Raw genomic sequence first — 55,000 nt, forward strand, 5'->3', positions numbered from 1 at the left:
CTAAAGGATTTGCCATCTTGGATGAGAGGCAGCTGGGACATGGGGCTCCTGGATGTGAATGGAGCAAGCCCAGAAGACACATTTCTTTGCTTCTGGTTGTGCTTGCAGCCTCCGTTTACAGATGCATTTATTTGCTCGTATTTTCCAAATCCCAGCAATCGACTCATGCACCTTTGCATCGCTGGTTGACTGTACTTCCTGAGTCTGTGTCTGAGGAAATGAGAAGAAATCCTTGGATCTGTAACAATACATTTCTGCCATCAAAACTCAGGCTGTGGGTTTTCTTTTTTAACTAAGAATTTCTGTCTCAAACTGTACTTTGTAATGTCAAGAGGACTCTAACTCGGGGGTGGGGTATAGAAGGACCCGAACAAGGACTTTATTTGAAGATCTAGTAAAGGACAAAAGCACAGTTGTGAGTGGAAATGTAGGTCATTCTGTCCTCCATCCACCTGCTGATTTCTCATCTCCTGACCCTGAACATGACCAGGGCAGAGTCAGGCTAAGAAACTGGGGATGCGGCTTTGCACAGTCCCTGTGGGAAGGTCTTGGTAGTATCAAGGAACGCCTGGAGTCAGGTAATCTAGGGTAGGGAGATCAGGCATTGCCTCTGCCTTAGAACCAGCTGACCCCCAGGGGAGCTTGGAGCTCAGATAGTTTTGGGTTACTGAGGACAGTCTGGGCACCATGTTTGTTTTCAACAAAAATCCACAGTCCTAGAGAGAGCACACTTGCAGTGACAGCACGCTGGGCCAGAGTTCTCAGGAGCACATGGGCCTCACTTGAGGTTCTCCTGTAGCGTCTGCTGCTGAGCACCCAGAGGTCACTACCCCTTGCCATGTCCTTGACTGGCTTGAAATGGGTGCAGGAGAAAGCAGACCCATACTGTATCCACACTGTCACTCCCCACACCTGCTCCCTCCACTCCTGCCTTCCCGCCTACTGCCCCGCCTGCTACAGTGCTAATCAGGGCTGTGTCTGCATGACCCCCGGGGTGCACTGGTTTATACCAGTGTCTTTTCTCCCATTGATGGCCCAGACCTCCCTGAGGTACAGCGGAACAGTTGCGTTTGAATCTGGATTCACCACTTAGTAAGTCTGAGACCCTAACCTCTCCAGGGTAAACCGTTTTCAGCTTCTAAAATGGGGATTGATCATAATACCAACATTACAGGGCTATTAAAAGATTGAATATGATAATGTTTATAAAGTGTTTGACACATGCAAAATAGTTCTTAGTACCTATGAGCTCTTCTCTAAGAAACATTCACCTACGAAAATCCATCAGTGTTGGTGTCATGCTGATTAAAACGGTGTCTACAAAAGCAGCAGTGCTCATAGAGGAAGGCTCCCTCACCCCTTCACCTCCTGTCATGTTTATGCACAACGCCTCCTGACATTTCTGGACCAAGAGAATTGCTCACTTTTCCCTTCCCTTCTACCAGGGCTCCATCTGAGTCCACTTTGTCCTCTCAGAATGGCCCTGATGCTTATTTTAACCTTGGTTCTTGTGTGCAGGAGCCGTGTGGAGAGGGCTTCGGTGGGCATGATACCATCACGGGTCCCAGCCAAGTCTTACCTCGCAGCTCTCGTGGCCTCGACCTGGAGAGCTGGTCTTCTCCACCGGCCGACACGTGAGGGTGCTAAGCACCTGCAAAGGAGGGACCACCTTTGGAGTCTGGGCTGGAAACCATTTTTCTAACGCAAAGCTCACCCTCTCCTCCTAAGAGGCTGAAAGGGTTATCATTTCACAGGTTCCGGAGGATAGAATGTTGAGTCTGTTGATGGAGTTCTTAAGTTTCTTTTTCCCCCCTCAAACATGTGTGTCTTCTTTTTTTCTTCTCTTTTTGGATTTTGAAAATGTTTCAGAGAGTTTCACCCTCTCTGAATTACTGGAAAGTGCTTTAAAGGGTTGACCCCATTTTCTAAAGAGGAAATTGAGACACAGTACATTCCAAGGAAATGCCAGAGGGAAACTGTGTAAGACTATGCAGTTTTGAGGGACGCCTGGGTGGCTCTGTAGGTTGTCTGACTTCGGTTCAGGTCATGATCTCAGGGTCCTGGGATCGAGCCCTGCGTCAGGGTGCCCACTCAGCAGGGAGTCTGGTTCTCCCTCTTCCTCTGCCCTTCCCGCTGCCCATGCTCTCTCTCCCTCTGTCCCTCAAATAAATACATGCAATCTTTAAAAAGAAAAAGGAGAATGCTGTTTAAAATGCCCCACAGTCAGGTTCGGGTCTGGATCCTCACATCCTGGAAGAGTCACCTTAAGCAAATCACTTGGTCTTCGTGAGACTCAACATACTCACCTATGAAAGCCAATAAAATTAGCTTCAACATTTTTATTCTCTTAAACTTGTCTTCTGAAGAGCAGTTTTTAATTTTATGAAGTCTGGTTTATCCATTTGTTGTGTGATGGATCACGACTTTGGTTTTGTATTAAAAAATATTTACCTAACCTGAGCTCACAAATATTTTCTCCTCTGTCTTCTTTTTCTTCTTCTTTTTAAATATTATATTAAAAAATAAAATCTTTTTATTCTCCTCTGTCGTCTTCTATGAGTCTTATGGTTTTAGGTTTTATATTTAGGTCTGTGATCCAGTCCTGGGAGAAAAATCTTCGCAAAGTTTCCATCTGACAAAGATTATGTATTCCAAATATATTTTTAAAAAACCCTCAAAACTCAACAAGAAAAAGACCTAAACAGCCCAATTAAAGAAATAGACAAAAAAGTTGAACAAGCTTTATTAAAGAAGATATAGGGAGGGCAAATCAGCACACACACAAAAAATATAATGAACTTCATAGTCATTAGAGAAATGCAAATTGAAACCACAATGAGAAACCATGACACACCTATGAGAATGACTAAAATAAAAAACCAACTGTACTGTCAGTGAGGATGTGGAGGACCTAGAATTCTCATACGCTGCTCACAGGAGTGTAAAATGGTACAATTACTTCGGAAACAGTTTGGTCATTTCTTGAGAAGTTACACTTAGACTTACTAACGAATCCAGCAATTCCACTCATAGCTATTGACCCAGGAGAAATGAAAGCATACGTTCATACAAAGATGGGTAGATAAATGTTCATCGTAGCTTTGTTTGGAATAGCCCCAAACTGGAAACAACCTGAATGCCCATCAACAAGTGAATGGATAAAGAAGACTGTGGTACACCCATGCCATGGCATACTACCTATTGGTAATACATAACCAACTGGGTGAACCTCAAGGTCATTATGTGAGTGGAAAAAACCAAGCTTGAGAAGTTACATACGGTATGATCTTGCTTATATACCAATCATGAAATCGCAAGAAGAGACGTGATAGACACTTGCCCACTGGGGCTTTTCCTTTTCGAACACTAGCTCTTGGAGCTCATTCACCACCCGGTGAAGCTCGGGCCCCATGAAGCAGCCCCAGCGGAGCTCCCGGCCAACAGCCAGCATCACCTGCCATCTTGGACGTTCCAGCCCAGTAGAAGCCCAGGAAGGCTGCAGCCCAACCATCATCACAGGGGGCAGAAGAACTTCCCCTTTGATCCCAGGCCAATCACCAAATTGTGAGAGATAATGATATGGTTGTTGCCTTAAGCCTTTAAGTTTTGGGGTGGTTTTTTGTATAACAATAGAGAACCCAAATAGGTTCCTACATCCTACTCGCTTAGTGATCCTGGTCTCAAGCCTGTTTATAAGCATTTCCTGTGAATGTCCTGGAGTCACCCCACATAGGACTGACTTGAGCCAGTGTCCATCCATGAACTAGTATGACCACAGCCAAGGAAGGTGCCGGTCAACTAGACCTGGGTCATACATCCAGCCCTGGATCTGGAATGGAGTCAGCTCTCAAACAGTGCTGCCCAGCTTCCCCAGTGGGGAAGACCCTTTCCCAAGGGAAGACCAAGGTATGGTTTCCAGAAGAAGGGCATTGGGTACGGGCAGAGCAGACCGAAAGCAAGAGCCCAGCCTGCTACAGCTCGACCACGGAGGACTCCCAGAAGAGGGAGGACATGAATGAATCTGGGGATCCGAGAGGGTTGACATAACTACAGGAGATTCATCTTTGTGCAGATCACGGGAGATAATTTTAGGTGAAGCATTTCACCTAGTGTCTGGCACATAGTAAGTGCTCAAGTCTTGATAGTTGTTATTTTTTGGTATGTGTTATCATCACTAAACTGTAGCTGTAAATTTTTAAGATACCCTTTCCTCTGCAGACATTAGCCCATATTTGGTCCCAGCACTGGCCGTATTTACATAGAAGTACATTTGGCTTTATTTGAAGGACTCTCCCCAGACTACGAGGCCCCAGTAATCAGAGGCAGAGAAGTGTTGCGCTTGTCTATTTGAAAAGCTGTTGTCTTATTAACTCTTAGCCCCAGGGACCGGACTCCACTCTGTAGCTCCTCATTTAGGAGACAAATAACTCAGCCTGGCCTAGTCCTGTCTGGTTTCAAGGTTTCCATGGAGACGGGGATGGAGACAGAGGTAGCTTTGGAAGCCCTGACACCTTCTCTTGTAGCCAGGAGCCCAGCAGTCCTGCGGGCTCTTCTGTGCGATCAGAGATAGGTTGCGAGGGGTGTGCGTGTGTGCACATGTGTGCGTGTGTGCACAAGTGTGTGTATGTTAGAGACTTGCCCTTATGTAGCCACGTGTGCACAGGGGATCCTTACCTATGAGAGACAAAGTACTCCTGGAAGTCACAGCGGAGAGCCACCACTCATGCCCTGGATGATGTAAGAGAAATCTCCCGGCTGGCTGAGCACAAAGCCTCCCATGAACGGGGCCCCGCTGCTGAAGACTAGCTGGCTACTTGGCGCCTAGCATTTGTTAACCTTTAAGATCGGAGGTTGAACTGCACCCTCGTTCCAGCTATGTGAATGTCCCTGGCTTGGGTGCCTGCCCTTGGTCTGCTGCAGAGGCGAAGGTGGGAGCTGTGACTTCGGAGTGTTGGAGCCTGGACTTCTTGCTGTCGCAGGCGGCACGTGGCTTGGGAGCGGAGATGAAAAGGAGGAGGTGTCTGTGTGTGCCTGGCATATGCGCCCCATGTAGGAATCTATGTCTGTTGTTTCCCTGCAAAACTTTTCCTGCACACCTACTGTTCGCCTGGCGCGGTTCCGCCCGCTGCTAAGTAAGATGCGGCCCTTTGCCTTAAGAAGCACACAGTCTGCATGGCGAGGTAGACAAGCAAACCAGGAATTGGAGCCCACGGGCTACAAACTGCTGGAGAGCCGAGAATAGAGCCACCCCCATGCCCCCGGGGACCACTGTTTGCAGAGACCTGCTTAGCTCCCTATCTGCTGAGACTGGCACCTTCTAACCACCCAGGGAATGGTGTATGAACCTTCTTCCAGACCCCACTGGCTGTCGGAGGGATCTGCCATGTGACCCGCCATGTGACCCGCCATCCTCCCCTGACACGTCTCCTCCCGCCTATGGTTTGCTGACTCAAGCCTGTAACGCCCCCTCAACACACCCTTTTCCTAACCTAGATTGAGTGTGTTTCCTGAAACTTGCAGCCCCCCCAAAATTCAACTAACCCAGGACATGACTTGTGACCTGGTTCCTAGACAAGGCAGCGCTTGTCATCTGGGGAAACGGGGAAGAGCTCCTTAAAGAGGAGACCAGAGAGGAGGACAGCGTGGAGGCGTCTGGCCAGGATTGCCGAGGGTGACCAGGGTGGGCTGTCAGGGAGGGCTGGGGAATGCATTAATGCTGGACTGTGGAGCCTCGTAATCAGCCATCAAATCGGGATTCACAGGTGTCTGCCTAGACGGCAGTTGTGGAAGCTTTGAACTTTATTTTATTTTATTTTATTTATTTTTAAGATTTTATCTGTTTATTTGAGAGAGAGAAAGAGAGGGAGGGAGAGAGCACAGGCAAGGGAAGTGACAGGCAGAGGGCAGTAGGCTCCCCACTGAGCAGAGAGCCCAACGCAGAGCTGGATCCCAGGACCTCAGCCGAAGGCAGATGCTTAACCCACTGAGCCCCCCAGGCACCCCTCTGAACTATTTTATTTTATTTTAATTTTTTAAAAAGATTTTATTTATTTATTCGACAGAGAGAGAGAGACAGCCAGTGAGAGAGGGAACACAAGCAGGGGGAGTGGGAGAGGAAGAAGCAGGCTCATAGTGGAGGAGCCCGATGTGGGACTCGATCCCGGAACGCCGGGATCACGCCCTGAGCCAAAGGCAGACGCTTAACTGCTGAGCCCCCCAGGCGCCTCTCTGAACTATTTTAAAAGGCTACGCCAATATCCAGGTAGTACCATTGCATCACATACTTATTGCTATGCATGTGGGGGGTTGGGGGCTGGGCTCAGATCTCAACCCCTTCTGTCCTCTAACTAGACTCGGCCCCAGTACACGGGGGAGTCCAAAGTCACCGGACATCCCACTGACATGCTGCTTCACCATCCCACACTCCATGAGCCGAGCCCCTGAACTCTCCTCACCCAACGTGTCGTCCCTGCCACATCAGGTTGGTGGAAATTCCGTCCTTCTGTTGTCCTGGGTGAAAACCCTGGAGTCCTTCAACTTGACCCCCTCCTTCTTGCACACCCCCAGCCAATTCCTCAGTCCGACACATTGGTGCTACTCTCCAAATCTTTCCAGACGGGTCGGGTAAACATCGCTTTGCTTCTAGCCATGCTTGCTGTGGACAGTGACTGTTCCCGTTGACCATATTCCGTTGGGACCAAGAGCATCTTTCGGGGGTGGCCGTGTGGGCATCTCAGAGCATATCATATTGTGAAAATGGAAGAGCAGCCCTCAAGGAAGATCCACTTGAGCTGCTGATCGTTGACATTAAAAGAAGGGAGGAAAAAAAACAACAAGCAAGCACGCTCGACCAATTTAGCCTTGTTAAACGCACCATAAGAACGGAGTGTGGGAGGGAGCACTTTATCAGCTGCCCGACTGCTTGTCATTGACAAGGCGCCTGTTGCTAACACGTCGTGGAGAAAGTCACTTTGAAGAGTACAACTGTTGGGTAAATAATAAGATGTTTCCTTGAATCTTATAGGTCGTGTGGGGCGAGTTTCGAAGAAGCTGAAAATCGCCCAAAAAGGTGGAATTGCAGCTTTTTCTGTTTGTTGTTTTTTTTTTTTTTTCATGACTTATTGAGGGGCCATGGAAGGTTCCCAAGTCCTCCTTCCATTTTCCAATGTTTTATCAAAGGGGTATGAGATAGATGGATAAGTGTTTGCATCCACTCGGCCGGGCCAGAGCTGCCAGCTACTTAGCCAAACGCTGGTCTATGTGTGGTTGTCAAGGGCTTTTGTAGATGCTGTTAACATCTCAATCAACGGACCCGTCAATAAAGGAGATTCTTGTCCTCAGTAATGTGGGGGTTGGGGTGGGGTGGGGGGGACTCATCCAGTCAGTTGAAGGCCTTGAGAGCCAAAATTGAGGTTTCCCAGAAAAGCAATTCTGTCGGAAGACGGCCTGAGTTTCCAGCCTGCCAGCCTTAAGAATTTCAGACCTGCTAGCCCCCATAATCACATGAGCTAATTCCTTAAAATAAATCTCTTACTATAGTTAGTTCTACTTCCCTAGAGAACCCTGACTGATACGCATTTAAAAAAAATTTTTTTTTTGCTTTTAAGTAGTTTTAAGGCAAGAATCTGAAAGTGAAGTGACTTAAACACGGCGCGTACCACCCCCTCCCCAGTCTATGAGGCTGAAGAGGAGGTCTCCCCGAAGTGAAGGATTGGGAAACAGGGGCATTAGGCTTTCTTAGTTTATTGTCAACCTTATTTAGGGTTTGGAGAGAGTGGCCTCTTCTCTCATTCTTTTGCGGGAGGGAGCCCTGCCCCAGCTCCCATTCTTGGCTCTGTCTTCTGTGTTCTGACTTTCACCTCCAGCCTGCTCCCCGAATCACACTGGCACCATTTCCGCAGACCCCTCACTCCTCGGGCCAAGGTTACTGAGATGGCCAGGTCTTTCTGGTCCTTTCTGCCATATTTCTCTCCTTCTCGAAACTTCTCCCGCCTTCGTCTCTGTGGCACCCCCAGATCCCTCCTCCTCTCTCCTGTCTTCCCTGGGTCCCATCACCTGGGGATCCAGCTGGGTCTTCTCTGGGTCTCCCTCTGAGCACACAGTTGCCGAGTGATCCCTTCATTTATACAGTTTCAACCACCACCTGGGTCTGATGGCTCCCAATTCTCTTCTCCAACCGAGAACCTTCTCTCCTTTTTCAAGTCATCTCACCAGCTGTGCCCTGGACGTCCCCACCGGAACACCCCCAGCATCTTGGACTAGACATATCGCCAGCAGACCCATCATCCCACCCCGTGCTCCTGATCTCAGTGGGCAGAATTTCTCTCCACCGGCCGCCAAGCCAGTGTCTCCCTGATCACAAGTCAGTCACTTTTGTTCATGTCCTATTTCCTCACGGGCAATACAAATGCTTCCACTTTATTTGGGCGAGTGGAATTGTATTACCTGAGGCATGAGGTGCCTGCTTTCTGTAATGGCCCAATGGGCTTCCTCTGCCCGCAGATGACACTTGAAGTAGGCATGTGTGTCCCTGTGTTTTTAATCAAAGAGCAAAATAATAACCAGGGGCAGTCGAGAAGCACAGTTGATGTGTTTGCAGTGCTTCTGATCAGTTCCCAGCCGTAGGGAGCTGGAAGGCATCCTAGGGAGCGAGAGGGCCAGGGCGAGTTCGGGAGAGCAGCAGAGAACAGAACTCGGGGGGACTTCAGGCTTGGAGAGGACACAGTGTGTCCTGCCTACAATGGGAGGGGTTGTGAGATGCTCAGGTTGGTGCTGTAGACGGTCGCTCCAAGATCCAGGGGGGGAAGGATTAGAAGGGCCAGAATGGTGGGGCGCCTGGGTGGCATAGCGGTTAAGCGTCTGCCTTCGGCTCAGGGCGTGATCCCGGCGTTCTGGGATCGAGCCCCACATCAGGCTCCTCCGCTATGAGCCTGCTTCTTCCTCTCCCACTCCCCCTGCTTGTGTTCCCTCTCTCGCTGGCTGTCTCTATCTCTGTCGAATAAATAAATAAAAAATCTTTAAAAAAAAAAAAAAAGGGCCAGAATGGAGCCCAGATTCCCTCTGGGGAGTTAGCGGCTCTGGGGTGGAACCCCCCAAGAATGATTTGTGCAGCCTCCACCTGGCCAGCCTGGCAGCCGGAGACATGCCGTCCTCGCTGGGGCAGCCTGGCTCCCCTCCGGGCGGCTCTGATGCAGGGGCGCTGCCAGGTGAGGGGACTCCCCGAAGTCACACGTCGTCATCGGGCTCTGAAGCCACCACTCTTTGCACTGCAGCAGCTGTGCTAACGTCATGCGTCCAGCCCACGCAGCGTCTCTAACAGAAGTCCTCGCAACTCTTTTCCTCTGTGGGTTTCCAGAGCCGCCCATGCCCCCAGGCTACTGATGTGGGTCAGAATGAACCTTCCCGTTTACCAGTTCGTAGAGCTCGTTCCCATGCCTCAACCACCCAGAACTCACCACAACCTCATGAGCTGAGCTGGGCAAGCCTGGGGCAGGATCTCCAAATCCTTGGCGGTGCCCCCCGGGGGGGGGGGCTCAGAGATGGGGGATGGGGACCATGGCCAAGGTCACAGGAGACTCAAACCCACAGGGCTCCTCTCACTGACCCTCACTGTCTCTTCCAGAGAGGCTGCCCTGGAAGGCTAGAAGTTTCAGAGACCCCAAAGAGTCTGTCCTTCCACTCCAGAAAATGTGCAGAGTTTCCCAGACATTGGAGACTAAGCAGGGCATTAACGTAAGTGGAGCACCTGCTGTGTTCCAACACTTTCCAGAGGGCACTCACTCAATCCTCCTAACACTTTAAGTACCACGAATCGCCATTTTACTGGGGGTGGCTCTCACAGGCTAAGGGCACATAGCAATGCGTGGATTCTGTACCAGGTCATTCTGATTCCAAAAGCCATGATGTTTTCTCTCCTCTATGCTGGACGAGAAGCGAAGCAGGATTCCGGGTTGAAAAAGCAATCCACACCTGCTCTGTGAAAGTCCAGTGGTTAGAGCCCTCCAGTGCCCTGGTTAGGTTTGCAGCTGGCTGGATTAGCGTGGGTGCAGCTGGCGGGAGAGGCAGGGAGGGAGTGTGCAAGCCAACTGTCCCTGGCTGGCGTTCAGGGACCTGCGGCCCTGAGAGCAGGTGCCAGAACCCTTCCCTGACCAAGAGGAGACAGGAGGTCAGCCCAGAGCCGTCAGGAGTGGGGGAAGAACGTCGGCGTCAGTACCCGGTAAGGTCAGCAAACAAAGAGCTGCAGGCTGGTCCAGAAACGCTCCATGCCTTGCTTTGATTACCATTTGTCTGAGCTGGGCTTCATTTCCGCGTTTCTTTCAGTGTCGACCCCATCTGCGGCTCTGTTCGCCTGAGCCCCCGCTAGAGACACACACACTGTTATCCGACTCCCACGCACCTTCCTTGTTCTCTCTTTGGGTTTAATTTCCCTGCGAGGCTCTGCCTCAAGCTGGCTCACACACCTGCAATCGGGAGGACGCACCTAATAAGACAGGAGCAGACTTCTGACCCGGGCAGCTATTTTTTTTTTTTTTAATGAGATAAACAGGGAAAAACGTCAAAGGGGATCTCCACACTGCTCCAGGGGCAATAGCGCATGTCTGGGGGTTGTGACCCTGGGTACTTAGGCTTATTTATTTATTTATTGTCTTGTTTATTTATTTATTTATCTATTTTAGAGAAAGAGCATGGGGGGCGGGGGTGTGGAGGGGCAGAGGGAGAGAGTCCCAAGCAGACTCCCTGCTAAGCATGGAGCCCAACGTGGGGCCCGATCTCATGACCCTGAGATCATAACCTGAGCTGAAAGCAAGAGTCGGTCACTTAACTGACTGAGCCACCCAGGGGCTACGGTCCTTGGGCTTTCTGACCTTGCCTGAAATGTGTGACTCCATCTGGTCCGCTGGAGACCCACTGGCCCGTGCTCCCAGGCCTACAATCCCTCCTGGTCATGGTCCACAGACCAGTACTGAAAAAACCACCAAGGGTTGCGGCAGAGCTCTGACCTTTCCTGCCCAAGCACATGATGGGGTCATGACTGGGACTGTGGAAACTGGAAGCATCATGTGTCACGATGAGTAGTGTGTCTCGGAATACAGCGTTCTCGGCAGCGCCTAACATCTGCAGAGCTCAAGAGGCAGCGGAAGATTCTGTCATGAAAGTGCCTCTCACACAGTGTTGCTAATAATGGAAATTCAATTACAGAAGCATTTATTTAGTACCTGCTGCGTACCTGGCTCTGTGCTGAGCACTGGGGATATAGACATGTGTAAGATGTAGCCTCTTCCTTTAAATCTCGTGGAGAGAATCAGAGAATAAAATAATGGTGATATGATGAACGCCCCTGACATCCTCCCGAGCTTTAGATCAAATTAACAAAAAAAAGGGGTGGGTAGATCAAGGCTGTGATTTTTCTTGGACCAACGCCTATTTCCAGTATGTTCTTCCTCCCCAAGAGTGACAGTCTCCTTGCTCTCTTCCCACAGCTAGCACCCGGTGCCAGGGGTCAGAGGACCCGACCCAGCCTCTTCCTAAGGCACTGCTGGGAACGGCTCAGAGCCACGGGCCCCGAAGTGGCCACACACTGGAGCCATCTGGGTTGCTCACTGCCGGTGTTGATGCCAGGCCCTCAGCAGAGGTTCTGATGGTGCAGGTTTGGGATTGGTCCCAGGAGTCGGGTTTGCAGTGATCGATCCAGGCAATTGTGAGGACCGTCAGGCTTGGGAACCACTAACCTAGGGCCCGAGGATGGCTCTGCCACCTCCAGCTGCTGCCTCTGGCAAGCACGTCTTGCCCTCTCTGGAAGATCTCAGGGTTAACTGAAAGAGGTCTGATGAAAAATTTCACACCAGGGGTAAATGACGAAATCACACGCTAAGCTGGGGATTCTTAAACTGGGTTCCGTAGACAGAAGTCTGTTATGAAGTTGGACGGAAACGTGCATCTTCAGGGCGCCAGGATGGCTCAGTCAGTTACGTGTCTAACTCTCGATTTCAGCTCAGGTCAGGATCTCAGGTTTATGAGATTGAGCCCTGCGCTGGGCTCCGCACTCAGCAGGGAGTCTGCTTGAGATTCTCTCTCTCCCTCTTCCTCTGCCCTTCCCCCCCACAAATAAATCAATCTTAAAAAAAAAAAAAAAGAAAATTGCAACTTCATTTTCACTAACCTCCAGCTGAAATTCAGCAGCACCTTCAATTATAAATGCAGATAGGGTGTTGGCCTGCCTGTGACTTTGCCACCAGTGGAAATCACAGGTGTCTTTGTGTCACTTTACAGTTGTTGCAAATACTTGCAATACTGTTGAGGCTCATCTTTTAAAATGATGGTAATTCCTAGACTGTCACTAGAACTTAACATTCAATATATTAATAACAAAGCACATACATTGCTATATTGCAAACATATTTAAAAAATATTTTGGGGGCGCCTGGGTAGCGCAGTCGTTAAAGCGTCTGCCTTCGGCTCAGGGCGTGATCCTGGCGTACCGGGATCGAGTCCCACATCAGGCTCCTCTGCTATGAGCCTGCTTCTTCCTCTCCCACTCCCCCTGCTGTGTTCCCTCTCTCGCTGGCTGTCTCTCTCTGTCAAATAAATAAATAAAATCTTTAAAAAAAAATATTTTGGAAAGTACATTTTAATAGAATTTGTTTACTTTGAGATCTTCTGTATTTTACTTCTTTTTTTTTTTTTTTACTTAAAAAAATGTTAGGATTTGTAGGAGGGGCCCACAGAGTTCACAGACTGTGAATAAGTCCATGGCACACCAAAGGTTAAAACCCCTCCTTTAAAGGAAGACTTAGTAGGGATGAATTTCCTCTTATTAGGAGAATTTTGGGCAGTGTGGAAAAGTGTAGAATTTTTGATTATGGTCAAAGCAGACATTTTGCGTATTGTTCAAGATTTTCTGGAGGCTGGGGGCATGTGGGTGGTTCAGTTGGTTAAGCATCTGCCTTCGTCTCAGGTCATGATCCCAGAGTCCTGGGATGGAGTCCCCTATGTTATAGGGGCTCCCTGCTCAGTGGGGAGTCTGCTTGTCCCTCTCCCTCTGCCCCTCCCCCTGCTTGTGCTTTCTCTCCTCTCTAATAAATAAAATCTTAAGAAAGAAAAAGATTTCCAGGAGCTAGAGGGAATCTTAGGGGTTTATAGCTTTACGGGTTGTTGAATTAACCTTATTCAGCTTAAATTTATACCTAATAAAATGCCCCCATTTTTTCTGTGGGCTCATTGTTTTAAAATTGTGGCAAAAAAATACATCAACTTCACCATTTAACCAATGTTTTTAAGGGAGAGAGAGTGCAAGCGAGTGAGCGAGGCAGGGGGGAGGGGCAGGGGGAGAGGGAGAGAGAGAGAGAGAGAGAGAGAATCCTACGCAGGCTTCATACCCAGCGTGGATCCCAACATGGGCCTCGATCTCACAACCTTGAGATCATGACCTAAGCTGAGATCAAGAGTCAGACGCTCAACTGACGAACCCCCCAAGGCACCCCACCATTTAACCATTTTTAAGTGCACACAGTTCAGCTGTGTTAAGCAAATGCACACTGCGGTAAAACACATCCATCCGAAGCCGGGCGGTTGGGTGAGTTCTAACAAACGTAAACACTTAAGGAGCCTTTGGTGCAGCCAAATACACAACATTCCTACCACTCCCAAATGTGCCTTTGTGTCTCTTTATAAGCCCCACTACCCCAAACCCAGCTCACCCGGTCACTGGAGACAGGGTTTGTCTTTTTTTTTTTTTTTTTTTTTTGACCATTTCATATCAATGGAGTCCTACAGACTATACCACAATTTTTTACTCATGTGTTGGTGGGTGTTCGAGATGTTTCCAGTTTGGGGTTTGTGACAAATGAAGATTCTATAAACACGTGTGCACAGGTCTTTCTGCAGACACGTGTTTTCATTTCTCCTGGGAAATACTGAGGAGTGGAATTCCTGGATCCAGTCCTAAGTGTCAGTTTACCTTTATAGGAAAGTGCCAGACTGCTTTCCAAAGTGGTCGTGCCGCGGTGTGTTCCCGCTAGTGACAGATGGGACTTCCAGTTGTTCCAGTCCTCCTGACACTCGGTATTTCTAAGCTTTAATTCCAGCCACTCCCTGGGTAGTGGGATCTCATGTGGTTTTAATTTGCACTTTCCTGGTGGCTCATGATGTCGAGCACCTTTCTGTGTGCTTGTTGGCGTGTGCCTGGCTCTCCTTCGGAAGTGTCTATCTGAAACTTTTGCTCCTTGTTATTGGGTTGTCTTATATATTCTGGGTACGATTCTTTTTTTTTTTTTTAAGATTTTATTTATTTATTCGACAGAGAGACAGCCAGCGAGAGATGGAGCACAAACACGGGGAGTGGGAGAGGAAGAAGCAGGCTCCCAGCGGAGGAGCCCGATGTGGGGCTCGATCCCAGAACGCCGGGATCACGCCCTGAGCCGAAGGCAGACGCCCAGCGACTGCGCCACCCAGGCGCCCCCTGGGTACGATTCTTTTGCGAGACACATGTATTGAAAATATTCTCTCCGTTGTGTAGCTTGCTTGTCTTTTCACTTTCTTACTGGTCTTTTTACCATGAAGCGATCTAATTCATCGACTTTTTGCAGTCATGCTTTTTCATCAAAGACATCTTGGCCTGCCCCACAGGTGCAAGGCTTTTCTCTTACGTGTTCTTCTGGAAACTGCATGGTTTTAGTCTTTACAACATTTGGGTGCAGGATACATCTTAAGTCAAGCTCCGTGCCCGGGCTGAGGGTTGGGCCAGGGTTATTCTTCCTTTCTGCGTGGGAATATCCAGACACTCCAGTACTATCTGGCTGCAAAGACTATCCTTTCTCCTACTGAGCTGCTTTAGCAACTTGGTCAGAATCAATCGACCATATACATGTGGGTCTATTTCCAGACTCTCTGTTCTTCTCCATTGATTTATATGCCTGATTTACAGCACAGCTTTATTTTTGAAGATGAGAAATCTGGAGCTGAGAGAGGCAAGAGACGTGTATGTAATGAAAGCAGATTAAGTTAGAGGCTTGGGATGGAACGTGCCTCTTGTTCACATTCATCGTTAACGCTTGCTGGAAGTCAACAAAGAGGGAAATAGTAAATAGTAGCGTGGATATTGACGCTGAAGGAGAAGGCTTCCCTGGGAGCCCACCAGCCTGACTGTGGGGGCCCTGCAGAAGTGAGAGGCCGGTGGAGCTGGAGGCGGCTCCCCACATGGCACACATGGGACCTTCCGTGAGCCGTTCCAACCCTGTAGGTTCCTGTGTGAGTCAGGGTTCTCTAGAGACACAGAATCAACAGGTTGGAGATACACACGCACATGCACATAGATATATAAATTTATTATAGGAATTGGCTCATGCAATCATGGAGGCCGAGAAGTCCTCTCATCTGCCCTCCAAAAGCTGGAGACCCAGGAAAGCCATCGTCCAAGTCCCTGAGAAGCAGGATAGCCAAGGGCAGGAGCAGATCAATACCCTGGATCAAACAGTCTGGGCAGAAGGGGCACATCCTTCCTCCTCCTTTTTGTTCTATTCAGGACCTCAAGAGACTGAGTGAGGCCCACCCTCACTAGGAGGATACATTGTTTTACTGAGCCCCCTTGATTCAAGTGCTAATTTCGTCTGGAAATGTCTTCACAGACACACCCAGAAATAAGGTTCAGCCAAATACCTGGGCACCCCATGATCCAGTCAAGTTGACCAATGAAAGTAACCATCACAATTCCTCAACTGTAAGATGGTTATAAGAAATAAAACCAAGGGGCGCCTGGGTGGCACAGCGGTTAAGCGTCTGCCTTCGGCTCAGGGCGTGATCCCGGCGTTGCGGGATCGAGCCCCACATCAGGCTCTTCCGCTATGAGCCTGCTTCTTCCTCTCCCACTCCCCCTGCTTGTGTTCCCTCTCTCGCTGGCTGTCTCTATCTCCGTCGAATAAATATAAAAATCTTTAAAAAAAAAAAAAAGAAATAAAACCAAGCTCGTAGGACTATTAGGACGTTGACGAAGGTGGTGCTGTGGAAGGATTTAACACAGCGTCTGGAACACATAGGTTCTCAGGACCTGAAACTCTTCAACCCTTAGTCAGCATGAGGGCCTTTCCTCCTGTAGCCAAAACCAGAGATATCCCCTGGTGGTGACGAGGCTCCCGTTGGCTGGGACATCCCACTGCCAGGACATTGGCATTCCCTCCTCTTTCTTCCTTGTTCCTCTGGGGGCTAGGCTGGGACCCACACGCCACTCCCCTGAGGCCACCCCAGCCCTCCTCCGGGCAGCTGGGTGCTCGGCTTAGCTCCGCAGGGCAGGAAGAGGCCCAATCTGAGCAGCGGCCTGGACCCCACCCAGAGAGGATGTCTGTGGGGCTCACCCCAAGCTCGCCTAGGCAGAGGATGCCTCCTGCGTTGTGGCCATTCTGGAGGCGTCTGTGGGCCCAGCGAGGTCAGGGCAAAGTTGCACAGTATCTGCGAGGGGTGGGGGATGCGTCTCCCAGGGACAGGCAGTCAGTCCCTGGGCAAGTGTGTTTGGGAGGGGGTGGCTGCTATGGGCTTGGGTGAGTCAAGAAGGGACCCCAAAAGATGAGGCCCTACCCCTCAGAAGGCTGTGTGAGGGCCGGGGCATCTGGGGAGTGGAGATGGGAGAGAAGATAGAATACAATACAGGAAGATAGGAGAGAAAAGAAGTATAAACGTATGCCCCGCCGTGGAGTTACGTAAAGCCAGCGTTTCTGACAATTAACTCATACGTGATAAAAATGTGTTCACACCAGGTCATCAAAGTGTGGACAAGATTTTATAACAGGAGGCTTTATTGGACAGAATCACAATATATACTCCCCCCTCCCGTATTAACTATCGATTCTATCATAAAAATATATTACAACATTTGATATGTTTTCACAAAACACAAGCCGTTGTAAACAGAGCAGGCAACATCGGCCTTGGATTCAAAAATCTCGAGTCCCGTTGCGACAGAGAAACAGTGTTGGCAAGTGTATTACATGAAAGGTAATATTGCCGCATTGGGAGGGCTCCTAGTAACGTGTGCGTGTGTTTAATGAAGCTATAGTTAACAAATTAGGAGAAAATAAAGTTAAAGCTACATGGTAACAAACATTAGAGGCTGCTAAAATTTTGCTTCATTTTTTTTTTAATACTCAATATGCAGCTGTTTTGAGTTCGTGAACACGGACCCATACGCGTATACTCGTGGGCGCACGGAATCACGGCGCACGAGTTCATGGGCGCCTTTGCTCCAACATAAACATACCCATTTTCCTATGGGTCTGACATTAGGGATAGAACGTGGTACAGGAGCCAGATCACTTTGTCTCCGGGAATGAAATCTCTTCTCTTTGTCTAAATCCTGGTTTCCAAAAGTATTTTTCGAGTGTCCAAATATAAAGTACACTTCCACGTGGAATGGTAAACGAGGGGGCACGCGCCTTAGGTTTCTTTAACGTGGGCTCCCTTTCGTCCTCTACTGGCCTGTTCTCTGGATGCCCCAAGCTACAGACGGTGTAAGTCCCCCACCCCGCTTTGCACAGACAGCAAAAAATACTGAAATCTATGAAAACTCAAGGTAGGCCGAGAATTTGATTTTGGTGCTTTCATGGTGTGGAGTTTCCAAAGAGTTCTAAGGGTAAAATCTAACAAGTCTCTCTCACTTAAGAGAAGTGATGGTTCTCCCACTGGGCACCGAGCAGGGTAAAGCCTCTATCTGGGATACGGGCATGCTCCGTTAGGAGGGCGGACAGGGAGGCTGACCTCCACAAGACACAACAGAGGGATAGATTTATGTCCTCCCAGGAGCTGTCTCACCAAAATGGATAACACATGTCCAAATGGCAAGGGTTTCAATCTCTTCCCCCAAATGAGCCTACAAATGTAAAGACTGGCCTATTCCAGTATTTAGAAAAATGCCCCGTGTGGCAACGAGGGTAAGGCAAGGTACCTTTATGAGCTGTCATTGGACTACCAACGCTGTTCGCGACCTGCAATTAACTGGGTTTCCCCTGGGGAAACCCTGATGGGCTTGGCGAGACACGACCCTCATTACCTGTCCCTCAGATGTTCCAGAAGAGGTTATATTTACATGCTTGTTGTAAAACAGGATTGTTGAGGTTTGGAATGATTTCAGTTTTCAGGGGAACTTGGCATTTTAAGGTTTTTAGAACATGAGGTTTGGTTACAAGTAATTCAAGCCAGGATTTGGTATTAAATGACTTGTAGGCAAGGCAAGGGCAGGCTGAGCCGCGGGGGGCTGGGTGTTTGGTGTTTTAGCCGGGCATGAGCCATCGCTTTGCTCTGGTCACCAGGAAGTGGGGCAGCTCGGATGAAGCCATCAGTGGCGCGCCATCGTGATGGCGTCTGAAGCTCTCCCCAACACCCTCCCTCTGGAAGGCTGGGCTGTTCCTGAGGCCAGGGCCTTGACGGTGATGATCAGAGTGGGATTTTGTGTCCAAATACAGACTTGGGGTTCTTTGAAACTATCAAAACATGGGCTTGAGTTTCTCTTGCATATGTGCAACAGCTCTTCTCCACCAGGGGAGAAGTAAGATGGCGACTACAGAGTCACAGGCCCGGGGGAAGAAGGACTCAGGAAATGCCACGACTCCGTCTTCCTAAGAGCACAAGCATTCCCAAAGGTGCGCACAGTCACCGGAGTCTACAATCCAAATTATTTTAAAAATCCTTAAATATGAGTACGTGATAAACTACAGCATGGCTAAGATTGAGTAGATTCTTAATGATGGACCTTGAAATGCTAGAGACGTCTTGACATGACACTCTGCGTGAGCCGATTGTACAAAGCCTGGTGACGGTGTGGGTGTGAAGGGGGTGTGGCTGAACTGCCACGTGGCATGAGGACAACTTTCGCAAACATGGTTGTTCTTGTGCGAATTCTTCCAGTTGTCCCCGGGGGTACATGGTAGTGCCCATTAGGACCCTCCAGGGATACTGCATATGTCCACTCACTACTGAAGACGGACCTTTGTTCCCACTCATGTATGTTGTCAGGGAGGTGCCCTGGCCAAGTGTGGTTGGTTTCTGAAGAATGAATTATGCCCGCCTCCCGCTCACTGGTAAATGTAGATGCCTCTCTAAGTAAAGGCAATGCGTTTTGGTCCTTCCTTCCTCCCTTCCTTCCTCCTTCCTTCCTTCCTTCCTCCTTCCTTCCTTCCTTCCTTCCTTCCTTCCTTCCTTCCTTCCTTCCTCCTTCCTTCCTTCCTCCTTCCTTCCTTCCTCCTTCCTTCCTTCCTTCCTTCCTTCCTTCCTCCTTCCTTCCTTCCTCCTTCCTTCCTTCCTCCTTCCTTCCTTCCTCCTTCCTTCCTTCCTCCTTCCTTCCTTCCTTCCTTCCTTCCTTCCGCCTTCCTTCCTTCCTCCTTCCTTCCTTCCTCCTTCCTTCCTTCCTCCTTCCTTCCTTCCTCCTTCCTTCCTTCCTTCCTTCCTTCCTTCCTCCTTCCTTCCTTCCTCCTTCCTTCCTTCCTCCTTCCTTCCTTCCTCCTTCCTTCCTTCCTCCTTCCTTCCTTCCTCCTTCCTTCCTTCCTCCTTCCTTCCTTCCTCCTTCCTTCCTTCCTCCTTCCTTCCTTCCTCCTTCCTTCCTTCCTCCTTCCTTCCTTCCTCCTTCCTTCCTTCCTCCTTCCTTCCTTCCTCCTTCCTTCCTTCCTCCTTCCTTCCTTCCTCCTTCCTTCCTTCCTCCTTCCTTCCTTCCGCCTTCCTTCCTTCCTCCTTCCTTCCTTCCTTCCTTCCTTCCTTCCTTCCTTCCTTCCTTCCTCCCTCCCTCCTTCCTTCCTTCCTTCCTTCCTTGCTTCCTTCCTTCCTTCTTCCTTCCTTCCCTCCTCTCCTTCCTTCCTTCCTTCCTTCCTTCCTTCCTTCCTTCCTTCCATCTTGCCGTCCTTCCTTTGTTCTTCTCTTCCTTTTCTTTTTTCGGTGGCTAAATGCAGGTAGATTTCCCCCCACATTTTCTCTAAGAGATCTCATTTCAGTCCTCCTAACTTCAAGGCTTGGATCATCTCCCATGGGCCACATATCACAGTCACTCTCTCGGGAGGCACTCTGTCTCCTCGGGGCTCACCTGACACCAATCCTGGGCACACACTAAGCTCTGAGCCCATAAGACTCCTTACCGTACACGTTCGCCTCTCCTCTGTGTCTTTCCTATGTTCTTCCCTACTATATGTCCTGGGCGAATGTTACTGCCTCTAAAAAGCCTTCCAGAACCCTCCTTCCCCACTGGCCAAGTGCTTCAGCCCTCTTCCTGCAGTCCCTGGCAATGTGCTCACCTCTCCTGGGCAGCCCCGTCTTACACTGTAGTTTCCTGTCTCCCCCAGAGGCTGACACAGTGCAGGGCTGGGCACACAGAAGGGGCTCAGGGAACATCTGAGGAATGACAGGCACATCTTTCTGCAGTTCTGGGCTGGAGCCTGCAGCTGCCACGTGTCACTCCCCAACGGCTCCAGGACTCTGCTTTCCTGGACCTCCCCACCCCCGAGACCCCTGCTTCATCCGTGACGTCTAGGTCAGGCTGCCCAAAGCCACGTGTCCCAGCCACCTCCCTGTCCCGATACAGATTCCCCGGGAAGATGAGCAATTTCATGCCCTGTATCTGTGGAAGGAGGCACAAGGAGGCCTCTGGCGTCATGGCTCTGTGGGAACTGGGGAGGCAACAGCAAGCCTGAGTTTCCCGCCTCTCTTCCTTCCTCCGGGCCACGGCTTCGGCCAGCAGCAGAGCAAAGGCAGCTGGCCAAGGGCTGGGCTAGCTCTTCTGGGGCTACAAGGCCAGTTGGTCTTGAGAGAAAGTGGGAGCCTGCTGGGAACGTAGAGAGGCTTGCCAAGCACACTGCTCTCAGCCAAGTTTCTCCTCTGAACCCCTAAAAGCAAACCAGGGAGGCCACCTCCACCCAACCTCTCCTCATGGCTGGCTCAGCCCGGGGTCCTAGGCCAATACCAGGGTCTCCCACGGAGAACCTTCTGGCTTCAGGGCAGTGCTGTCTTGTTCTGATGTCATAAGGGCTACTGGCCCAGAGTTTCAGGAAAATTCAGGCTGACAGTGAATCCTCAGACACCTAACACATCTCGTCAGATAGATTTCTTGGAGATGAAAAGGGCCTGGGACCCATAAATCCCGGGTCCAGGGGCTTCTGCTCAGCCCCTCCCCCCGAACTCCCCTAGAGAAAGAGAAGTCCAGAGGAATCCTTTCCAAGCAAGTGGTGGCCGTGGGATGGGAGGGCCCCAGGGCCCGGCTGGTGGGTGTGGGTGTCAGCACAGAGGCTGGGGGCAAGGTGTTCTCTGCTGATGATGGAAAGACGCCTGCTGTGCCTTCAGCTGGGTACAGCGGGGGACTGCCCTTTGGCACTAGCCTACCCTTCTGGGAGACCGTGGCCTGTTTTGCATCGCCCCTCACATGTCTCTAACTGCCGCCCCGGGATGGACAGATCTTCCCAGAGGTCTGAAAAGGAGATGCTAGTACGTACGTCCTAGGGTTATGGTGAGAACTCAGGGAAACACGACCCGAAACACTCAGCCCGGTGCTGGCTTGTGGGCCTCGCTCAGTACACACAAGCTGTTAGGACTGTGGACCACGGTCACGAGGAGGAGCTGCTCCCGGGGGGACCTGGCCGGCTCAGCCTTGCTGGATGAAGTGGGGAACCAAAAACAGACCCAGACCCAGGGGTCGGCATCCGCCACCGTCTCCCTCCGGCCCGGCCTCAGCCTGGCTCCTCTCCTGGGGAGCGAGGCTGCATGGGAAGGGCGGTGGGCTGGCTGTGGTTCGTGGCAGAGGGGCCAGACGCCACCGGCTCCCACAGCCAGGCTCCCAGGCAGAGGTGGAGTCCAGACCCAAGCAGGTGTCCCTGTGGGACCCTCTGAGCACCAGCTTCCTGCTCTCTAACCAAGTGTCCCGGCCCCAAGTGAGGCGACACCCCACAGACACCCACGCTTTCCTCTCGGGAGCCCCGCGGAATGGAATGAGGCTGCTTTGCAAATACCTTTGGAGGGGAGGATGGCAGCTGTTCCACCGGAGTCTCTGAAGACGGGTTTTTAGACTTTCATGGAGTGAGCGCTTTGTTGCTCTGAGAGCGAAATGACTCAGCCGTTCAATGAGGCTGGAGATAGAACTATCTGGAGATGTGGGCAAAGATACAGGACAAAACAGAGATATTTAGAAAGATCCAGCTTTCCGTGGAGTTTATCCAGGTGGCCAAGATCCCCTTTCTCAGGGAAGAGTTGGGAAGCCACCCGCAGCTGTCACCCGGGCACAGATGGTTGAAAATGCAGAATCCCAGGTCCTGCCTAGACCTCCTTGCACCAATCTCCAAGGAGGGGGTACGGGAACCTGCATTTTAAACACGCTCCCTTGGTGATTCTTGTGGAGAGTGAAGTTCAAGAGCCAAAGGCTGTTTCAGATGCTTTAAACCTTCCAGAAAGGCAGTGGGAGCCACAAATCTACCCAGGATCTCGCTCTTCCCTGTGGTGTTCATGGTCCAAAGGAAAGGAAACGATGCAAGGGGTTTCTGGCACTTGATAAAATATCCTCATTAAAACCATAAGCCATCTGGGTTATCCTGCATTTGGGTTAAATTCTAGAAATGCACGGCCACAGGCCACACCCCAGACATCATCTACCTGCCTCCACGTGGGCACAGCCTGTTCTGTCTGTCTTCTCTCAGAAAGAAAGGCACCATGAAAAAGAAAACTAATTTCAGAAACACAAGGAGAGAGGTTTATTGCTCAGGGTGACAGGAGACTGAGCTGAATCCTAGAAGGCATGGACCGCCGGCATCAGGTGGCTCAAGTCAACTTCCCTCACGATCCAGCCGCTTTCTCCGTAAAAACAGGCTGGCTCTCCGCGGCACGCCTTTGGGAGGTCAGCTGACCACGAGATACCATGACCCTCACCTGAGCTGGTGGTTCTTTGGGGGGTCCTAGGGCTCTGACGTCCTCTCTTTCAAAAAGTATGAGAAAAACCTGGAGTAGTTGCAGAGTGACTGAAAAAGCCACCAGGGCCGGGGATTAAATTTACATTTCTGATTGTGTAGGGCTAGAAACAGAGCCCTGCGTGGGGGGCCAGGAATTGGATGCCCCCCCCCCCAGGCTAGGCTTCAGTTCCAAGCTTCCTGAAACTCTTTCCCACCTGATTCAGGCTTCCACCGGAGTTTGGGCTTACACATCGAGCCTCACGCTACACTGAAGTCAAGTGAGTATTCCCAGGCCAATGATGTTGCTGTTTCTAAGTATTTTACCTGAGAAACCCATGTTATGTTGGATAAACTAAATTACCAAATGAGGTAGATAATTCACCTGGGAATAACGAAGCCAGGGGAAAATCTCATAGACTGGGCACAGATGATCACCGACGTTCATGTGAAGGTCATGACGGCAGAGTCGGTGCTGACCGCTAAGGTAATGTTTTTCTTCTTGCTTCTCCTTGGCTTTTAATGCCTGTCTTAACAATAGTGAAAACTCCCCCTTGGCTGACTTATCTGGGCTTTTGTCTACATGATGCCAATATAACTGGTTTTCTTTTCTTTTTTTTTTTTTAGCAGTCCTAGGGGCTTGGCAAAAATTATGACGTGTATCTTCTTTAAGATGTGTGGTGGTGTGGGTGATAGATCTTTTGTTTCTTTCTTAGCTCAAGAAGAGGTAGAAGAGATCTAGTTGCTTCTGGGAGTATAATAGGTTGTCTGTCTACACAGAACAAGCAGAAGGAGGACTTGACACAGTCATTCCCTGACATTGATGAAAACACATTTTGCTGCTTGAACTTGACTGTCGACTGGCCCCATCTACTAGGTCCCTACTCCTCTGTCGCCCGATTTTGAGAATATCTGTGTGCAAAGGGAGACTGTTGGATTCAGTTGGGCATATCTTCTTGACTCTATACTTTTGGTGTTGGGACAAGCGGGGTGGGAGTGAACGGCTGCTTCTCATTAGGAAAGTTCCACAAAAATGAATGTCTGCTGTGATTCAAATTTGATTCACACGGATATGCTCTGAATCAGAGCGCGTTTTCGGGAACACACGGAGTCACGTCTGGGCCGTGGTACGCTGGTAGGTGCTGAGCAACCAGCTCTCAGTGGAGCGGAAGTCCTGGTTCTAGACTTTGCTGATTTTCTTGGCCTGAATATTCCCATCACGGCTGATTTCAAGCTACCAATGTGATGTCCCTGAACACCGCACTGGGGAGGAATGTGGCCCACGGGCTCCTCCAGGCAGGTGTAAGCACACCTCCAACTATAACTGACAGGTGCCCAGGCCTGGGAAGCTACGTCTGTCCCTGTTCTCGTCTCCATGAAACCCTTGAAAGGAGGCAAGACTGGGCCAGGCTCAGTTATCTTCTTTTCTAAATGGAGAGCGAAGTTAAGTAAGGCAACATCTTTTCAAGGAGACGGGCACGACACTTCTCTGTCTTTCCATACTGGGGCCCCTGGCAGTAAAAATTGTCAGATTCTTCCCAGTTGGTCCCTGCTGGACCATGTCCTCCACCCCCTCCCCCCCGCACTTCCAAAGTTAGAACACACAGAACTGGAAAGAGACAATGAGCTATCAGAGTCTGTGGCTCCCCGTCCTTTCTATGCCGGAGGCATCAGAACACAGGACCGAGAAATAACTGTTCTTAGCATTCACACTTCATCCAAAATGATAAAGACGGATGGGTAGAAAGCACAGCCCACTCACCTTGGCTTCCGTAACTCAAGATGAGGCTGCTAATGGGTTGGCATAGGTACTGAAGTTATCATTTTTGACAAAAATGTCACCCTCCCTTCATCAACACAGGGCACTTTCTTGATCACCTGGGACAGCCTCGACTTTTTGTTGATAGACTCATGGAGACTAGATGTGGACCCACTAGGACCATGGAACCCAGTGCCTTAGAACCAACGCTCGAACCCTGCTCAGGTCAGTTCTTGCGGGTGCCTCTCACAGGATGTGCGGGTGAGATGTGTGAGACAAGGTGAAAGGCCTCCTACAAATTCAGGTCGTAACCAGGGGTGGGGGCACCAGGCTGCCACCTTCCTCCTGCCTCTCCTTGGCTCCAACAGTTATGATGTGTGAATCAGAAGAAGGTGACTTCAAGGTCAGACCTCCAAGAACATTAATACATGTGTTGCCTGCCTATTTAAACCATTTTCATGCTAAGATTGTCTACACACACGAACGTTAGCTTTTGCGGGAAAGTGGGGGACCAGATTTAATCCAACAGAACCATTTCTAAGACCGCTGCTCGGCAACAATGGGGTAGCCGCTAGTTGTTAAACGTTTTCCCCTTGGGCTCAGGGTCCCAAGAGTCCCAGCAGAGCACAGTTTAGTGAGTACCAGCTGGATAATATTTGGGTTAAAGCAGCCACCACTACCATGTGGAGAAGAGTAGCCATGCTGGACATACGGCCGAATGGCCACTGCCAACCTCACTTTCAGCATGACTGATGTCCCCTGGAGACCACCACTATTCTTCAGCATGGATCCCAATGCCTAGTGGCTAGGAAGCAGGTGGACGCCATGCTTCCCCACCTGCCACCAGCACTGCGTGTCCTTGATCATGACTGGACTCAGCGTCACTCCTGGGGAGTCTCTGGGGAGTCCAGGAGCTCCAAGGGGCTTCTCCAAAAGAAAAGCCCAGAGTGCATAACCACGGTCGTCCTTTGGTGCAAAGGAGGGACAGTCCAAGCTCTGCCCTCAAGGAACCGGGAAGCAGGCTTCAGAGCCCCTGCGAGCCAGGGAACCGGCCTGGAATCTGGCTGGCCGGCCAGGTGGGTGGCAGCTGGAGGTGTCCACCCGGGACCCCGAGCCCTCCCTCCCCGCTTCTCACCAACTGTGCCATTCCTCGGTGTCCAGCAAGAGCGGCGTCCTTCACTCCGAGACCGGCAGAATGTTCTGGCTGTGGGAGTCGCCCGTGAGGCCCGAGGAGCGGAGGGAGCGCCTGTGCAGAATCCTGTTCAGAATCTCTTTGCAGCTTTTGCGGTACTGGTGTCGCAGTAAGGAGTACACGAAGGGGTCCGACGCGGCCTTGCTGTAGGCCAAGCACTTGGACAGCACCCCCCAGTGGGAGCCGATGGGCACCGAGGAGGACAGCTCCACCAGCCTGCGGAGACACGGGAGCCCGTTACCCAGAGCCCAGCCCCCTCCCCGGCCAAGCCGCAGCTTCTCTGGGACTGCCTCCTAGACGGCACCTTACAGCAACAGCAGGACTGGACGGTGCAGCAGGCCCTCAGTTCACCCCAGCTCCTGGAGTAACAACGCACTTCACACGTGTGACCGTGGAACCCGGCGAGATGTGACTGTCTCCAATTCACGCGTGAGGCAATAGAGGTCCAAGGAGGTTGAGTAATTTGCCTAAGGTCACACGGCCAGTAAACTGTAGAGGCAGGATTTGAACCCAGGTCTGTCTGACTCTGGAACCCAGGCTTACCTAAGAAATAGGCTAGTGGCTAAGAGTGGCCTGGCTGCTGGCTCCAGCTCTGCTGCTGTCCTGCTATGTGACCCTGGGCAAGTCATTTCCCTTCCTCAGGCCTGTAGGTTTTATATGAAAAAGGAGGAGGTTGAATAAGATCATCTCTACGACTAGAAGAGACTGATTCTTTGCGTCAAATCCAGCTCTGCCCTCCTAAGAAGGCTGCCTGGGAGGGAGGGCTGAGATTAATTTTGCAACCGTTCTGCAAAGCTCAGAGTACGTCCTGCATCAGGAAGAAGCCGCAGGTGACAAAGGCCTCTTCCCAGGGTTGCAGTTCTGGTGGCCCTTGGCCACAACAGCAGCCAGGGTCCCCTCGAGTGCCCTCATGATACGTGGGAGATACAGCCCATGTCTCAAAGGGGCATTTTTCTGAAAGTCCCCCAGTGCCCATCGAACAGCTCCATTCAGTGGGGCTAACACCAGGCTGTGAGGAAGTGAAGGCCTTCCTGTGTCAATGGAATTCCCCCCCCCCCAAATCAAGCCTCTTACTCTTTCTCAAGAGTGTCCAGCACCGGTGACCATATTTGGACCTCATCCAGCATGGATATAAGGTAGAAAAGGCCACAGCTTGGAGATCCTGAGTTACCCTCTCCCTGCCCACTGCCAAATGAGGAAACGGAGGCCCAGAGAGGAGAAGGGGTTGCCCAGCATCACACAGCAGGGAGTGAGAGAGGAAGGTCCGGCACCTGCTGTCTAACTGGGATCTGGCACCTGTCTTCCCCTGGGGCAGGGCTGTCTGCAGGATGGCAGGCAGCCGTGGTCCTCAGTGTGGTGGGCTGCCCAGGTGAGGCCCCAGAAAGGACTGACTCAGGCGGTCACTCTGCGTGGCCAACCTGAATGCTTTCCCTGACTCTCTTTGGGCCGAGGTTGTGAGGACAAGCTCATGAAGGGAAGGAGGAGAAAGCTGGTAGGGTTCAAACCTCCATTGCCATGCCTCCCCCCTTTATAAAATATTTTATTTCTTTATTTGCCAGAGAGAGTGAGAAAGAGAGCGCACGAGCAGGGGGAGTGGCAGACAGAGGGAGAAGCAGACTCCCCACTGAGCAAGGAGCCTGACATAGGACTCGATCCCAGGACCCCGGGATCATGACAGGAGCCAGAGACAGACACTTAACTTACTGAGCCACCCAAATGTCCCTTTTTGAACAGACCCTTAATGAACCCATTCTGAAACCCTCCCATTTGGCTTCCTGTTTCGAGAACCATGGGCTACCCTTGCCCTCTGACCTCGTGGGAGAATGTGGCCTCATTTCTGCTCATGTCCTTGTTAGCCTGAATGAGGAATGGAGCTGTTAGCATTTGGGAAAGCTGCACTTTTAAGAAACCTATTTTGGGAAGTGATGACTTTAAGGGGACAAAAACTCTGAATTTAGAATTCACACCTGATAATAACAACGAAATAGCTGAATGCCAACACATTGTTGCTATGTGATGCCGAACGGCTTTTCCAAAACGTCTGCTCTCCTCTGTGTCGCTAAATTCAGTCTTAGCGTTCTTGGCTCTCCCGAGAGGACTTATTAAAAGAGCCAAATATCATTAAACCATCCAGCAAGATCAACATTATTATTTGCACGTTCTGTAGATTTCACAGTTTAATAAAGTGATTCGGGACCATGTAAGATTTCACCACTAGATAATTAAGAGATAAAATCTATTTCGTTTGATTCTCAGAGATTTTATGTAAAGTCTCAATTCTCTGCCGGGTTCAGTAACGATAATTCCCCGTTGCGTGTCTCCTTTGGGCAAAGTACTTGATGTGCACAGTCTCTCCTCTTACAATTATCCTGTAGCGTGGGCATCATTCCCATTTCACAGACCTGGAAATCCAGGCTCAGAGAGCCAGCGGCTCCTACGTGGAAACCCGGTTCCACCACCTGCAGCCCGAGTGCTGACTAAAGGGACTCAGATCCAGCACCGCAGACGGGACAAGATGAGCTCTCCATCTCTCCCAGCCCGAGAACCCCTTCTCCACGGTTCCGCGCTGCCCGGAACGTTGTCACTTGCCCCTGCCCACAGCACACTCAATGACTCCTGCTCTGAAAAGCCAGTGAGTGGCCTTCATCAGGGCCTCCAGGCAAAGAGATGTGCTGGATGAGCACAGGCCTGGACGAGGCTCTGGTGGGGCACCACCCCCTCCCATGCTCTCATGTGACCGGCAGACCCACTCCCTGCACCTCCTGAGCACGTGGCCCCTGCCCCACGCTGTGCACCTGCTGTGACCGGCTTTGCGCCAACGTAGCTCTGACAGTTCTAGGTCCCCATTTGTTCGAGGGGACCGAGAAGGGGCCGGGATTTCCACATTGCCACGACGGCTGCTTTCTCATTCTAGATCTGGGCAGGGCTACCAGGCGGCCCCCTCCAGATGACCCTGTATAGAGGGAACCCTCCAGCCCGTGTTATGCCAGATCTAGCTCCGCTCAGCCCCTCCGAGCCCCCTCCCCTCCAGGAAAGGGGCATTACTGTTCTGATCAGTCTTATTCTCCGTGAGGGCAAGGTCACTGTGTGCTGAAGGTTCCTGCTGCTGTGCCTCTTCTCTCTTTAGTGAAAAGGAAAAGCACGTGGTGGATGATTGAACTCCCCTCTCCTGCCCTGGACGGCTCTGACCTGAGAGCCCCGAGTTTAGGGATTATTGGGCTCAGGTGTTCATAAAGCAGGACTTCGTTTCCCTTTGTTCTATCACCTGCTGTGGGTTGAACTGTCTCCCTGAAATCCCTATGTTGAAGTCCTAACCCTCAGTACTTCAGAGTGGGACCTTATTTGGAAGTGGAGTTGTTGCAAACGAAATCAGTGAGGATGGGGTCAGCCTGGAGTTGGGTAGACCACTAACCAATATGACCGGTGTCCCTATAAAGGGGGTACTTTGGCCACAGAGTCACACAGAGAGAAGGCCATAGGGAGAGGGAGGTAGAGAGACTGGGGGATGCTTCTAGAAGCCAAGGAATGTCAAAGACTGACAGCAGACACCAGAAGTCAGGGGAGGGCCCTGGAACAAGTTTTGCCTCATCCCCGGCCTCAGAAGGAGCCAACCTTGCCAGCACCTTGATCTTGGATTTCTAGCCTCCCGAACTGAGACAACACACTTCTGTTGTTTAAGCCACTCAGGGGTAGCTTGTTCCGACAGCACTGGGAGACGAATACACACCCAGTGAGGAAGCCCCTGGGGCGGCAGGGGGCGGTTAGGCAGGGCCGGCTGTCTGTGACTATAATAACACAACAGGGTACCAAGCCCCGCTCTGTTCCCAGAGCTGTGTGTGCGGCAAGGTGGAGCCCAGGATTTGCAGAAGCATTGGACACTGCCTCTTCTTCGACCTGCAGGAAGCAGAGCTCCTTGCCGCCCATCCCTGACCTTCCATTAAGCACCAAAGTGACTCTCCATGCCTTTACTGCCTGGGATACAAACCAGGAAAACCTCTGCCAGCGGGCTCTGCTCGGGGGAGTGGGGGTGGGGAGGGGGGAAATGTTTATGCTTCTGTGCTCCAAATGCACACGGGCCTGCCCCCGACGGCCCTGACACAGCTCCCCGCTCAAATCCCCCAGCGTGGGAGGCCACACTCTGGGTCCGCAGGGCAGACTGGGGAGGGGGAAGAGGGGCAGGAGGCTGCTTTTCCAGCACGCCAGGTAATTCTGCCACAGGTGGTTCAGGGATGTGCTACGAGTACCCGGGGGTGTCCGAGCACTGCCAGGATGGGGGCAGGTGTGAAATGCCGCAGGATGGGGCCTGTGCACACATAGGAAGCAGAGCCCAGGCATGGATATTCTTCTGACTCAGGGTGACGCACAGCAGATCCCCGCAGACCCCCTCCCTGTGCCTCACTCCGCCAGTCCGCGGTGCCTGGCCCCACCTCTGCACCCCTCTGCCCGGCATTCACTGGGGGGATTCTTCCAGGGAGCCATGCTCCGCTGTCTTGGCAGGAGGCCCCTGATCTGGGTCACTGGCAGGTCCCTGCGCGAGCTGTTACCGCAGAGGGCTGATGAGGCCCAGAAGCCCCCGCCCCCTCACCCTTCACCCCCAGGTCTCATCCCCACCCGGCAGCCTGGCAGTTCTGCCTGAAGGGAGGATGGGGGTACCTTTGCCAGAACTCCAAGACATTCTCTGAACCTCCAGAGAGACCAGTGTCTCCATTCTGCTCGACAATGAGAATCTCCAAGGAAACGAAATTGTGGGGGGAGGACAGGACCAGTAATAGCAGCAGCTGTAGACCCAGCTCCCCTTCCGGCTCCCCCGGGGCTCAAGGCTTTGACGGCCGCTTCACATTGTCTCAAGCCCCTGACAGAGGCCCCTCTATTGCCCAGAGGAGGAACCATGGCACGGTGGTGTGCCAAGGCCACACGGCCTGGATGTGGAAAAACCAGGAGTTGAAGCCTGGGCTGTGGGCACCAGCGAGCACGTGCCTGTCTGGTGCCGGGATGCCCCTCCCAGCTCCTCGACCCCGTTCCAGGGTACAAAGGCCTGTACCTTCAACTCTTGCACGTAAAGCAGTAAATTAGTGCCCTCTCTGTACACCTTCAGTACCTCCTTCCTCTCTACTCCCCCCGCTGCCGTGCACACACCCTGTACACACACACACACACACACACACACACACTCGCTGTGCACCAAAGGCGACATGGGCCACAGAACATTCTTTGGGAAGCCAGCCTGACGTCTTCCCAAGACTCCTGGAGAACTTGGCTTCTGTATTTGGAGACCTGTAAGTAATAAGCTGACACTTTACATTTTCACGAGATATTAGACTAGAAGACATTTTATTAAAAGAATATTAACACTGGACAACCACCTGCTCATTGAACCCCTCTGCCATCTACATAATTCCGTGACTTTGAAAAGCCAGAACAATGTGCTGTCAGGTCCACTAATGCTTCAAAGCCGCACTCTGGTGATTTGGGACAACCGTAATTATCCGTAAGCATATGTCGCTGCAGAGATAATAGCCTTACGAATGCTTCTAGACATGTGAATTTGAATTCAGAAAAATTTAATTAGAGCTTTTGGTTGAGGATCTGTTGTGGATCTTCAGACCCTGCTCAAACATTTGGAAAAAGCCAAATGTGACCCATCAGGGCTCTAAGGACCTGGGAGCCACCAGGAGTGTGTGTCGGAAGGTAGCCACTCCCCTTAAGAGTGAAGGTGGAGATTTCCAAGTGGCTCTTTGGTTGGGACAGTTGGTGCAACTGTCTTCCTGAAAGGTATTTGCTGCACGGCCCGCGCTGTGCCAGCCAAGTCTATGGATGGCTCCCGCTGCCCGAGCTGATGGCCTCTGGGCCCTACTCCAGGTCTACCCAAGCTGCGGTCAGCCAGGTGGTCAGAGGTGACCCCATGCAAACCCACCACTTCTACCTGCCTTTCCCCATAGGGGTCGGGTGCTGTGTCTGGGCTCACCCGGACCTGCTTGGGCGTAGGAATTTGAATGGGCTTCTACCCCGTAGATGGGCGTCTCTGTAGTTCCCGTTGCCTGGTCCCCAGGCTTTGGAGATACAGCATGGCTGCAAGGTTAAATTATTGCCAACAGGCTTGACACTGACCTTTAACCCTTAATCCTGCCAGTTGTTACTCCTGTGACCTTAGGTAACTCATCTCACCTCTGAACCTCTGTAAGACAAGGATTCTAGTACTTACCTTGCAGGAGAGCTGTACTAAGTGCAATCAGGTACGTACTGGTAACCCTGAGGTGCGTTACAGGTGTCCCATGATAGGTGACAGGTGCAGCTATCAAGACTTCGAGTTCTCCAAGAAGGGGAGCTTGAGAACCTATTTGAAGACCTGAATGGTTCTTGACCCAAGAATGATGCCTTCCTGTCTAAGAAAGTTATCAGGGAGATGGGAATAGATGGGGACCCCCCCCCCAGCCAGCCAGATCTTTCCTGATCAACTCAAAAAGGTGGCAGAGGTCACAGCAGAAGCCCCTTCTCTTTTCCAGCATTCCAATTCTGCCAGCTCCCAGCGTTCACCACGGCGGTCCCGACACGGACCCGCCCTCTTGCACACGTCCCCATCTGTAAGGCTGGATGGGTGCAAGTGGAAAACAGACCATGTGGATAGACAGTCACTGCAGAGTGGGGGCAAATACTAGCTTCCCAGCTGGTAGCTCAATGACGGGTTTAAGTGACACCTGGACAGCTGGCTCCCACTCATCCCCCAAACTGCATCTTTCTGCATCTGAGTGGGTCACAGCACACAGTACCTTCCTACTTCCTCCTGGAAGGAGGGCGGGAACCCCTGTGTTCTCAGAGGAGAAGCAGAGCAGTGCAGCACGAGGGCCTTGCACGGGCAGACTGGAGCTGGAACCCCAGCTGAGTCAATGACTGGATCGGGCGAGCCTAGAACCTGTCTTAGCCTCAGTATCCTCACCTCAAAATGAGGGTGAGACGTAGGCAGGGAGGGTGGCGCAGGTCTGGGAACAGAGGTGGGGCTCAACAGGATTCGTTCTGGAGTCAGAGCTGGTTCCTAGCTTTTCCTCTCCGAATTCCACATGGTCAGCCAGTTGCCGCCTTGGGGGTTTTGACCGTCATTTCCGTGCATGGGAGCGAGGCAGAGAGCAAAGAGTTGGTGCTGTACCCAGAGAGTCGCCGGGGCCGCTCCGTGGCTGGCCGAGACTGGGCTCAGGCTGCCCAGCAACCTGTGCCTCGTGAGCACGATGATCTTTGCAATTCCTTCCCTCTCTGTGCCTCAGTTCCCCCATCTGCAGGGTGTCGCTCACAGGGCTTGCCCAGCCCAGCCCTTGGGAGCAGCGCAGGGTGCAGGAGGATAACATGAAAGTGGCCGGAAGGCACAGCCACGTCAGGTCCGGCTAACCTGGTCCCAGAACGTAACTCTTAGCTCCCACAAGCCCACCTCTGCCCAACACGCTGCCTCCTGGGGCTTGTTATCCCTCATGAACCCAGGAGCCCTACACACCCCGGGGACCTGACCCCTGGCAGGGACCCCACTGGCCTCATATTCTGGTTGCTACTTTAGGGCCCCGCCGCCCCTGAGCTCAAGTCACTGGGACCCTCATCAACCAAGCACCTGGCAGGTCAGAGAGACACAGCTGCCTACTGCCCCCAGGAGAGCTTGTGTTGTTTGACCAAGGAGGTGACCTCCTTCTCCCTGAGCTCGGGAACTCTCCAGGGCCCACCCCTGCCCTGTTCCCAGAGTTTCGGCCTGTCCCAGGGAAGGGTGGCTCTCCACAAGGCCTGCTGAGGGGCGGCCGGCTGGCCTGAGTCCAGGAGCACCTGTGTGATGGTTAGTGTCACGTGTCAGCTTGACTGGCCACGGATGCCTAGATTAAACCTTCCAGTGAATCTGTGGGGGTGTTTCCAAATGCGCTTAGCGGTTGAATCAGCAGACTCAGTAAAGCAGGTTGCCCTCCCCAGCTGGGTGGGCCTCAGCCGATCTGTTGAAGACGTGAATAGAGCCGGAGTCAGAGGAAAGAGGAATTCGCCCCTTTTTTTTTCTTGCCTCACTGATTGAGCTGGGATATCTGGTCTCAGCTTCTCCAGCTCTTGGGCCACGACTTAGACCATCAGCTCTCCCAGTGGCTGGGCCTGCAGATTCAAACTGAGTCACACACCAGCTTTCCAGAGTTTCTGGCTTACAGAGGGTAGATTGGGGGACTTCTCACACTCTCTCTGCTATCCTACGATCTGTCCCTCGATCTCCCTATGTAGCTATCCTACGTGTCTGTTTCTCTGGAGAATCCCAATACCACGTGGTCATTTGACAAGGTCGTCTCTCCCCGTGGGTAAGAGGGTTCAGGGGAAGGGAGTCAGGGAGCAATCTGCATGCCAGACGTTTTAATGCCACAGCCACAGACGCGCGTGAGAAAGCAGGGGAGAGGTGGGGTCTGTGAAGACCCACCAAGCTTTCTGAGAGTCTGAAGAGCTGGTAGGCAGCCTACTGAGGCTGGAGGCCCAGCTCCACCATGGACTTGGTGCGAGAGTCTAGGCAATGCAATGGTCCCTACAACCCAGGCTCGTTTCCTCATCAGTGAAGTGTGTGTGTGCATGCTTGTGTGTGAGTGTGCATGTGTGTGAGAGTGAGTGTGTGAACTGGACCTGTGGTTCTCAACACCACTCAGGATTAGAATGCCCTGGGAGATTTGAAACCACCAATGCCAGGCGCCACACCGGGGCTGCTAACTAAACTGGTCCAGTGTGAGGTCTGCGTGGGGTTCGGGGGCTCAAGCTCTCCAGATAATGCTAATGTGAAGCCAAGTTTGCAAACCACACAGCCTGCGCCTCGTCTTCTCAGGCAGGGGAGGCGTTCACTCACTGCCCTTTCCCACCGCTCCCGGCCTGGCTTCACGGTGCCCCTCGGCAGGCGCTCAGCTGCCACCAGCCGTGGGTACCCGCTGGCCCGCAAGGCGCAACCAGCTTGCGCTCCCTGGATGGGAGACCACGAAGGGACCTTCCCTTCCAATACCCCCGGCTCTAGGTTCTCCGCAAGGAATCACTTCCTGCAAGAGGTTAAATCCTCAACTACACTTCGGGAGTGGGGTCTGTCTTCAGCTCCTTCTGAGGTGGGAGGTCAAGTGGACACTTGGAAACCCGGCTGGGAAGAGCAGGAGAATCCGTCACCACCAGAAGCGACCGGCATTCCAGTGTTGGTGGCAACGGACAGAGCTGAGCGCCGTGCCTGGTTACCTGATGGGCTCCCTGCACCCAGTGTGTGGTTCCTGGCCGGGCTCTAAGCAGGATGGGAGAGTTTGGGGCAGGTTCTCTGGGGGTGAGTATGAGAGCAAATCCTGCCCCAGCCCACCCTGTTTGGCAGTGTGGACCCCGTGGCTGTGAAAGTGTGGTTCTGATGTGACCCGGGCCACACCCAGGAGACCCCTGGAGCCCACAGAACTCCCTCCATGTGAAGAGCATGCTGGCCTATGCCCGGGGCGTGTGCCTGGGGCCTCCCGTGACCATAAACACTACACACCTCATCAGAACCTCTTCTCATGTCGTGTGGGGATGGGACAGGTGGTTCCAAGAGGGGTATAATTTCATGGGGACTAACTATGTGCCAGCCACAAACTCGCCTCCCTGCCACCCTTGTTGGGGCCTGATGTCCCCCCATTCAAGCCGTCCAAGAGCCCCTGCCTTGGTGCACCTGAAGTGGAGGGAGACAGTGACTTGGCCACTCCATGTATGCTCCCAGATAAACTCTGATATGGAGCAGGACCCTGGACAGGGAAGCAAGTGAGGCAGAGTGTCCTGAGCACTCATGCAGCATAGCAGGACTGGGGGTCCCGGGGGTTCCTGGTCAGTGAAGGACGGTGATATGAGAAGCTAAAGGGCAAGGGAAGAGGGTGCTGGGAGGAAGGGCATCAGCACACCTCATACCCCAGACTGACTACAGACCAGTGCTGTCCAATAGGAAGAGAAGGCAAGCCACAGGTGTGAAAAGATACAGGTGAAATTAAATTTAATTGTATAGTTTATTTAATCCAAGGTATCACTATTCTTGATGGAATCAATATAAAGTGTGTGTGCATATACATATTTTATATGTATTACTGATTATATTATTGATAATAATTGATTATATGTAATTATTGATTATTGATTATACAATATTGTTAATATTATTAATATATTATATTGAATATATATATTTGGTCATGCTAAGCCATGGAAACTCAGTGTGCGTTTTCTACCTACAGAGCATCTCAATTCAGACAGGCCATGTTCAAGTGCTCTAAACTTGGGTAATGGGTAAACACCATGCAGGGCTCTAACCCTGGCTCATGCTGTCCCTCCTGCTTGGATCGTCCCTCCAGCATAGCCAAACCCACTTCACAAGGCTGGTCCAGAAAGCTCCAGCCGGGAGAGCTCCCTCCGGCCTCAGAACCATTGGACCCTGTCCCTATCAGATGACATGATATAGTGCTCTGTCCGGGTGAGAGGCCCATATCTACGGGGTCAGTGTCTCCACAGAGGGGGTCTCTGGCAGGACCTCCTTCTGCAGGGTCTTTTTTATGCTCTGCACAGAGAAGGTGCTGGAGAAATGTGTGCCGAAATGAAATGAGGGAATGTCTGCATATTTTATGAGGTTTGCTTAGGATGGTTCCTTTGCTCACATAAGAAAGCCAAGACAGGAGCTGGGTGGGCTGGTGGCAGTGGGGGAAAGAGAGTCTCTTCAATACAGGGTGTTGGGTAAAGTGGACGGCCACATGCAGAAGAATGAAACTGGACCACTTTCTTACACCGCCCACAAAAATAAACTCAAAATGGATTACAGACCTAAATGTCAGACCTGAAGCCATAAAACTTCTAAAAGAAAACACAGGCAGTAATTTCTCTGACATCAGCCGTAAAAACACTTTTCTAGATCTGTCTCCTCAGGCAAGGGAAACAAAAGCAAAATTAAACTATTGGAACTACACCAAAATAAAAAGCTTCTGCACAGCAAAGGAAACCATCAACAAAGTGACAAGGCAACCTACGGAATGGGAGAAGATATTTGTAAGTGACATATCCGAAAAAGGGTTCATATTCAACATGTATAAAGAACTTACACAACTCAACACAGAAAGAACAAATAATCCAATTAAAAGATGGGCAGAGGACCTTGAACAGGCATTTTTCCGAGGAAGACAGACAGATGGGCAAAAGACACATGAGAAGCTCAACATCACTCATCGTCAGGGAAATGCAAATCAAAACCACGATGAGATACCACCTCACACCTGTCAGAATGGCTAGAATCAATACCATGGGAAATAACAAGTGTTGGCGAAGATGTGGAGAAACGGGAACCCTCGTGCACTGTTGGTGGGGATGCGAATTGGGGCAGCCACCGTGGAAAACAGTGTGGAAATGCCTCAAAAAATCAAAAATAGAATTACCATATGATCCAGTAATTGCACTACTGGGGCTATATCCCAAAGAAAATAATACCAATTTGGAAAGATATATGAACACTTCTTTTCATAGTAGCATTATTTATAATAGTCAAGATATGGAAGCAACCCAAGTGTCCACTGACTGAGGAATGGATAAAAAAGATGTGATACACACACACACACACGCACACACACGCACGCACACCCCGTGGAATATTACTCAGCCATAAAAAGAACGGAATCTTGCCATTTGCAACAACATGGATGGAGCTAAAGCGTATAATGCTACGTGAGACAAGTCAGGGAAAGAAAGAAAAATACCATATGATTTCACTCGTATGTGGAATTTAAGAAACAAAAAAGAAACAAAGAAAAAAAGAGACAGACAAAAACAACAGCTCTTAAATACAGAGAACAAAGTGGTGGTCGCCAGAGGGGAGCGGTGGGCGGGGGATGGGTGAAATAGAAAGAAGGGGTCAAGAGTACGCTTGTCTCAATGAGCACCAAGTAATGCACAGAAGTGTTGAATCACTGAATTATACACCAGAAACTAATATAACACCGTATGTCATTTATACTTCAATAAAAAAAATTAAAATTTACCAGCACCCCCAAAAAAGAAAGTCAAGCCAGGAGCTGGTCGCTGGTGGTAGTGGGTGTGGGGGTGGCTTCGCCAGACTATTTGGATGTATGAGGTTTTCCGGGCATAGCTTTTTCTCCTTGCTAAGTTGCCATTCATCCCCATAAAAGATGAATGGTTTTGCGAATATTTTTAAAAACCCCAAATGCATCAAATCCATTTGGAGGGAACATATTGCATTGTGAATCTACCATCAATTTTACTGAAACGTTATTTTCTGGGCACCATTAGAGGAACCAAGCTATAATCAGAAAAAAAGGAAAATTTTGTTGGGAAATGAGATTAAGCCAGAGAAAAATCCAATAGTTTAGAGCTGGAACCACATTACCTATTCTCCTCCGAGGGTTCAAGTTCCTGTCATTAGCCCACAGGTCCCCTTTCCTGTGGGACCTAAGAGGAGAGCTGTCTGCCTGCCCTCCCCTCCCACTGCCTCCTTCCTGGTTGGATTGAGTCCCCTCACTGCACGCACCAGCCAGTCGTAGTACGAGGGAGGGAGTGCCAACCACAGACGTCATCCACGCCAGGCCTGTGCTGCCCACGCTCCCCACGCTCAAAGCCCTTCAGTCCTCAAAACAGCCCAAAGAGGCAGGCACTGCTCACTTCGATGGGAGGCTGGAGGCTCAGAGAGGTGATACCGCTGGCCCAGGGTCACACAGCAGGAAGAAGTACAGCTGTGGTTTGAACCCAGGTGGGCACATTCCAGAGCCCATGCTGGTCACCACCCTGGGGCCCTACCCTGGGACAGCAACAGAAACCCACTTGCCTCTGCCTGGGCTTCATGTCCGCTGGAAAACCTGATCTATGCAAGCTCTGGCGTCCTGGCTGGGTGTGGCGTGTCTAGACCACGGGTTCTCACCCAGGGGGAGGCTGATCCCCAGGGCAGTGTCTGAAGACATTTCTAGTCGTGAACGCGGAGCAGGAGGGAAGTAGAGGCGAGTCATGGGTAGAAGACACAGGGCTGCTAACAGCCTCCAATGCACAGAGCAGCCCCACCACAAAGGGGATCCCACTCAAATTGTCAGTATTGGGAAGGTCTAGTCACCGGCTCTAGAAGTAAGAACTGATGGCTCTGCTCTGCCCAGGTCAGACCTATCCAGGGACCTGCAGGCTGTCCCAGGTCCAACGTGCAAAGCAAGATTTCCCCCAGAGGAAGCGGCTGTGAAAAGACAATGGAAGACTCTCCAAGAGGAGTAAAGCCAGGGGCTGCCCTGGGCGAGCAGGGCCCCTAGGAGGAGGGGCTGAAGAAAGTGGGGATTTCTCCAGGGAACCAGATGTCAGCTCAGCATAGGGATGGACGGGAGGAACCGGGAGGCCTGGCTACGGTGGGTTCCTCCTCCCGAGAGCATGCAAGCCCGCCCCGGGGGACAGCAAGGCAGGGGGTCCCTTCCCCCTGCCAGCCGAGGACAGCGCATGGCGTGGGACGCTGGGATACTGGGCTGTGTCCTCTTCAATTTCTCTCTCTCTCTCTCTCTCTCTCTCTCACACACACACACACACACACACAGACACACACACACACACACACACACCCTGCACAAATCCTACTTCCCAGGCTCAACATCCACTTCCTAATTAAACATCACAAAGTCCCCTTTCATTATCAACTTCCCAAACAGCTAAGCCCGGCCGGATACAGAGTTGTGGGGTTTTTTTCCCATCCAGTGTGCAAAACTGATGGGATGGTATTTTTTGCCTGGCTACAGCATGAGAGAAATCCTGCAGCTAGAGCAGGTTGGCTTTGGGAACGCACGGCCCCACGGCCAGCGAGCTGCGCCTCGGAGCACGGGGTGGGTGGGGGGGCTGCAGATGGGAACGAAGGTGGCCAGCTCACAGCGCCTGCACGAACAGCGGGAGGTCCCCAGAGCGGCGAGACAGACAGGCCTACCCGGCTGGGCACGGAGCAGGATCCCTGCGCCCTGTGCCGATGGCATGTGGTGCCCGCTGTCGACCAGGGTGTCCAGGCGGAGGACGCCCGGGGGACGGGGCCACACCGTGCTCCGTGGGCAATAGGAGCCCAACGAGAGCAGGGTGTTTCCTCTGTCCATTGTTCCCCTTTCCTTTCCCTTCAGGCCACTTAGGGCTGGGGCCGAGGCTGCAGGGTTAGACGATGTGATTTGGGAGTCTTTCCCATTCCTTCTGGTTCTGAAGGCTGAAGAGAAAAAGCAGGCATCCTCCTTCTCACCAAACCTGTCCAGTTCACGGTCACCCCCAGCACACCGTCTGGAAACATGTGTCCGAGAGAGGCCGGTGACTGCTCCAGGTCATGCGGGCCCTGCTTTGTCCCCTAAAGCCCCGGTCCCGCCAGTGAGGCTCACCTGGTGATCACGTAGGGCGCGAAGCACACGAGGAAGGTCCCTATGAAGGTGCTGATCTTCTTGGTGGCCCGCTGCCGTCTCCTCTTCTGCTCCTCCAGACAGCGCTCCCGCACGCTGCGCGAGAGACGGGAGGATGACTTGTTATGAATGAACACAGGCCGGGCCTTGAGTGCAGGGACTCAGGGAGGGGCCAGAGAGACCTGAGGTCAAGTCCCAGCCATCAGCATGTGACCTTGGACACGCATGGCATCGCTAAGCCTCAGGGTCATCATCTGTGAAATGTGCATAGTAGTATAATAAAATGCCACCAAGGGCTCTTTCGAGAATTAAATGCAAAAAGCACACAGATGCACGAGATGCGTTCAATACATAAAGCAGATAAAGCCGTTAGCACAGTGCCCAAGTGCAAATAAGTATAAATTTGCATTATTACTGCCCATGAAATTCACCGACCACTTGCTATATGCCAGCGCCAGAGTCTACATTCTCTGAGTGCTATCTGTGATGCTTGTCTTTACCAATATTCATCCTGCCAGGTGTGTTCCACCTTCCACGTGGGTTTCGCCTGCCCTGTGTTACCGTGAAGAGTACGAGCTCAGTGAAGCCAAACAGTTTGCTCAGCTGGTCAATGGAGACAGGACTGGAACCCTTGTCCGTGTTTCTCAAAGCTGGTCCTTTCTACCTGGGCTGACCTGGACTCTTCCTTTCCTCCACGCCTTCAGTCCCGGGTCTTCCATCCCAAAGCCTCAGCCCTGCCTGGAGCTATAGGCCCTACCTTAGGGGGTCACAGGGAGAAGTCACTGGGTTCCTTCAGGGACCAAGCTCAGTGAAGCTAAGAGACTGTCAGGTCTCTGAGAAATCAGGGACACAGCTTCGAGGATGGAATCAGGAGCTTGCTGCCTAGGCTTCTAACCACACCCTGGTCGTGACTCCCCTGGCCCCAGGGACTTTCGAGAACTGACATCTCGTGCCAACGGAGAGATGTGGTTTGTGCCGCCCACTTCCTGCAGCCACAGAGTGATTCATGAGCACCAGTGAGCTGTCTGTCACCACCGTCAGAGAACGCGAAGAGCCATCCGGCCGTTAGGTCTTACATGCTCCGTCCCATGGGATTCCATGTGGGCAGTTGTTCTGCCCACATATTTATTTTTTTTTAAAGATTTTAATTATTTATTTGAGAGAAAGAGAGTGAGCATGAGTTGGGGGGAAGGTCAGAGGGAGAGGGAGAAGCAGACTCCCCACTGAACAGGGAGCCTGATGTGGGGCTTGATCCCAGGACCCTGAGATCATGACCTGAACCAAAGGCAGACCCTTAACTGACTGAGCCACCCAGGTGCCCCATCTACTGTTTATTTTTAGAGCTACCCTATGTCCCAGCAATTGCACTGCTGGGTATTTACCCCAAAGATACAGATGTAGTGAAAAGAAGGGCCATATGCACCCCAATGTTCATAACAGCAGTGTCCACAATAGCCAAACCGTGGAAGGAGCCGAAATGCCCTTCAACAGATGACTGGATTAAGAAGATGTGGTCCATATACACAATGGAATATTACTCAGCCATCAGAAAGGAAAATTACCCAACATTTGCATCAACATGGATGGAACTGGAGGAGATTATGCTAAGTGAAGTGAGTCAAGCAGAGAAAGACAATTATCATATGGTCTCACTTATTTGTGGAACATAAGGAACAGCAGGGAGATGGGTAGGAGAAGGAAGAGAAAAATGAAGCGGGGGGGGAACAGAGGTAGAGACGAACCATGAGAGACTATGGACCCCGGGGAAACAAACTGAGGGTTTTGGAGGGGAGAGGGGTGGGGGGATGGGCAGCCTGGTGAAGGGTATTAAGGAGGGCACGTATTGCATGGAGCCATGGGTGTCATATGCAAACGAGGAATCATGGAACACTACATCAAAAGCTAATGATGTATTGTGTGGTGACTAACATATCATAATTAAAAAAATAAAATAAATCACGTCATTCCAAAATGAACAAGGAGGAAGACCTTAGACAGAGTTGCCCAGGAAGTGGAGATAACCTGGCCAAAGTAGGCCCTGACTATAGAGCCCTGGCCCCAGAATTAGGCCAGTCTGTTCAGGGAAAGCAAGGAGCAGAGAGAACGTGCATGAGCCAGGTTCACACGCAGCATGAATGCCAGGGCGGCCTCCCCTTCCTTCCACAAACACTGAATCAAAACTCTTCTTCACCGTATTTCCGATCACAGATGGACGATTCCATGTTAGATTGGATTGAAGGCCCCTGAAATTCTTGCAGGACTTTTTCCCCTTGCCTGGGAATGTAGAGTTGGGAACTGGAGTTTGGTTTGGTACGAACAGGTTTCACACTGGCTGGAAAAGGATTGCTATCAAATCACATTACTAATTAATTTCTAATAACTAATATTAGTAACAATCCACATTTCTCGAGGCTTTAACCCGTTGCATTTTAGACACTTTGATGGAGGTTCCTGAGCCTCAGTTTATTTGATGCTCACATCGCTATACATTGAGGATTGATACAACTATAATCTTTTTTTTTTTTTTCAGATAAGCAGATGAGGCCCAGAGGGGTTTAGTAAGTTGCTCAAGATCACACAGCTGGTGAGTAGTGGTGCTAGGATGACCAGCTTGTCCTGGGTAATCAGGACTGTCCTGGAAAGTCTCGCCTGGAGACTGGACTGGAAACCCCCCCCTCCATCGAGAGCAAACGAGGACAGTCGGTTGCCCCAGGTGATGGCAGGATCTGAACCCAGGTCATCTGACTCTGGAAGCTTGAGTGTCATCTCCCAACTAGTAGGGATCTTCACAAGCCCCTTGGGATGCACCAGGGCGTCATCTTATCCAGAAAATCTGAAGAACACAGCCGACGGGGCAGGAGGACTGGGAGACTTTGCCTGAGGTCACAGAGCAAGAGTCAGTCTTAATCTCCTAGCTCCTCATTTATACTCGGGTCTCTGCAGTCTTCTACGAACGTCCTCTGGCTCTTGTAACATGTGCGTGATATGGGTGGGCGCGGAGAGAAGTCACAGGTCCCCACCTGGGAGGTCTGGGTACCATGAAGTAATTGATTCATTTTTGTCTGCCCAAGACTGTCCTGGTTTCAAAACTCAAACTCCTGTGTCCTCAGAGAGCCCCGTCAGTACTCGGCAAACCAGGACAGTGGTCACCCTAGGGCACAGTAAGTTTGGTATATTCTCTATAACACAGGCCCATTTGTTTTAGCATTGAAATATTTCCCCCAAACATTCATGTAATTGACTTGAGAAATGGTGGAGATTTGGGACACGAGCTGGGTGTCCTGAGCCATCATGGTACACTCACCCCATGAGAGGAGTAGGGCATGCTAGGCATCCCCTAAAATGAGCACCACATCAAGGGTACCCCAAAGAAACCGATGGTGGCACTGGGGCTGGGCCCTCCTCCCATCTGTGATCCTGACGATATGGTCCATTTCTGGATGCTTCAGAATAACCCCAATGAATGAAGGTGTTCTGAGTTAGGTGTCCTAGGCCCAGCTCTGCCCTCATTGCTGTGTGGCCTTGGGGAAGTCACTCAGTCTCTCTGAATCCTGCTCCTCATTTATCCAAGGGGAATTTCATAATGGCTATAACTAGAGCTACCATTTATCAGGGACAGAAATGACTCATCAGCTAGCTAGCAAGCTCTTGAGGAGTGAGGAGCGTCCTCCGACACCCCCAGGAGGGACTGCACTCACTGCTGCGAGCTGAGGACCTAGTTGTCTCCCCTCTCCCCACCGCACCAGATAGTCCTTCCTTAACGACGTGAGGAATACTTAAAAGCAGCTATCGGTAAAAGCTTCGGAAGGATAAACAGGCATATTTCAGTGACCCTAAAGGAATAAAATGGACACTGTACAGGCTGGAATGATCAACGTCACTGCTGTGCACTGTAAAAATCTATGGGGAATAATTCTCTCTGTTCTTGCAAAGCTTCATACAACAGGAAACATTAAATGGCAAGCACTCTGCAGACACAGTATTTCTGTGGGTGTCCGCAGTTCAAAGCTCGATATCTGACATCCAGAAAACACCCAATCAAGTCCATGTGGTATGAAGTGATGAACCCTTAAAAAGACGTCTTAGAAAATTAAGTCTCGATCATTTTTTTAAGTGACCTCCTCAAAAGAGATGATGGTAGAAACCTGTTCTGACACCGGTTTTTTTAAATGAGCCTTAAAAATCTTGAGCCGATTGGACAAAGCAAGGCCGTGAAAGCTTCCACTAGCCTGGAGCCCTTTCTCGTTAATAGTGTGGTAGTAAGCGTGTGGCCCCAGAGCCCGCTGTCTGGGTTCAAATCCAGGCTTCACCACTTAATTGCTGTGTGGCTCTAGGCAAGTTACACAACCACTCTGTTCATCAGCCTCCTCATCTCTAAAATGACAATTCTAAGAGTATGTATCTCCTAGGGTCTTAGTGAGATTAACATCCAAAAAGTACCTAGGACAGCGCCTGACTCAGTAAGCACTCAGTAAATGCTAACCACGATTATTATCCATTCAACATGTTTACTGAACGATTACCACGTTCCAGTACTATCTTGAACTCCAAAACCACAGGGCTCCCCCCCCCCCACTACACAAGTTTTCTCTCTGCCCTAGGCAATTATGACAGAGAGAGAGACAGAGAGTCAGAAACGGCTGTAACCAGGGGCTATGCCGGAGGAGGTCGGAGCTGAATCTTGACTCTCGTGCTGGCTCTGTGACCCTCTCTGGCCTCCAGGAACCCAGTGGATACTGTCTTAACAGCCCCTGGTATCGCTGCAGGTGTCTGAGGCGGATGCCGTGTCTGGGTTAGCACCCACATGGGCTTAGTCATGTCTCTGCTCTGGGACAGACTGGCTGGACCCCACGGTCACACGGTCATGTGTAGTATGGGAAACGCCCTCATCCACCCAACCCAGCTCACAGATGGAGAAAACGAGGCTCAGAGAAGAGAGGAACGTGCCCCGCCCCGGCCCCAGAGAGTGAGATGCTGGCAGAGTCAACACCCAGTTACTGACTCCCGGTCTGGTGTTCCTGGTCAGGAACCACACGGCTGCTTCCCCGAACTCCTGCGAGAGGACGGGTCCATCCTCCCTGCCCAGAGCTCCCCCAATTTACAGGTAAGGCAGGGAGATGGCAGGAGAAGGAGGACAAGGCAGCAGGGCACCCCCCTTGTTTATTATTGGGAAGCACAGTATGAGAGCATCTCGCCTGTGCCCAGAACAACAGAATAAAAGCACTCTGCACTCGCTCTCATTTTTGTTCCCCACCATAGCTTTGCAAAACTGAGCTCCTTGAAATCTGGTAGCCCTGTGAGCTGTTGTTTTATTTATTTGCAGATGAGGGCACAGAGGGCCAGTGGGGTTTATGCCATGCCCAGGGTGGCACAATGAGTTCAGGACAGAACTGGGACTCCTGACTCCAAGATCTGGGGTGTTTCCCCCAGATCCTACTCCTCTCCATAGGATCACAGAGCAATAAGCAAGCTGCGTCTAGCCACATGAATGCATTCTCCGGATTGTTCTGGGCACAGCGGTAGCAGCTGGAGTCTTCAGACTTGTACGCTGACTCTGCAGTGCAGAGGGTGAGAGGCCCCAAATCTCTCTGTCCAGCAATCTTCTCCCGGAGTACAAGTGAGTGGATCAGTGTGGGGCTTCCCACCGCTTCTTTGTGACAAAGAGATGGGCTTTCTGGCATCGTGACATGTGCGGCCAGAGAGATGTTCCCCAGTAGGCATCAATAAATGGCAGAATGAACAGAGAAGGCCAGGAATATCTGAAGTGAATAAACGAGGCAATCACAGCCAAAATCTTCCAGTCCCAGACACCGCCATGCCCAACACAATGGTCTGGCCCTGAATGGTCCCCAGATGACCGCAGTCGGTCCTGAGCGCATGCTCCAAGTACTCCCAGGGCAATCCAGATTGTTTGCTGGCTTTTAAAAGAACAAAACAAAAGGCCAGGGAACAGGCTGACCGGTGATGGAGCAGACCTTGGGTCTGGGGTCAGGACGCTAGTGTGAAAAGTCCTGTCCTCAGATCTCAGAAGAGGGGGCCCTGTCCTGGGTCCTGGATAGTGAGGGGACCACGCCCCTCCCCCCAAGAAATCAAGACTTCATGTGCCCACCCAGAGCCCACATCATCCACTCTGGATCAAGCTCCAAGTACCTGGAACCCAGGATTCCCTGCCCAGATGCCCCGTTCCTGCTTGCAGAATGTGAGCAGGCACCCTCCCCAGGCCCATAGCCGAGAGGGTGGAAAATGCCGCAGGTATGCTCGGCTTAGGGTTTGAGGGGTGGAGGCTCCTCGCGGTGCTGGGTAGAGCCAGGGGTGGGGAGGAGAGGCCGGGGCCGTGTGCTTGGAGCTGAGCTGTCAGCTCTCCCCACCATGGACGAGGCTGAACTCCAAGGAGCCCGAGAATTCTAAATTTGAACCCAGCCCTGCAGAGGGTTATAAATGTATACTTGTCAAGGTAGGAGGATAGAACATATTTCATTTAACAGTTTGTAAGTTTAATTTAGAACTTCTAAATATTTATATAGATGGTTTGTGAGCCTCTATTTGCACTTTTGTCCCACCTAGAAATCTTAGGGGCAGAACTGGGCACAAGTTTTGGCTTGAGCCACATTCTCGATCTGTTAAATTAGGCAAGTGCCCTGCCCTCCTTCCCTGGGTCTCCCAGTTTCCTCACTTGTAAAACCAGTGGCACAGTGAGGTTTACCTCCATGGGCCCTTCCATCTCCTATGCCACAGCTTGGACGCCCTCCAGGGCCAGCCCCTTAGCCAATCCTCCGCAGACCCTGGTCACAAAGATGAGTGCGCTTCACCAACTGTGAGGTCACTGACCCGTCCTGGCGAGCGGCGGCCCTCAGCTGGACTGGGGGAGCAGGGATGCCCCGGCACCCTACCTTTGCCCCACGTCAGGTGAAAGCCCACGCCACCGACAACACCAGAGAGAGGACCCCCCTCCCCACTCGTCCGAAGCTGTGGTTTGGGAGAACAGAACCAAGCAAACAGAGCAATCGGAGGACCAGGTGGGTAATAAATATTAGGAATTCCTAATTGCTTTACCAATGTCACAACTTGCAAAACCACCACAGGAAGACGGAATGTGGGGAATGTCTCTCAGGACAGATTTAGTTTAAAACAGAGGGCCCCTGATCTTTTGGCAGTGTTGAAACAGAGGAGCCCCGCCTGCCACTCACGGCGGCGTTAAGCACTCTGTGGGAAAAGCAGGCCCCACCAGGGAGCTTTCTGACAAACGTCACCTTGGGCCTCAGGGAACTCCAAACGGGCCCCTTCTAATTAAGTCCCAGGAGGCCATTAGTGTGGTGGCTGTTAAGGAAACTTCCAGCAAGCGAAGACTCCACCTGCTGCCCTGGCTGTCCCGATAAGGACGCCTGGCTTCTGCTGATCCCCCAGTTCCCTTGGCTGTCAGCACCAAACCAGCCCAGGAGGCTTGGCTGATCTTTCTGGAGCCTTCGTGCCTAGGGCTTGGAGGTTCGAGGGGCAGCCTTCTCCGTCAGACCGAGCTAGCTCTGCAGTTTCTCATTTGTGGAGAGGAAGAGTTTGGAGCTGCCGGGAAAGAAGGCTGTGGATCAGCTGTGAGGAAGCTGGTGCCCTCCTGTGTGGCCGTCACCCACCCTCTCGCTCTGGGGACCTGTCTCCGCACAGAAGGCAGGTGGGGTTCCCTGAAGGGACAGTGCTGTCACATGTGCCTGCTACGCTATAACCTCAGGCCGGCGCTCGGCCAGTGGGGCCTGTCTGAACTGGCTGAGGGCCACCGCTGCCCCAGAAGCCCTTCCTCTCCCCAGCCAGGGCCTCATGACACTGGGAATCAGGGCTCCTGAGAGCAGCCCGGGGCTTCAAAGAGGTCAAGCTTCCCCCAGAGGGGAAAAGAGGGAGCATGCTAGCCTGGAGTCAGTGACAGATTTGCAAGAGTGGAAACGGCCCTATATCCTAAATGGGCTAAAAAGGAGCCATGGCCCCTCCAGTTCTGGAACGGGGAAGGACAGCAGGGATGGGATTTACACCGGTCTGAATAAGGACGGATTCCTTTCCTGGCTCAACGCCTTCTCTGCTTAGACTCGTGGTGGGAGGGCCCGCAGTAGGAATCGTTCTAGTCCCGGTTGTTCAACACTCCCTCAGCTTCTAAAAGAGCCCCAGTCAAGTCCTAGGGATGCACCGTCTAAAGTGAGAGCCTCACGCCCGGGAGACGGGAAGGGGAGTAGCTCTGCAGTTGTGGCTGCCGTACATTTCCGTAAGCGACACTGAACCGTGAACAGACACGTGCAGTGAGTCAGCCCGGGCTCTTTGTGGTCAGTGTGCGTGCATGTCACCTGCGACGTGTGCACGTGCGGCGACCCGTCTGTTAGACGTGCAGTTTACACACGAGCATATGCAATGCATGCAGCTCACACATTCACACACATGGGTTCAGAGGCCCGGTGTCTCTGTGCTATCGGTCATGCACATGTAAATACCGTACATGGGGAAGCCTCTGTGGCTGGAAGCTTTGGCCCGGCAGGGAATGAGGAAGGGCCATTCCGAAGTGAAACGATGAACACACACGTGCATGCCATTGCAATGTGCAGACACAGTGAAGTTTAAGGGCTCTTCTTTCTATTGCTCATGGGCAGAAACAACGCACATTGAAGGAAACTTTGCTCAGACTGACACCTCCGGTCTGTCCCCCTCAGCCTTGAGCTTACTTCTCCTTGGGTGGGGAGGGGCATTCACACCCTAAGGACCCAGCTCCCTCACTGCCCCCCCTTAGGAGCTCTCTGTCTACCTCACTTTCTGCGCCATCTGGAAGCCAAAGCCCCCGGATTCAGGGTCCTGGGTGACAGAGGGGAAACCTGCTCTTCCCTGGAATGATGAAATATAAAATGGCAGAGTCCTCAGAGACACCTCCAGCTCTTTCCCCCCTTGGGTTCCTAATCTCATAAGGAAAGCCAAGGTGAGCTCAGGACACCTCAGCTAAGAGTTTCCTCCTTCCTTCCCCGAGATGCTCCAGGGGATGGCAGGAGTTCCTAGGGAGTAGCCGCACCTGAAATGCCCACCCCAACCTGCCTTCTGAGACAGTGGCCAGATGAGGGTGGAGGTGGTGTGGGCAGGTTTTTCCCAGGAGCCTTGTGGGTGACACTCTCCCTCTGCAGGGGCCTCCTGCCTCCGAGTCTGGGAGACGCAGGGCAGTGCCGTTTGGGAAGAGCAGGAAGAGACCCCTCCAGTTCCCTCAGAGCCCTTCAGATGCTCCTTTAAGGATCTCCAGAGGAGGGTGCAGCCCGAGGACTCACACACACACAGGATCAGGAGACAGAGGCATCGCCAGACACAGAGAAAGGAAAGACCCAGAAGAGCAGGACGTTCCCACTTGAAGAGCTCTCCACGGGCTCCCCAAGCATCTAAGCCACACTCTCAGGGCCTGATTAGAACCTTTTAAAGGACTCAAGCACTGAACAGAGATCACTGCCTTCTCGCCTGCTGTTTAAAGGGAAATCGACAAACACATCAAAGAAGTATCGGAAGTCCAACAAAGTTCGGACTCTCCTTTCTACCCCGAGGCTTCAAAAAACGTACAGACTGTTTCACCCACGTTTTTGGCGGCCCTGCTTTCTGGATGCTCTAGGCACCTGTCTCAAGACCGGCAGCACTGGTCCCTCCCCCCCACCTGTGTTTTCCAAAGAAAGAATGGAGGCTCCGTGCGTGGCAAAGGGGCCTGCCCGAGGCCGCACGCTGGGGCCACCTTCCTCCCCAAGAGCCCTCCTGGAACCGAGTCCCCCTCCCGCGGCACCCCCCGCCCAAGTCCTCCCCGCCCCCCCCTCACCTGGGGTGGATGTCCACGAGCAGCACGAGCGTCTGCATGGTGATCACGTCGATGCGCTTGCAGTGGAAGCGAGCCACCTTGAGCACCTTGAGGTACGTGCAGCAGAGCACGACGAAGGACAGCAGGAAGCTGAGCGCGTGGAAGGCGCCGGTGAAGACGGCGAAGCGCAGGCGCTCGTCGGGCCGCCGGCTGCACAGCGTGCACGACGCGTACAGCTGGTGGAAGCCGAGCCAGGACAGGGCGAGCGCGGCGGCGGGGAAGGCGAGCGCGTGCAACCACGTGTAGGCCACCATGAGCGCGGCGTCGCGGAGGCGCATCTTGGCGCGGTAGCTCAGCGGGAAGACCACGGCCACCCAGCGGTCGATGCTGAGCGCGGCCATGCTGAGCATGGAGTTGGTGGCCAGGAAGGTGTCAAGGAAGGCGGCCAGGCGGCACAGGCGGTCCCCGGCGGGCTGCCGCTGCGCCACGACGCCGGCCAGCGTGAGTGGCATGTTGAGCACGGTGCACAGCAGGTTGCCGCACGTGAGGTTGAGGGTGAAGAGCGCCGGCGCCTGGCGGCGGATGTCGGCGCTGTGCAGCAGGCACAGCAGCACCAGCGCGTTGGACAGCAGCGAGACGCCCATCGTGCCCACCAGCAGCCCCGCCAGGCCCGCGTCCCACGAGTTCATGGTGCGCGCCCGCCGCGGCGCTCAGGGCCCGCCACCCCGCGCCGCCATGGCGCCCCCGCCGCCGCTCGGCCCCTCCGCCGCCGCCGCCCCGCGCCCCCGGCCCCCGCCGCCATGAGCCCCCGCGCCCGCGCCCCGGAGCTGGCTGCCCGGCGCCCGCCCGCCGCCCTCACCCCATCCCTCTACCCGCGGTCTGCCGCCGCCGCCGCCGCCGCCGCGCGCGCCCGCCGCCGGCTCCCGGCTCTCTCGTCCTGCCCTCTCCCTGCTCGCTCTCCCTTTCTGCTTTCCCCTCCACTTTCTCGCTCTCTCCCGCCCGCTCCCTCTGCCTCTCCCTCCTGGCTGCGCTTCTCTTCCCTCTCTCCCACTGCTGTTCTCTCCGTCTGTCTCGCCCACCCCCAATTTTCTCCGCCCCTCCGGTTCTTCCCCCTCTTCGCCTCTCCTCTCCCTCTCTGGAATCTGGCTGCTTCTATCACAGAAATCCCCGCTGATGCGCACACACACGCTCTCGCACCGAGAGAGAGAACCGGCCCTGAAGGCTCAGGTGCAGGGTGATTGGCTTCTTGCCGCTCCCCCGCCCCTCCAGCCCTCCCCTCTGTGTGTCCAAGACAGGCTGAGTCAAGGAAGTCTGTCTGAGAAAAGGGACGGATGCCTGGGCACCTTCACGCCTCAGTGCCACCTGTCCCAGCCTGAGCACCAGCCCAGCCAGACCTTGACTTGGAGGTCCTACCCACCTGTGCGGGTGGAGGGGCCCAGGGCTGATGTGCTCCTCCCTCTCCAGGGAGCTAGGGGAACTCAGAGAGGCTGAGAGCGGAAGGAACCCGAATTTCTCCATCCTGCATGACCAAGGGCCTGGCTCCAGGGCACCTGCGGTGCTCCTGGGGGTGTTCAGTTCTCCAGGTTCCCTTCCCACCACCTTTCAGCTGGAGCTTCTCAAGTCTGCTGGGGGGATGCTGTCACATCCTCTGGGCATCCCCCTCAGCGAGGAGAGGCCTGTGTCCGACCCTGAGCACTCACAGTTGGGCCAGCCTCAGCAGCGCCATGGTGTGGCTCAGCATTCCCAGCCTGAGTTCCAGCTGCTGCCATCGCCAGCCACACACACCATCTGCCCTGGGTCTGGTGAGACAGCAAGTACCAGTTAATGAAGGACCTAGATGGCATAATGTGCCGAAGCTCTTCAGAGAAAGGGGAGGAGGGTGGGTGGCCTGGCTTGGTGGCAGCCTCAGGGACTCTGGGCATCCAAGGTGTAAGCCTACCTTCAGGAAAGTGCATAGAGACAGTGGCCCTTCTGTCCTTTTACCAAGACCCTGCAGGGAAGGTGTGTGGACCAGAGCTTCCCACCCCCACCCTGAGAGCCTGACTGAACATTAACCAGCACACCATGGCCTTCCCAGGACCCTGCTCAAGTCACTAACCTTGTGGAGCCTCAGTTTCCTTCTTTCCCTTTCAGAGCTCTGGTGAGCAGTAACTATGATGGTGTGTGTGCAGAGCCTTGCCTCCCAGGGGAAGAAACGGAGCCGAATGCCGGTTGTCTCCGCATCCCTTGGCCCCCTCACAGGGCCCACAGAATTCAGGGTTGAATACACGTCTTCATGAGATTCTTGGTGTGTGACCTCAGAGTGGGGTGTTCACCTGTGCGTCTCCCCTGCTCCCAAAGACTGTCCCCCCCCCCACAGCCCCTGGCTTGAGATAGGTGTCCGTGCACTGCTGTAGAGTAAATAAATCAAGGAATACATTTCTGGGGGCACCAGTGGGTCCACGATTCTCACACTTTGATGTTTCTCAGACTCACCTGATAAACTTGGGGTACTGGTGAAAGACTGAGATTCCTGAGTCGTACTTGGTGTTTCCAAATCAGCAGGTCGGGGGCTCTGCATTGTCAGTGGGCTCCTTAGGTAACTCCGGTGAGGGTGATCTGTGAGGATGCCCGAGGAGCATGCTCAATGAGAAGCGGGCCGGTGCGCCGGCTGGAGGTCTGCTCATCACCCCCGGCACGTCCTCCAGCAATGGCCTGACGTTCTGGCCTGGAGGCACATGCCAAAGCGACACCAGTGTGTGTAGGAAGCACGACGTCAAGAGCTAACTAATACCCTCATAGCACTTCGGCATTTACAGAACACCTCCAAACATTGTCACACTGTATTTAGTCCCTGCAACAATGACCAGAAAAGGACACTGAAGCTCAAAGAACATGCATGGGCGAGCTGGTAAGGGCGGAAGCCGGGAGCAGTGGCTCCCTAGATTGGCCCTTTCTGCACACTCCCAGGGTCTTCCATCACCTTCTCAAGCAGGGGTCCTTGGTGGGGAACTTGAAGGTATCTCAACTTAGCAAATTAAAATGATGTCAGTGACTATGTAACCAGGTCTAAGAGCAATAAGCCAGTGAACGTGCACACACGTGCACACACATGCACACACACACACACGCATGCACACACATCATTTTGAAGATCATTTGCCTTCTGAATTCTTAAAGGCAACATTGAAAGGTTAAAATGATGAGAAAGACACTCAGAATATTTTAACTCCGTTTCCTAAAGAACAGAGTTCATTTTCTTCTGGTTGTGAACAATATTTTCTGTTCCTAGGGGGGCTGAAGGAGGACTGGCTTCCCTGGTGACCAGGTCCCCAGCCTCCATGGCTTCAGTCAAGCTGGGCCTCCCTCGATGCAGGTGCTGACAGAGCCCCAGACACCAGCAGGAAGTTCATAGTCACCAAGGAAGGGAGATGCCTGTTCCTGTCCAGGCCTGGATGCTGGGTCCCCACTGCCTCTTGTGAGTGGACTCGCACCTGGGACATCTGATCAGGGGGCATGAGCTGTAAGTTCTTGGAGCCTGTCCTCAGGGGGCCACAGTGTGGCCAGATCTGTATGTCTGCATACTTCTCTGAGCTGGAGAGAAAGGATGGGATGTTCATGACAGCATTAACATGAGTCATTAAATGCTGTAACTGGGCCCCGTGGGTATGTTCACAAACGGAACTGAGTCTCATCCCTTCAGATCATTGAATCTAGTTCTACATAGAGGCAGGCACATGCACCCATGGCTGGGAATCTTTGCCACAACCTCCTGCATAAGTATCATGAGTCTGTCTTGATAAGCAAAGGAGCCAAGACCCAGAAAGACCCACGATGTGTTCAAGGTCACTCCAGGTGGGCATCAATAGATAGGGCAGAATGAATTAAGATGACAGGGCCAGGATTAGAATCCTTACCTATTGGACATTAAAACCCATGCCTTTCGGGGCGCCTGGGTGGCACAGCGGTTAAGCGTCTGCCTTCGGCTCAGGGCATGATCCCGGCGTTCTGGGATCGAGCCCCACATCAGGCTCCTCCGCTATGAGCCTGCTTCTTCCTCTCCCACTCCCCCTGCTTGTGTTCCCTCTCTCGCTGGCTGTCTCTCTCTCTCTGTCGAATAAATAAATAAAATCTTTAAAAAAAAAAAACCATGCCTTTCCAATTATGACACTTTATTTATCACACAGTTTGTCACATGTGAAAAAAATTTTTTTAAAATTTGTCACATGTATGCTTGAATACACACACCCACACCCACATATTCTCACAATGAGAGGTGGTCCTTTCCACTGCTATCTTTAAGAAGAGGTGAAGGATTTAGATAAGCTGAACAGAAACCACAATGTCACCAATGCTCTGAGAAAGGTCTCACTGAAGTGCCACGGCCACAGAGGGCACTTCCTTTAAGAAATCAGAGGATTCAGGATTTTTGCAAGTGGAGAAGGGCCTAGGAGCTGGGGGGAGGGAGTTACTTGAGCAAACGCCTGGAGGCCAAAGTCTGGTGCTTATTTGTGGTTCTGAAGAGAAGATGGCCTATAGAATGGATGGAAAGAAAGGTGGTGGCAAACCCTGGATGTCAGCCCAATGCCAGGCTGTGAACAGAAAGGTTGGTCCCTTTTAGATATGACTTCCAGGACCTGGAGCACCCAACCATCCTGGGAATACATCCCTGGCAGCTCTCCACCTGAGCCCACCATCAGGTCTCCATCTTCAAAGCACTTACACACCTGCTAACTCATGCCACCCTGTTGAACCCTGGGGAGTCTAGGAGTAACACAGAGACACTCTTGTTGCACAGATAAGGAAATAAATCCTAGAGGTGACATTCCTCACCTAAGAACATGTGGCTGATAAGTGGCAGAGCAGGGCCTGGAACCCAGTATCCTGACTCACTATCTAGAGCCCTCTCTACTGCTGGCTTCTGCCCATTCCCGCAGTGGTACCTCTATGGTGGCACCTCCCCAGGTAGGCTGTTTATGCATACTCCCTGGCCCAGCCTTCAAGCCGGGCAAGCAGAAGCAA

General features: G+C 52.2%; 1 protein-coding gene across 1 annotated transcript; it reads right to left on the bottom strand.

The window, feature by feature from the left end:
• Positions 1-25,827: 25,827 nt before the first annotated feature.
• GPR26 (G protein-coupled receptor 26) lies at positions 25,828-50,688 on the bottom strand. Its single transcript, XM_040623918.1, has 3 exons — positions 50,021-50,688; positions 40,195-40,308; positions 25,828-26,059 (listed from the first exon to the last, which is right to left on the bottom strand). Exons 1-3 carry the CDS (start codon positions 50,686-50,688, stop codon positions 25,828-25,830), a joined length of 1,014 nt encoding a protein of 337 aa, XP_040479852.1.
• Between the last annotated feature and the right edge of the window lie 4,312 nt (positions 50,689-55,000).

The sequence above is a fragment of the Ursus maritimus genome, unplaced genomic scaffold (genome assembly GCF_017311325.1).
Source record: "Ursus maritimus isolate PB19 unplaced genomic scaffold, ASM1731132v1 scaffold_7, whole genome shotgun sequence".
Taxonomy (NCBI): Eukaryota; Metazoa; Chordata; class Mammalia; order Carnivora; family Ursidae; genus Ursus; species Ursus maritimus.

What these genes read in the sequence shown, in the direction of transcription:
- GPR26 (XM_040623918.1), bottom strand. Translation starts at nt 50,688, where the DNA reads ATGAACTCGTGGGACGCGGGCCTGGCGGGGCTGCTGGTGGGCACGATG. An exon ending in CTCGTGGACATCCACCCCAG is followed by an intron (nt 40,309 to 50,020) that starts GTGAGGGGGGGG and finishes TCTCTCGCGCAG; the next exon opens with CGTGCGGGAGCGCTGTCTGG. An exon ending in GCGCCCTACGTGATCACCAG is followed by an intron (nt 26,060 to 40,194) that starts GTGAGCCTCACT and finishes GTGTCTCCGCAG; the next exon opens with GCTGGTGGAGCTGTCCTCCT.